The sequence below is a fragment of the Heloderma suspectum genome, chromosome 10 (genome assembly GCF_057233095.1).
Source record: "Heloderma suspectum isolate Gila_16-S chromosome 10, 16-S_ref, whole genome shotgun sequence".
Taxonomy (NCBI): Eukaryota; Metazoa; Chordata; class Lepidosauria; order Squamata; family Helodermatidae; genus Heloderma; species Heloderma suspectum.
Genome location: NC_139467.1, coordinates 42,783,897 through 42,851,490, shown reverse-complemented (window position 1 = coordinate 42,851,490; position 67,594 = coordinate 42,783,897). Strand labels below are relative to the sequence as shown.

Here is a 67,594-nt window from a genome sequence, read left to right as displayed (position 1 = left end):
AAGGAGTTGCACTGGTTACCAGTTGTTTTCCAGGCCAAATTCGAGATGTTGGTTTTGACCTTTAAAACCCTATATGGTTCTGGCCCAGCCTATCTCAAGGAGTGCCTTCAGCAACACCAGACAGGCCACTTAACAAGATCAGCCTCGGATGGCCTTCTCTCTGTCCCATCAGCCAGGACAGCTAGGCTGGTGAGGACGAGGGAGAGGGCCTTCTCTGTGGTGGCCCCCACTCTGTGGAACTTCCTCCCTAGGGAACTCCGCCATGTCTCCTCTTTAATACGCTTCCGCCACGCACTGAAAACTTGGTTATTCAGGCAGGCATTTGGGGTGGGTTAGGGTATTTTTAAATAATGTTTTAATGTATAATTTTACTGTTTTAAATTGTACCGTTGTACATTGCCCAGAGCGGCTGGGTGACGGGCCAGATGGGTGATTAAGAAATTTAATAAATAAATGTATGCAAAATGGCCCTTTGCGGCAGCTGTCATTTAAGTGGCACAGGAAACTATTGCCTCTATTCAGACCGAAGTGAATAGAACTGAATGTTCTGATAAATTGCAGTTGAGCAGCTTCATGCTGGAGTTTCCCTTTGAAGTTCTTCAGTCTTAGGATAGCCACCTTAAGATCTGTGACCTGGTAAACTGACATGTGCTGTTGCTGGTTTCCGAGTATTTCCGTTTCTGATAAAATATTTATATGCATTTATTGTTTTGCATATGAACTTGAGCACGCTCCGGGAGAGAGTGCAGGACAGGAAGGCCTGGTGTGCTATGTATGGTCCATGGGGTCACGAAGAGTCGGACACGACTGAACAACAACATTGTTTTACATAGGGATTGGACTGTTTGTCCTATGTTGAATGCAGAAGGGCATTGCTGGCAGAAGATAGCGTATGTTACATTGGAACACAAGCAGGTGAAGAACATTTTAAGCCATAATTGAATTGTCCAAGACTACTTCTTGCATTGCATTTGTCATTTAAATCCAATCTTTACATTTTTCAGTTTACACCAGATTGGGGAACATGTAGCTCTCCACATGTTGTACTGCAACTCCCATCATCCCACCATTGATTATGATGGCTAGGGCTTATGGGAATTGCAGTCTTATCTGAAGGGCCACACATTCTCCATCCGTACTTTACCTCTGTGTATGCCACAGACCTCTACTTACCCGACTAGTAAGGATCACACTCCATGTATCTGATGAAGTGGGCTCTAGTCCACAAAAGCTTATGTCATAATGAAACTTCTTAGTCTTTAAGATGCCACTTCATTGTTAATAATAGTATTGCTACCATTAGCTGAAGGAATCCCTGCTAAATATTTTCAATTCTTCCTGTCTCGAGAAATTTTTCGCTTTTGTGGCCAAGCCTCTAACTGAGGCTTGAGGCCCAATTAGAAAGCCTCTTTCTGTAACATCTTGCCTGAGATCTCAAAAGCTGGCACATTTTTCGTGATCTTTTGGTTGGCCTAATACGGATATTGGAATTCTTCTTGTAAGGTGATGGTGCTCACACTGCTTCATATGCAAAAGCCAAAGGATGTTCAGATTCAATCCAGTCACAAAAATTAGTATACTCACTATGTTGGGGGAAAGGGCTCCTTAGCTGCTGGAGAGCAAGGGCCAGAATAGGAAGAAAACCACATTAGGGCACAATCCTATGGCCGCTAGTCAGCGGCTAGTCGGCTATAGGATAGGTTGGTTCTCCAAGGCTGGTTCCCTGAGAACCAACCTCCACCCCCTCCTGCTGTGCCTTGTAGGCAGCACAGAACGGCCCCACACACCGTGCTCCGAAGAGGAGCGTGGAGCAGCAAAAACATGGTGTTCCTGGGGGTGTGTCGGGGCAGGGAAGTTGGAAATGCTGGTATGACACATCCTACATGTTGTCCGGCTGCCACTTCCCGCACTCCGAGGTCCCATGGCTAGACAGCTAAAATTGGCTGTCTAGTCATAAATGCAGGGTGGCTGAAGCGCAGAGGGGACGATCTCCTCCACGCTTCTCCTATCCTGCATTGGATAGGTGGTTGCCTATCCAGAAAGGATTGCGCCCTTACTGATTATTTCTGCTCTCTGCAGCGGAAGGAGCTTAACCTTCCATCCTGCTCAATACCTTACAGGATGAAACTAAGCACCTACATACCTTGTTCTTTTCCATAAAGTAGTAGAACTTATTCTTTTCAGATTCTAATGATTGGAAGCATCCCCTTCACCCTGTCTTTTCAAGGGAAAAATAGGATGTCAGTACATGCTTAGCTTCAATCTTCCTTGGAGCTCAGCATCTGCCCACTTCTCCCTGCCCCCAGTTGTCCATTTCTATAAAAGTGACAGAGAATTACACAATTCCTCTTCACTAGTGCTCATCTAGTCAGAAGATAAAGTTTCTATACAACTGATGGCAATAAAAAGTACATGCATTGGTCCTCACAGCAGCAAGATGTTAGCAAGAAAAATTATCATAGCTCAGTAGCAATGTAAATTGATTGGCTTATCCCATGGAAAGGTGGAGGAAGATTAAGACTGCATATCCAAATATACTGAAGTTAACTTCATGTTTGTGAAATACAATTACACAAAGGTGACAAGACCATTGTCTCCCAAACAGGTTCCACCTGGGTAGCAGCAGTTCTCCTCCTCAGCTGTGATCCACAGGAAATGTTTTCTAGTATTTTACAGGATTTATGGCAGTACTTAACTGACATTCACACCCAACAGTTTCAATTGAGTAGATTTTTTTTAAGGTGTGTCACCGCTTCCATGGTAGCTTACTGCACCTGGTATGGCTTGTAGAAAACTCCCAGCCCTTTTGTATTAAAGCTGCTAAAGTGCTGTAGGGATGTTCGACCAATGATTGTGGTCTCACCACTCTGACCAGTAGGGAAGAACTGGTAACCTCTCAAAATGAGCCAGTCATCCCCTCTTCTGGATGTCATAAGCCATGGAGGGCAAGGGGTACTTGGGCTGACTTGAACAAGCACCTTGTCCACATCCTTGGGGACAGATGTGCTTTGTGATATGCTTTGCTCTGTGGCCATGGATGTGATCTGTGATGTAATGATGCATTTGTGGGGACGCTATATGAAAATCCAGAGGACCCATAAGGAACTGCATCTTGAATCCTTTTTCTTTTCTTGCCATCCTGGATCTGAGAAAGATACGATCCATGCCACTGACATGGATTTGTTTTGTGATTCAGCTATGATATTGGATGCACTACATATAAAATCCAGATGATACATCAGGATCCATGCCTTGCATAAACGGTTCATACCATTTGAGGTGGAGCAGCAGATCTGGGACTTGCTGGGGAGCAGATCTGGGGTTCTTGGTGTGCAAACTTGGACAAAGATGAGTTCTGTGCTTAGATGGGGGTGGGTGGACGGGGGGGCAATGTACAAATTCATAAGGTCCGTATTGAATTGTGTGTCTTATCCATGGTTTTATAACATCACACTGCTATGAAGGCCCAAATCTATGTTATTTGTCACTCATTCCCTGGGCATGGATGTGGTCTGTGATATGAAAGTTCTGGGAGCCTTTCCCTGGAAAAATGATGAGGATGTCTGACTCGGATCCCTGCTTTTGCACCATGGCTGCGCCCACAAGCGGCCAAGCCATGGTTTTTCTGGTTCAGACTGCGGAGACAGGCGTGCTCTGTAATATGATGGTGGTTTGGGGGATTTGCTCTGTAAAAAACATATGAAAACAAGAGGATCCCTGACAGGGATCCCTATTTTTGTGCGGTGGCTGCATCCACGAGCGGCCGAACCATTTTTCTGGTTCAGTCCATGGGGGCAGATGTGCTCTGTGATATGATGGTGGGTTCAGGGGTCTCCCCTTTAAAAATCGTATGAAATTATGAGGATCCCTTTTTGATTTCATGGATCCTTGTTTTCCTTTCTTCAAAGAAAGCACAAAGCAAGCAAGCTTAAAAGTAAAAATAATGGCACCAGTTCTTAACAGTTACAGCGTCGCTCTTATAATGAATGACACGCTGGAACAGTCCCCCGCACCTGCACAAACGTTATCTTTGTTGGGAGGGGAGCGACTCCGTCTAGGCCCACAGGCCATGTGCCCGCCTTTTTAAAGCGTGTTCCTCTCTGGGGCAAGGGGGCGGGGAGGCACTCTACACATGCCCAGAGCCACCCAGCCTGAGGTACGACACGGCGCTTGAAACGAAGCTGCGGAAGCCTCTCCACAGCAGCGCCGACCCTGAGGGCCGCCCCACAACGCCGCCTCCTCAGGCAGGCCCCGCCCACAAGCGCCACCCCCCCGTGCCCGCTAATCCCTCGGCCCCGCCCCCGGGCTCCTGAGGCACGCTCGCGCAAGTCGCAGAACGGGGAAGGAACGTTACTTTCCCGCCCGATTCTAGATCACGTGGCGGTGTTTTGCATCGCTGCTTCGATTTCACTCCCCCCGCCCCGCCCCGCCCCGCCCCCTTTCCTTTCCGCGGCTGTTGCGCAGAGGCCGCGTGACCTGTTGGCGTTCTGCGAGGCGGAGCGTAGAGCGGGTGCGCGCGTGCGAGAGAGAGAGAGAGAGAGAGAGAGAGAGAAGCGTCGCGCGAGAAAGAGGCTCGTGCGGGAACCCCTGGCGGAGGAGCGCGCGCCTTCTCGTCCGGGCGGTGCCGTCAGAAGTGGGCGGGCCTCCTTGTCACGCCCCTCTTGCGTTGAATGTCGCGTGCGTGAGGGCGAGAGACCGGGTGGTGTAAGGAATATTCTAGAAGGTTCCGTTGAAAGGGGAGAGATGAGGGCGGGGTCGACTGGCTCTGTGGGAAATTTGGCTCTGCGGGTCGCTTCCTCCCTCGGGCCGGTGCCTTAGACGTTAATAACCAAAGCCCCTGGAACAAAGGTGTTATTTTACTGGCCCAGAGAACTAAGACTGGCTGTACTGCAGTTGTGTAGAAGCCTCAGGACATGGGGGCGGGGACACACACACACAACTGTTGGTGTCTGAAACACGCCTGGAGGGAGGGTGCGCTGTGCGTGTCTAGCTTCTGTAAAGCATTAGCCCATGCAAGTAAGTGTGCAAATTATTTGAAGGCATTTTGGCCCAATGCGCATGTGTCGTGTGAGTGTGCGTGGGCCGGGGGTGGAGAAGGTACTGCATTGTGCCACTGCTGCGGTGTGAGTCAGATTAAGGCAGAGCATGTGCACTGCATGTATTATGTACGTATTTATTTCATTTCCATACCGCCCAGTAGCCGAAGCTCTCTGGGCGGTTCACAAAAATTAAAACCAAACAGCACACAATAAAACAATTTAAAATATATAGAACGTTAAAACCACAATATAAGGATACAACCACAATAAAACCTAGCAGCGGTGCAAGAGTTTAAAATACAGATTTAAAACAGCAAAGCTAAAAGTCTAGAATGCTAAAATGCCTGGGGAAATAAAAAGGTCTTCACCTGGCACCGAAAGGAATACAATGTAGGTGCCAGGCGAACCTCACTAAGGAGCTCATTCCACAGCTGGGGTGCCACAACAGAAAAGGCCCTCCTAGTAGCCACCTGCCTCATTTCCTTTGGCAGGGGCTCACAGAGAAGGGTCGCTGACAATGATCTTAAGGTCCGGGCAGGCACATAGGGGAGGAGGCGATCCTTCAGATCACCTAACATTTAAGGGCTTTAAATGTTAATACCAGCACTTTGAGTCGGGCCCGGAAATGGACTGGCAGCCAGTGCAGCTGAAAAAGTACTGGCGTAATATGAGCTTGTTGGCCAGTCCCGGTTAACAATCTTGCTGCCCTATTTTGGACCAGCCGAAGTTTCCGGACCATTTTCAAAGGCAGCCCCACGTATAACATATATCAGGCTGGGTTGTTGCAGGGTGGAAGAGAGACCCAACAGACCTCGGATGCATATGGCTTTTTTTGCCATAAAAAAAAAATTTTTTTTTGGTGCACCGTGGATTTAAAATAAAATAATAACAATAGAATAGCGTGAATAAATGGTTAAAACAATAGCATGCAAAAAAAATTGATAATGCGATCAGAATACTTTTCAGGAGATACTCCATTCGGTCCGACTTCCTTGATTTTATTGTCAGATAATGGTTGTCAGGGGGGGAGGGATTTCTTGGGAAATTGTAGGGAGTGCAAGATGAGAAAAGACACAAAAATACAGGGGGGAATCCAGCCAGCGTGGTTAATGAGAGATAACTGTAGAATGTGGTACTTGTTTTTCATCTCATTTATTATATTTCTATACCGCCCCGTAGTCAAAGCTGTCTGGGCGGTTCATAAAAATTAAAAACCATTAAAATACATTATATAAAATATAAAAGCCATTCACATAATGACAAAACACACACAACAACAACATATATCTAAAACAATTTAAGGCAATCAGCCAGAGACAATCAAGAGACTCACTATATGCTGCCAGATGCCTGAGACAAGAGGGCGGTTTTAACCTGGCGCTGAAAAGATGACAATGCTGGCGCCAGACGGGCCTCGTCAGGGAAATTATGCCATAAATGGGGAGCCGCCACTGAAATTGCCCTCTCCTTTGTTGCCGCCCTCTGAGCCTCCCTCAGAGGAGGCTCCCAGAGGAGGGCCTTAGATGCAGAGTGTAGTGTATGGGTCGGTTCATGCTGGGAGAGCCATCCTGTCAGGTACTGTGGTCCCGAGCCATGTAGGGCTTTATAGGTCAAATCCAGTGCTTTGAATTGGGCTCAGAAGCATATAGGGAGCCAGTGCAAGTGCGCCAGAATCGGTCTTATATGTTCAGACCTTCTGGTCCCCATTATCAGTCTGGCTGCCGCTTTTTGCACAAGCTGCAGCTTCTGAGCCGTCTTCAACAGCAGCCCCACGTAGAGCGCATTGCAGTAATCTAACTTGGTGGTTACCAGAGCACAGACAACTGAAGCCAGGATATCCCTGTCCGGATAGGGGCGTAGCTGGGCCACCAACCGAAGTTGGTAGAAGGCACTCTAGTAACAAAGATGGCTCCAGGAGGACCCCCAAGCTACGAACCTGCTCCTTCAGGGGGAGTGGAACCCCATCCAGAACAGGTTGAGCACCCTCCATCCAGACAGCCGAACCACCCACTAATAGTATCTCAGTCTTTGTCTGGATTACGTTTCAGTTTATTAGCCCTCATCTGGTCCGTTGTCGCAACTTGACACCAATTTAGCACATCCACAGCCTCACCTGAAGAAGATGAAAAAGAGAAATAGAGCTATGTGTCATCAGCATACTGATGACAGTGTACTCCAAAACTCCGGATGACCACACTCAACAGTTTAATGTAGATGTTGAATAACATGGTGCACAAAACTGACCCCTGTAGAACCCAATACTGGAGAGTCCACAGGGCCGAGCAATATTCCCCAAGTGCCACCTTCTGGAGCTGACAATCCAAGTAAGAGCGAAACTACTGCAATGCAGTGCCTCCCACTCCTAACTCAAGACAATCGCCCCAGAAGGATACCGTGGTTGATGGCTTCTAAAGCTGCCCAGAGATCAGGGAGAATCAACAAGTTCACACTCCCCCGTCTCTCTCTCCTGACATAGGTCATCAGGGTGACCAAGGCTGTTTCCTTGCCAAAACCCGGCCTGAATCCCATCTGAGATGGATCTAGATAATCGGTCTCATCCAAGAGTGTTTGGAGCTGGTTGGAAACCACCCACTCAAGAACCTTGCCCAGGAAAGGAACATTTGCCACTGGCCTAAAATTATTAAGATTTTCCAGGTCCAGGTTCGTTAGGAGTGGTCTCACCACTGCTTCTTTGAGGCGGCCTGTGACCACTCCCTCTCACAAGGAGGCATTTATGTATTGTTTTATTTTGATTGTAAGTTGTTTTCAGTATTTGTTAGGAAGGTGAAGTGTAAATACTTTAAATAAAAGCAGAGAGGGCAATCCTATGGTCCCTGGGTGAGTGTCCCATGGACGGCTTGGAAAACCCCTCCGAAGTTGGCAACAAATGTATGTGCATGTCAGATGATGATCATATTCACTGCCATAATAAGTGTTTATTTCTTTCTCTCTCAAATAGTTCTTATATGTGGGACCTGGGTGAATAAGGAAGGGTGCAGTAGTGCGATGAACAAGTGGAAATGGGGAGCAACATGAGCAGTCAGATAGATGACTTAAGTGAAGACCTAGAACCTTTCCCGAATATTGATGCCGAAAATATGAATACATATGAGATGCCACAGGATTTTGATAATCCTGTCAAAAATGGAAAGCCCAGAGAAGCAAAGTTTATGAAAGAAATAACCGTAACTGAGAAGGCTTCTGAAATCCCTAATAATGCTGATAAGGGAAGTAGAGGAATCTCGAGCGAAGAGTGCCTTTTGAATTTAACAGATCTTGATGTCATATTAGAGAAAAACTATACTGAAGAACAAAATGACATTCTAAAAGCCCCAAGGGTTGAGATATTTGAGGACCATGAGAAATTGTACAGCAGAGAAAGCTGCTTAGAGGATCAGACTGCGGACAAAGCAGGCATATCGCAAGAAGCAGGATTGGATGTTGCTGAAAAAGCATTTGATTTTAATAGGGGAAAAACCATTGTGAAAAGACATATTCGTGCTGGCTTTTCTGAACACCTTTTGGATTCCTGGGAGAAGGGTGATCACTCAAGTTCTCCAGTTGTTTCTGATGCAAAAGACAACCATGAGGAAGTATTCAGGTTATAGTCAGATATTTCCACTCTTAAGTGCTTCAGGACTTAACTGCTAGACACTTTTCACATAGTCTTCATCACTCAAATTTCTAGATGCTTTACAGTTCTGAATTTCCTTGATTGCCAACTAGTGGCTTCAATCCTATGGTCCCTGGGAGGACATCTTGAACTGTAGGGAATATCGGATCTCCCCCTCCAAAGGCAGAGGTATACCCTTGGAGGGTAAGATCCAACCTTGAAACCCTTTTTTCAGCCACCTTGGAAACCTACAAGGCCAGTTCTTCTCCGTTGGAACTGTGACAGTAGAAGTGGGGAAAAGGAGGTGTGTAGGGAGGGGTTGTGGATCCGCAAGATCCTTAGCTCTCCCACTCTTTAGGCACGGCCCCACACTGGATGCAAATGCAGCCCTGGAGTTGGTGAAGATTATTTTCTTCCCATTGCTTTCAGTGGGAGGGATTTTGTTTTTTTAAACTGGCCAGGGATAGAAAAGAGAAACAAAAATATTGCTCCTCCCTCAGTTCCACTGTGCTGGCCTGAGCCTCCAATGCTGGAGCTCCCTTACCCCCACAGATAGGATTTCAGCCTTAATCTATCAAAGACATGCCACCCACATGACACTCTTTAGTCCAACAATCAACCCCAACACCAGACATTAATTCCTCCCCTGTGCCACATTGTGATCCCTAAGGTTGACAACATCATATTAGTAATTACCCCCTTTTCAAAGCAGTACCCCCTTTTCAAAGGCAGAACCATCATTCAACCCTCATAATCCAGATCAGCCTTCCGCAACCTGGTGCCTTCCAGACATGTTGGACTAACGCCCATCATCCCTAGCTAACCAATGAACAAGGATGATGGGAGCTGTGTGCCAAAACATCTGGAGAGCACCAGATCAGGGAAGACTGAGCCAGACCATCACATGTCTGTCATTATTCCTGGCATTGCTTTGTGTTTGTAGAACTCTTCCCTTGGAAGTTCATCTGAGCATTTTCCCACAAGCAGGCACAAGATTTTTTGGATTGTCTGGCATATGGCCACAGGTATTCCCCCCCGCCCAACCGTATTGTATTCTTTTAATTCAAATAAATATTGGAATCCAGGCTTTATATAAAGAATAAGAATACTACCTGAGGGCCAAACTATATATAATGGTTAGATGTTTGGTGACTACCTTTTTGTTCCAGGCAGCTTTTAGAGTATGATGTAGGTTTTAATTGGCTGCTTGTGGCTGTTTTTAATGCCTGATTGTATCTTTATTTTAGTTTTCTTTATTTTGTGATATATTTTATCTTCTTTTTGTAAGCTACTCTAAACTGAACTATGATAGTTGCAACTCATGTCTTTCATTGCAGAATGGGAATGTGGAAGGTGGGTGCTGAGCTCTGACACACCCCACCCACTATTTTTTCCCCTGGCATCAATCCCTTGTGTAACTTTCTTCCATCCAGTCTGATACTGGAATTGATTTGAGCTGTTGGGAAAACTGGAGTGTGGGGAAGGTTCAGCACTGAGCCCTTTTTTGTGTTTTAATTAATATATGTATACCTTGACTTTCTGTCTCAAACAGGAATAGTGGCTGATCATAGTAAATAAAACATCATTTACAACAAAGAATCTAAAAACAAAAAAACAAAGCAACCTTCAATTCCACTTCCCATCTTTCACATGATTGGGCATACCCACATTTAAAGACAAGGGTCTGGTATCATCCTCAGCTGGTATATAGATGGGTGGAAGGACAATACATGAAAGGGGAGTAGGAGAAAGAGATAAGTGGGGCTGTGCCATATATTAAATCACTATGACGAGAATGAAAACTTTTTCTTCTTTCATACCACAGTGTTCTCAGCCTTTTACGGAATGGGCAGGCTGCAGACAAGGTAGTGAAAAGAAGATGTAATAATGACTACATTTCAGGGAAAGGACAATGTGAGGAGCAGTTCACTTTTACAGTGAAAGACATTGGAAAGAAAGTATCAGAAAATGAATCCATAGCATCCAAAGAGGATTTCTCATGCAGTCCAGATGGCAAAGAAGCAGAAACAGAAGAAATGCATTGTAGGGAAGAGATTGTTTTGGTCTCTGAAAGTTCATCAGAATCTTGTGCAAGCAAAAAAAGTATAAAGGCAAGTACAACAACAAAACTGTGTTATGTACTTTTGAAAACCATCAACCATGATATAAAAGAAAAACATGATTATTGTTTAAAACCTCCAAATGCAAAGAAATTGCCGCCAGAAACACAAAACAAGGCTGCTGTTTTTAAAAAATTGCAAGCTGTCCTATATGACTTGCTAGATAAAAGCTATGTTAAAAATCTAAGGAAACCTCATAAAATACAAAATGCTGAGACGCTGCTGAAAAATGAAAATGTGAACAAGGTGGAAAGTGGCTTGTTGCTGAACAGCTCTGCAAAAGGACTGAGTTCTGGAGGGTCAAACACTAGCGAAACAAATGCTGATCATGACGTTAACAAAACTGAAAGTAGACCCAACTCTGAGGATATCTCTGCCCTATGTGATCAGGGTGTTTTTGCAAAGTTTTGTTTTATAGAATCAAACCATGGAAATTCCAACATGAATCTTTGTCATGTGCAAAAGTCGGAAAAAGGACCAGGGAGCTTACAGATAGATTCTGTTCTCATTCCTGAGACTCAGAAGTTAAAGACTAAATCATTTGAACCCACTGAAATGTTTATGGAATATGGGAACAAGTTGGTTAAACGGACAGAAAGGGAAAATACATTTCACAACATAGAGTATCAAGATCTGGAAACAATAACTTCTAGATTTTCAGGAGAAACATCTATTGATAATACTAGTCAACTGAGTAGAATAAATCTCATCTCTATTTCTCCTGGAGAAGCTTTGCAAACAAACAAAATTAACTCTCCTTGTTCATCTGAAACTTCATTCTGTGAAACAAAGTTCTCCAAAACTTCCATTAGAAGTAAGGGTGCTTTGGATGATAAAACCAGTCATGAAGGAGACATACGTCAGGCAAGCTGTGAATTTGTTGGACCTCGCTTTGTTGGCCCCCTGAAAGTGGTGGATCTCAATTTAAACATGAAGGATATGATTCCTAGCAAAACCAAAATTAAGATGTCCACAGAGAGGATAGCTTCAAATCCTAACACATTGGCTGAAAAAGTCCTTGAAAACCAGCTGAATGTAGAAGAACAGGAAACACTAAATCAAAGCAATCCCATGTCCAAGAACAAAAATCTGGATAGTTGCTGGTTTCTGGTGGAAATTGATGAAGTCATAGATATGGGAGTTCCTGCTCGTGTCACAGATGAAGAAAAGTTCAGAGAGTTGGAGTGTGAAGATGTCCTTTTAGATCATGATTTTGGCTTTCCACAGCCAAAGAGCAAGTCAACATGTCCGTCACTCCCAGATGATGTTACAATTATCAAGCACAGTGGGATTGGAAAAGGAACAATGCGAAATGAACACGAAGCATGTGATGGAGAAATCAGTAATGCAGGAGAAAGTGTGAATCCTCAACCAGCCAAAGAAAACGTATCTGTGAGAGTATGGTTATAATTATTGTCTTTATAGATAGCATTAATGTGTCTTAGGAAACTGTAGAACGGACACTGTAGGCTGGTACAAACGTAACAAAAGATTCTTAACTGAAGGGAACAGGAGCAAGCCTATCAGGATGCCTTCCTTATATTCCTGCTTTGCCTTAACAGTAGTTAACTGTTACGCTACCTACATTAGCTATAATTAATGCTAAGTCAGGACTTAACCAGGATTTGCTAACCTGCTTCAAACCTGGGTTAAGAATCCTGGTGAGCTGGGGAAGCATGAATATTTGGATCTTTTAGAAGTTTGGATTTGTTATTTAGTCCTTTCTAATAGCTTCAGGACTATTTTTAACATGTTAAAATACCAGTCACAAAAACTGGCCCTTGAGAAAAAATGACCTCTATGGAATATCACAATAAAAGCCCCAGCCAATCCCACCTAAGAAAAATCTTTCCAGTTCTCTCCCCCTGCCATGCTTAACCTAACTTTGGCCATTAAGCAAGTTTGCACCCAAGAACTGTTAACAGCACATCCTGAAGTTTCTCAGGCTAAAACTTCAGTGAGTCTTTAAAGGGAGGGAATTCAGTAACTTAGGACAGCCTGAGACAACACCTCCACACATGCTTATGTTGCTTGGGCTTAGTGCACAAATAGAATGGTTGGAAGGGTGTTCTTAGTTGATCTTGATGACGAAGTGGAGGGTAGGTGGGGTGGCGGATGTTTCTATGATCGGCCAACTAAAAACAGACAGGGCTAGTTTGAGGAGATGGGTTATAATTGGTGTGTTCTCTTTCTGTCTAAGGAGGAAGAAAACCTGCAGCCACAACAGTCTCAGGGTATAAAAATTGTCTTTTACGTATGTCCTCTTTCTTCCTTTTTACTGGTTTCATTAATTTATGGCTCTAGTTTAGGCACAGGAAAACCTGGCAAGATTAAGTAATGGGCCTAATTTCAGTGCAAAACTGAATCTTTGTTTTAGTCTTTACCATCTTTCTCAAGCTGCAGTACAATTATAAGATTACAGGTAGTGCTCATTTATGTTTAATAATAAAGAGGCAGAGTGTTGATCAAAACATTATGTCCTACCACTGCAGCACTGTGATGGGAAGATGCTGACTCTGATGAAATTCTCCCACTTGAACAACTGCATAGCATAGGCGCCTTGTTCCATGTTAAAACTGGCCAGTTCTAGAATGTAAATTGTAATAGAATTATTATCTGATGGTACATGTGGGAAGGGCTGTAGCTCAGTGGCAGAGCATATGTTTTATATGCAAAGGTTCCCAGTTTCAGTCCCCACTATCTCTGGGTAGGGCTGGGAAAGACCCCATGTCTGAAACCCTGGAAAGCTGCTGCCAGTCAGTGTAGGCAAAACTGAACCAGATGGACCAAATGTCAGAGTTGGTATAAGGCAACTTCCTATGTTATCTGGGAATACAGTGAAGAAAAGACTGAGAGATCATCATTTTGAAGTAACTGTCATATTCCCCTAAGTCACACCAGTGCATGTGATTGTAACATGGGAAAGGCCTATGGAAGTACTTACTAATATATACTTTCTGTGGTGCATCTCTGTGCTTGCGGCACACTCTTGAATGGATTGTCCAGAATGATCTAGAGGGTGGTGCTTGAGGAACTCCATTGTTCAATATACTAATACAATACTTTGTTCCAATATAATGCTTTCGGGTTTGCATTTTGTGTGGGTAGGTACACATTTTGATCGTATTAAACCACTACCATTTTGTCCATGTAGGTTTTTAAATAAACATTAATCTAAGCATTAACATCTTGATTGTTGGTATGAGTATTGTCTCAGTCATAAAAGGCCAATATTTCCCGTTATCTTTCTTTGCTGAGAAAGAAGGAAGAGAACAGAGGAGGTGAAAATATTTTTGCTGTGCTTTGAAACCATTTGCTTTGCTCTACCAAGAGCCAGATGGAAGCAAGAGAAAAGCAAGACTATAGAGACTTATGGAGAGTATCAGCTTGGTAATTATGAAGTGAAGTGGGGGGTGGGAGAAACGGATCCAAATTAATTACCACAATGAACTGATAAATATCAATATCTCAGCAGAGGGGGCTCAGATTCTTCTTGTGGACTCTCTCTTCCCTTGATAATAGTCTCTGCTATTCAGATATCCCACTCTTTTGTCTGATTAATCTGTCTTTCTCTAATTACCTCTTTCTCTATATGTGTTTTGTAACAGATTTAGTGCTTGTAAATGATTTTAAGTCTTTTGTGTACTGAAATCTGTCTCCAGGGGCTTGGACAGAGGTGTTTCCCAGTTCTACTTGAGAACCTTTAACTGAACTGTCTCTACACCTTCCTTTCACTCCTGTTTTTCTGATGTAGAAAAATGCAGGTTGAAACAGTTGAGATAGCTTGCACTCTGAAATCAGAAGTGGTACACAGCACTTAATATAGCCCTGTTTTAGCTAACAATGTCTTTCCCCATTACCAAGATTCTTCTGTAATGCTTACTCACAAGTAAGTAATTTTCAGCAAAGATACCTGACAATGCTAATTAAACACTTCCTGTTTTTAGCTTCTGCTCCTCATATTGTTTTCTGTTGAGGAGGGCAAAAGATCAAGCAAGATACTTTTAATTAAAGGCACAGCAGTTCAGAAAAGCCTCAACAGTACTCTGCCAGTCCACGCTGGATAGACTGGTGCAGTAATTGTGTTTGAAAATTTTAAAATAATCTGAAAAAGGACAGGATAATACCAAATACTCAGGCTAGCAGCTACATAATCTGGATTCTGTTAAAAGTGAGTTAAAAAAAGGATGTCAATTCCAGACTAAACCGTTAGTGTGGAAGTAAACAATGCCAGTGTTTTTTCTATCCCTTCTGTGCCATTTTAAAGGTACTAGTTTGGTGTTGTGACACCTGTTGCCGCTCCTAAAACCATGTCTCAGCAGCTGATTCAGTGGACTGAAATTCATGTTGCGTTTGGCACTGAGTTATTCTGAAAGATTTTGGAGTAATTTTGTAAAATGAAAATTCTGTGGCCCAAAGGAGTGCTACAGCTCACAAGTGTAATATACAAATCACGAAAGATAGTAGCATCTTCCAGACCGTCTTGTTGGCAAAAGTTATGCAGGCATATGTATTATTCCATATAAAAGATATTGTCAGATAAAACAGGACGTTAGTTGATTTGTGCATCACAAGATTAATCCAGGGGAAATGTTTATTGTCGCTATTTAGTAGGGCTGCAAGCTTGAGTTAGTTTAACTGGTAGATTAATCAACTAAAGACAGATTACTTTTATGGGACAGCAAGCGAAGGGCACACTTGTTAATTATTAGGTAAACAGACATGGTCAACAGAAGCTTTTTAAATTGGTTGACAGCTGTTTTTGTTCCCAAGGAATTTTTTGTACATAACACTAAAATGTCCTTGGACCTCTCTTTTAGAATAATAATAATAATACATTAATCATAGCAATATATATTATTTATATGGTGATTTACTTAAGGTACTGTACAGAACTTTTAAAAAGTTGTGTAAACATGTAAATATTAATGTTATTTTAAATGGAAAGTATTTTCTGGTTACTGTATTTTACATGTACATTATAAATACAGGAAAAGCAAAAGTAATCTTTAGAGTGTTTTCATACTTGAGGCTTATGTGAAGTGTATTTGAGCCCATCTTCTGGCCTCCTATTACGTTAATGTCCAAAGAGAAGGCAGAGGAGAGGCATTTGTAATGGAAATGAAAGTTCTAATCAGTTTAGATTTTACAACCACATTTCAAACCCAAATTAACTGAGCACTGCTTTAAGCTTCATGTGTGAATTCCCCAATTCTGGATCCAGTAAGGCAACAACTCTGTCTGCCATATAGAATCCATTGTAGGATCACGTCTGCATGGAGGAGTTTATTGTAATTTTCCCCAATCCTCCAAAAGTATACTTGTTTTGTTCTAAAATTCTGTTTTCTTTCCTTCAGGAATTGTTTGGGTCAGCAGTCAAACTTCTTGGAACGCCAAGTGTTAACTATGAAACATTCAATTTGGGGAAGCTTATAGAACTGGAGGATTCTTCAGATGATGAGGTGCACATTACTAGATCCCATTCAATATAGATATGTTCATCTTACTTTGCACCATGATGAAATAACTGCATACATGATTAGCAGCTAATCATAGTAGTGCTTTGATAATTGAAGAGGACCTTTCAGAGTGGAAGGTCATTGAATTGGGGACTTGCAGTAGGTTTCAAGACTTTCTGTTGAACAGGGATGTCATGAGCTCTTCGTGAGAAGAGCTCAGGTGAACTCACCTCCAGTGCCAGTAGTGCTGCAGAGGTGGATGTCCCTGATGCCTCTCAGCAGTGAATTTGCTGGCAAAAATAACGTTTGCTTCATTCATTGATTTGTTCACTGCTAGATTTTTTACCTTGCACGTGATCTCAAGTGGATTGTCATATTAAAGGCTGATGAGAGTCCAGCAAAGCTAATGTCATGTACCAAAATGTTCTTTTTTAGCTTGCTTTCTAGCCCTCATTGTTGCATAGGTTTGGAAATGTGCTGGCAAACGTGATAGTGAAGTCCGAGTGGTTTGTTTTACTTTTAGGCGTCATTGCTAAGGCATTAACAGGTTTCAATGGCAGACTCACACTTTTTCACACAAGGTCAGCAATCTCAGGTTGTATTCCATGTAGCGTGCCCATTAACCGCAAAATATAATGAGTTCAATAACAAAGAATTGCCCTGGGATGGATACTTAGCAGGTTTATTCTCCCCCCGCCCCGATATACCAAATGCATGGAGGAAATAGCGGAATGCGCCCAGTCCACTGACTCCACAACTGACAATGGGGCATGTGTTGGCCTTGATTTTGACATGTTCAGCACAGCATTTGAAAGGGGTGCCTGTGCATTCTTGGTGTAGAATTTGGATTTCCTTGGCACATAATTTTTTCCCCCAGCAATGTGTTATAATAATAAATATAAATATACAGAATCAAAAAATCTGCGCCAAATATTAGTACACACACTTAAATCCTGTTACAGATCAGTTCTCACCACTATTGCTAATACATGCATGAATAAGTAAATATAATGCTTCATGATCATCAGCTATAACAATATACATCATTTTCTCTATTTTCCAGTTTAATAATACTATGGGTATATTCTAAGTAATTGTCCATTGTAAACATTCCAATTTTCATAATAGTTTATCCTATTTGATGTGTCTATTTCTTCACGGACCTATGCCAGATGCATATGTTTTATCACGTATATGACATTCTAAACTGCAGGGTTCACTGAACGTTTTCCATTTGCTAACTGTATCAGTTCTTATGGCTGTTATTAAATTAATGTTGTCAGCCTCTTATTGTTAGTTTCATACCACATCAGCTATATATCCCATAGAAGATACCATGGTGAAATGGGTGGAGAAAAATTTGTTTATTAGTGCAAAGCTCAGACTGCCATATCAGAAAAAGGAAGTTTAATATAATGAGTGGACCAAGAATCCATCCATAGTTTATTTATTAAATGTATACCCCACCTTTCCACTAAAGATGGTGTTCAAGGCAAAAGGTCTCCTGTTAATTTAATTCTGATTAAAATCTATAAGAAACCATTAATTTCATCCAATTTTTCTTCCATCCATCATCACTGTAATTTCTGCAAAACAAGGAAAGTCAAAGCAGTTATGCTCATCTGTCACTGAATAGTAAAAAAGAAGGGAAGCTGCATTTGGTAAACAAGCCTTTAAATTTAGGTAAGTTGTTGATAATTCACTGAAGTTATCTTGTGCTTTCAGCCATCAGTTGTCTGCCAGGTGTTCATTTTCAGCACTTTTCTTTTGGGTAGCTAGGCTGTTCTATACATGGGGATTATCCTACTTTCTATTCACAACAGCAGCCTTGTAATGTGGGTTAGGCTGAGAGATAACAACTGGCCCAGCGTCACCCAGTAAGCTTTGTGGCTGAGCGAGGAGTTGAACCAAGGAGCATTTCTACACCAGCCTAAAATCCTGCATTTAAAACGGGGCTTTCTGCTTCTGTTTTAAATGCAGGATTACGACGACTCCCTTTTTCACGTGCTTCCTTTTCCCCCACCCCCTCCTTCTCCCCATATCTGAGTCTTCTATTATCTTTCATGGATCTCACTCCTCTTCTTGCCGCTTTTACTCTTTTCACGGAGGAAACTGAAGTGGAATACAATGGGGTAACTTGATAGCTCATTATCTGCGATCTATTTAAAAACGGAACAAAGGGCATTTAGTGCAGGAGACGCTTTGAATGATCACGGTGTCATGTAAAGAGCCCACAAACTTCCATGAAGGAGCCATCTCAATCGCAGGATAAAAGCTCAGTGTGAAGGAACCGAAAGTCTCGCTGCTCCAGGTCTGTGCACTTCATCATACTGACTAACAGTTGAAAAACATGAGGTTCTTGATCTAATAGACATATAGAGCAAATAAAAGATATACGGGAAGCTGCATGGGACCTATCACAAAGGAGAGGCATTTTAAGAAACTGTTTGTGGAATGGCAAATACAAAAGCCTATGAGTACTGGTCCAAAACCAAGATGCTGCAATGTGACAGGTTAAGAATTATTCATTTCTTTATATAGTGTCATCAGTGTGCATGGCACTTCATGGAGTGTAAGAGGATAGGTCCCTATAGTCATAACCTCTAGAAGAATACCCCCCTCTGTGCGCCATCTATGCTCAGCACTGGCTAGAGATGGATGTGTGGTCTCCCTCTCCCATGTGGATTCTATAGAGCTCAGATGTTTCTGTACTGAAATGACATTTGACTCTTCAGACTGATGAAAGCCTTCTTGGTGTCCAAATTACCCATGAGCTGACTTTTATAAAAACCACCTGTTGGTGTCCAAGTGTTGGAAGTAACATTCAGGATTTTCTCAGGGCAGAATGTTCTTTTTTTTTTTTTTTAAAGCAGCAAATGAAAAGCTGGGCTTATACTACACCTTGTCTGAAGCAGTTAAGGGTTGTGTGCATTATGTTTCAGCTCTGATGCTGAAAGAGAACGTGAAGAGAAAGGTGTTGGCAGGGTGGCTTCCCTAGGGAAGCAACTGTGAAGAGGGCAAGAACTTTATTCCTTGAACTTTTTATCGCAATGCTGGCAATAATGTGAGGAAGTCCATCATAGTTACCAAACTGTTGTAAGTCTTGTTATACCCAGAAGAACAACTGTCGAGGCACATTGTGCCTCACGCTTTTCATTCAGTGGATGCTTTAAAACCTTAGGTTTTATTTCTGTGAATGGGAGTTAGAAGATCGTAGGGGAAAGATCCCAAATTCACTACTTAGAATACTACAATTCAGCAGCTGAAATATATTAGCCAAATTAGTCAGTATTGACAATTAATTAGCATTTTTGTGCGGGTAACAAAATGTTTTTTTTAATCCTGTGGCGGTTCCCACTACTGTGGAATAGTAGCAAAAGTATTTCACAGCATCTTAACAGTTCCACAGCAAAGCTCTCCACAGTGCAGGTTGCTGCTTCTTTGTGGCCTTTGTCTACCACGTGTATATGGGTGCCGCACCTGTGCAGGCCTTGGCCGAAATACTGTAGAGCTGAAGAGTGTTTTGGTGGGAGCCCGGCTCACCACCCATTGCATATATTCCTGGGCCTTCCCCAGTTCCTCCTAGACTGCCCAAGTGGATGCATTGTGAGGAACATTCTCCAAGTCTCCTATGGAGCTTAAGAAACTAAGGTGTTCAGCTTCTTCGTTTTTTATTCCCTTTCTTTCTTGTACTTCTTCCTTCCTTTAATTTTAGTCTTTGGGATTTCATCGCGCTTAGGCTTCATGGCCTTGAGAACTACCTTCAGAACATGCACTCGCTGCGGGATTAGGCCACCCCCTGTGACAGTCACTCCCTCTGCTTTCTGCGTCTCGGAGAAGGTCATCAAATGGACTCTTGCCACCACTGCCTTGTTTTTACCTAACAGGGATTGTGCATGCGACTGGACTTCCTGCCTGACAGAACTTTTGTGGGAACAGGCATTATTGCAGCAGGCTTTGCCTAAGACTCGATTGAAGGTTTTATAGTGTTTTCCCATCCTCTGGCGAAAAAGTCCCTCAAAGCCCTTACATGTAAACGTAGTTCTTCACATGGCTATCTGTGCATTCACTCAACCCACCCACCCTCCATCCAGTACCCTTTTTCCTTTGGTAACCTTCAGACTCTGGTCTTGAGTAACTGGGGAAGGCCTGAGGACATGTGCGATCAGGGGGTGAGGGCTCCTGCCAAAATTCTCTTCAGCTCTAGAATGTTCCAACTGAGGCACTAAACCTATATGTGTGAATGCACAGAAGACCACGCAACAAACTACAGTTAAAGGTAAGCAACCTATGTATAGCCTTGCTCACAGTGGATACTTTTTCCCTCCTTTTAATGGACTACATGAATGCTGGGGAAGTGGGAAACCACTCTTTCTTTAATTAATTTTAAAGCAATAACAGAATTGTATAGGCATGGTGGGAAGGAAAATTAGAATCATAGAATAATAGGGTTGGAAGGGTCCTACAAGATGATCTAGTCCAACCCCCTGCTCAATGCAGGAATCCAAGTCAGAGCATCCCCGACAGATGGCCGTCCAGCCTCATCCTGAATGCCTCCAGTGTGGGAGAGCCCACCGCCTCCCGAGGTAATTGGTTCCATTGTTGTATTGCTTTAACAGTCAGGAAGTTTCTTCTCATGTTCAGCCGGAATCTGGCTTCCTGTCACTTGAGCCCATTATTCCGTGTCCTGCACTCTGGCATGATCGAGAAGAGATCCTGGCCTTCCTCTCTGTGACAACCTTGCAAGTCCTTGAAGAGCACTATCATATCTCCCCACAGTCTTCTCTTCTCAAGGCTAAACATGCTCAGTTCTTTCAGTCTCTCCTCATAGGGCTTTGTTTCCAGTCCCCTGAACATCTTTGTTGCCCTCCTCTGAATCCTCTCCAATTCGTCTGCATCCTTCTTAAAGTGTGGTGCCCAGAACTGGACACAGTACTCCAGATGAGGCCTAACCAGTGCTGAGTAGAGGAGGACTAGTACTTCCTGGGATTTGGAAGCTATGCGTCTATTAATGCAGCCCAAAATAGCGTTTTCCTTTTTTGTAGCCACATCACACTGTTGGCTCATATTCAGCTTGTGATCGACAACAGTTCCAAGATCCTTCTCACTTGTAGTGTTGTTGAGCCACGTATCCCCCATTTTGTAACCGTGCATTTGGTTTCTTTTTCCTAGGTGCAGAACTTGGCATTTACCCCTATTAAATTTCATTCTGTTTTCTGCCCAGCGCTCCAGTCTATCAGGATCACTTTGAATTTTGTTTCTGTCTTCCAAGGTATTATCTATCCTGCCCAATTTTGTGTCATCTGCAAATTTGATCAGCATTCCTTCCACCTCCTTCTCCAAGTCATTAATACAAATGTTGAAGAGCACTGGGCCCAGGACTGAGCCCTGCAGTACCCCACTTGTTACCCCTCCCCAGTTTGAGAAGATCCCATTGATAAGCAGTCCTTGAGTCTGATTCTGTAACCAACTGTGGATCCACCTGAGAGTTGCTTCATCTAGCCCACTTTGAGCTAGTTTGCTCATCAGGATACCATGGGGCACTTTGTCAAAAGCTTTGCTGAAGTCGAGGTATATGATGTCTACAGCATTCCCACAGTCCACAAGGGAGGTTACCTGATCAAAAAATGAGATCAGGTTCATCTGGCAGGATTTGTTTTTGACAAATCCATGTTGGCTTCGAGTAAACACTGCCTTGTTGTCAAGGTGCTTCCAGATGGATTGCTTTATCATCTGCTCCAGAATTTTCCCAGGGATTGATGTCAGACTGACTGGTCTGTAGTTCCCAGGTTCCTCCTTTTTACCCTTTTTTGAAGATAGGGACAACGTTAGCCCTCCTCCAATCATCTGGCACTTCACCCGTCCTCCATGATGGCTCAAAGATAATAGACAGTGGTTCTGAGTGTTCTTCTGCCAGTTCCTTTATTACTCTTGTGATTAGTGCCTATAACATCAATATCAAGTAGGTGCCCATGACCATCATACAACCAATCTTACAGCATCTCTGTGGCAATGGAAGAGCCAACTAGGGGAAGAATTGCATTTCATGAGCAGTACAAATAAATGTGGGCCGCGGTGGCTTAGTGGTTAAGACGCTGAACTGCAGACTGGAAGGTCAGCAGGACACAGTTCGAGACCCAAGTGCCGCATGACGGAGTGAGTTCCCGTCTTCAGTCCCAGCTCCTGCCAACCTAGCAGTTTGAAAGCAAGAAATTGCAAGTAGATAAATAGGCACCGCTTCGGCGGGAAAGGTAACAGCGTTCCGTGCACCTCGGTGTTCAGTCATGCCAGCCACGTGACCACGGAAGCGTCTTCGGACAGCGCTGGCTCTTCAGCTTAGAAATGGAGATGAGCACCACACCCTAGAGTCGGACACGACTGGTTGGGGACACCTTTACCTTTTTACAAATAACTGTATCGTGGCTTCCTATGCTTCCTATGCGCCACACAGCCTCCCCCCCCCCCCAGTGCACCCTGGCTAGACAGCCAAAATCGTCTGTCTAGCCACAAAAGCATGGTGGGTGGAGCATGGAGGAGAGGATCCTCTCTGTGTTCCACTCACTCTGCATAGGATAGTTGGCTGCCTCCGACTTTGGAGGCGGCTGACTTCCTGATAGGATGTGCCCTTAACCCCTTAAAAAGTACTGGTGCTGGGGCTTTCCATTTCTCTTCAGTATGTTGCTTAGAGAGAGTGGTTGAGGATCTGAAGTTATTTATTTTTTTCTAAGTTGACAGCAGGACAAAGAAGAAGAGAATTCAGAGACCTAGTAAGACCCCAGCTCCAGTTTACAGTTCTCAACTGTCTCAGGAACAAAGTCGTATTAATGTTGTGGACGCCTTGAGGGAGACCCTCCAGAAAAGGTAAAGATGCCTGAGCATCCTAGTGCACACAAAAAGAGACCTCTGTATGAGTCTACTGTAAATGGGCAAAGTTCACTTGAAACTTCATTTACCATTATGGATTAAATTTCTGTTCCACCCTTCAAACATCACAGGACAGCATACATAGGTTCCCACCCCTCATATTCTCCTAATAATGAGGGAGAGAGATGCTAAGCTACTCCACTTTGGTGCTTCCATTGACAGCGAACTCTGGAAGTGGAGTAGGTAATTTACAACGACATTGAGGAGGCGAATGTATTACTGTAGACTGTACGTAGTGAACAGGCAAATCTGCACACTTGAGAGGGACAGGGGTGGTGGTGGTGGGAATTCCGAACGCATTTATGTACTTTTGAAGCAGTGCATAAAAAGAGGGAAATTGCAGCGAACACATTAAGGACATTCCCAAGTGTCATTTCTGTATCATTGGAGGGTTGGACATCATTGACAAGGGAAGCTGGAGGCAGCAGTAGCGAGATTGTGAGGCTTTTCACTGCTCTTGCCAGGTGGTTCTGTAGCTCCTTGGGGGGACAAACCCATCACACTAGGTTCAGACGTCGCAACAAGCCACCCTCAACAACCCAACAACAAGCTATAGGTTCTCAGGGTGGGTTGTGCATGGTTAACAAACTGCGCTAAATTGTCCATGCCGGATTTGGATGTCGTGACAAGCCTTGGTGGGTTGTGAGCCTTGTTTGTGTCAGCATGACTTGTTGTCTTGTCCAGACCCATCAGGGTGAATTCAGCATGGTTTGTTAACCATGCAAAAGCCACCCTGAGAACCCGTGGCTTGTTGGGTTGGTCAGTGTGGTTTGTTTTTAGAGTGGCTTGTTATGACATCCAAACCCAGCAGGGTGACTTTGGCATGGTTTGGTCAAAAGGGTTACAGAGTCCCCTGGCAAGAGTGGCGAAGAAACCGGCCGCTCCTCACGATCTTGTTTGCTGAACTGTGCTGGGCAACAGTGTGTGCTACTCCCCCCCACTTCCCTCATCAGTGCCCACTGGACTCAATTTGGGAAGGGTGATTTAAGCATCCCCTCTCCTGTTTTCATGCTGAAATCCCCCCCCCCCGCCCTGGGAGGGGTTAAAAAGGAAAAAAAGTCTCAAAATTCATGTGGGGGTGGAGGATTGTGGCATGAAAGTAGGAGGGGGGAAGCTTAACACCCCCCCCCCAAATTGCCATGGTCCTGAATTGGGGTAGTGCGCACTTACCCAGGGGTAAGTCAATCATGCATACATACATAGCTCTGCTAGGAAGGGGAATGCTGGTCATCCCTGGCTGCGAGGAACAGTCAAGGGGGCTTTTTTCCATGAATCGAAGGCCAGTCAAAAGTTTTTTAAAAAAAGAAATCATGCACTGGAGGGTGGAGAGGCTTTTACTCTTATTGCTCAGAAAACTGCAGGAGGTGGGAGGTGCTGTGAAAGGCTTACACCTCCCCCCCCACATTTCTCACAAAAGTCTTTGGAAGTAGTGATCTAACAGGTGGGGGTGTGTGTGGGGGGGGGAGTGGGAGGAAAAGTTTCCTTCTGAAACTAGCAAAGGAAAAACACACCCAGCACATGAAGTGTACTAAAAAGGCTGCTGATGGAGTGAAGCTGCAAGGGCTGCTGGGATTACATGCCGGGAGCAGGTGGGAGGGCTAAGGGGAAAATGAACTACAGCAAGTCGCAGAGTGCCTGATAGTCCGTCAGGAGTAACTAGGGTTAGCGAGCAAACAAACAACCCACCATGGCTTGTTTTCAGAGTAGCTTATCATGACATGTGAGCTGGCCCAGTGAGTGAATGGTGCAAGATAGTCCAGTGAGCTTTGTTGGTTGAGTGGGGATTTGAACTTGGGTCTCTCTGGCCTAAGTACCAAACTCTAGCAATGATGCTACACTAGCATTACGCACCTGTCTTGGTATATGGAGAGGTTGTGGGATCCTTCTTATGGGTAGATTACCTGAGAGAGAGTGAAAGATGTGGTTCGCATGATCACTGCAGCCCACCATGGCTTATTAGCCACAGTGGTATGTAGTGCCCATGGGTGCCCGGTTGGCAATCCATGCCCATGCCGCCACAGCTTCTCGCTATACGTGAAGCCTGTGAGGGTGGGTTGTTGGGGTGGTTGACAAGCCACCCAGAACCCATGGGCTGTTTTAGCATTGCGGGTGGGTTGTCAACCGCTATAGCTGGGTTCGCACGTAACAAGAAGCTAGAGCGTGCCCCCTGCCCCATCCTGAACATTTAAAATGGTAGCTGCTGCTGTGATGAAAAGCCCCATGGTGAAATGCACCCATGGTGGGCTTTTCGTTACGTGCAGACCAGGCCTACGAGTCTGTGTGTGTGTATATTTATATACGAAATGTGTTCTGAATCTGAACATCCTCTGAAATAGGCACACATAAAGCACTTCCTATGTAACGCAACCACTTACCTTAAGATGTGGGTCTGACCTGGCATGTCTGAGGAGAACAACATTGTAAATGGCCTACTGGCCCAATTGCTTGTGAGTTAAATTGAAAAGAACAGACGTGTGCAAATCAGCTCATGTGTGGATGCACTGGCTGGATAAATTAGCACATTCTTTGCCTGCTGTGTTTCAGGTTGGATGATTCTCTTGACTTGAATGTGCAGAAAAGTACTGTATCCAGGATAGCAAAGAAAGTGGAGAGAGAGATCTTCAAACTCTTTTGCTGTGTTGACCAGCATTACAAAAACAAGTACCGCAGTTTGCTCTTCAATCTGAAATCTACAGAAAATCAGGTCAGAAATGCAAACAAACAAGATGCAACTCCTCCCCAACCCCCTTTATTTGCCTCATAACTTCTTTAATGAACAACATAATCCTCCATATTAAGCAAAGATTGTAAATTGTGGTGAAGAGTTAGTAAAAAGTCCTCTTGGTCAGTTTCATCACTAGTAGCTTTTGCTGCACTTACTGTCCATTCATCTGAATGCCCTCTTTAGACTTCAAAGATATGTCTAATCACCGGGGTGCAGGTGGGTGCGGGGGGGGGGGGGTTGGATGTGCTCATGCAGGTTTTGTTCACCCTGGTACTTGATGGTGGGCAAGTTATTTTTTGGTTTTACGTTTTGTTTTGTGAACCTCTCAGAGAGGTTTGGCTAGTGGGTGATACAGAAATGCAATAATAAATAAATACATGTGTGTGTAGGTTTCCCTCCTACTAGAAAGGTATCTTATGTCTCTTGCCCTCTATCCTCACAAGGAAAATGTAAGAGGCTGCTCTGGACTGATGATGATAGTTTTGTTAAATGCAGTCTTTTTACAAAGACTGTTTGCCTTATTGTTTCAGCAACTCTTCCGCAAGGTGATACTTGGAGAGATCACCCCAGAGAGGCTTGTTCAGTTGAGCTCTTTAGAGTTGGCACCCAAGGAACTAGCAGAGTGGAGAGCCAAAGAGAACAAACGTGTAAGTCATTCTTTCATACTCAGGAAAAGGCAGTGTGAAGCAACTGAACTTCCAGCTTGGAAGTCACGTTCTTTATGCTTGGAAAACTGGTCCTGAAAACAGTTGTCTTCCTAGGAGAAAAAAACTTCCCATTAGAAACTCAGCAGCCATAGGATTTTTGGATTCTGCATGTTCCTTGAAACTTTTTTAAAGTATATTCTTGTGTTTGGGGTGTTTCTCCTTTTAAATGGTAGCAAACCCATGTTGCTGAGTGCATGCTTCATGACCTAGTTCTGGTTTCCCAACAAGTGTACATGCATCATACTGTACATGTATAATAAGCATATGTGTATCATAACTGTACATGTATAGTAAGAAGTGCGCATGTATAATGCTGGTTTGGTAAACATGTTTAGCATATCTGAATGTTACATCTTAGGTGTACACCTAAAAGCATAATGTGTGAAGCAGCCCCAGAAGACACCATTTAAAGCCATGTCTGTATCGCTGCACTACTTGCAGGTGCTTGATGTTATAGAGAAGGAGGAGCGAGAAGCACCAAAATGTTGTTCTGCAAAGTTCACCCACAAAGGAATTGTAGAGATACATAGAGAAGCAGATGAGGACTTGTCATCCCAAGACACATTTGTAAGTAGGTGGTAGTGTGTTCAACAAGCACAATCAGCTGAACCGAACGTATACGCAAATCTCGTAATGTTCAAGTAAAAGATGTAGGTGCATGAGAGCTGCTGGAAGTTGGCACTTAAACTGCATATGGTGAATTCCTGGCATTCACAAGGTTCTGCATAATTTGTTGTGGAAAGTGGAAGTCACAAGTTAACTGCCTCACAGCCTGAACCCAAGTAGCTGTGGCCCTTCATCTTTGCCCTGCTTATTGTTAAAATTTCCCTTAATTGCTCTAAAAGATGAGCAAATAGTCGTGTGCCTATACAGTGGAAACAGGATAGAGATCCTGGGAGTGCAGGACTGAAAGCTAATGTTGCATACCACGCTTTGAACCGACTTTGCTTTGATGCCATGCTTTGGGAAGAGGCCTCCTGGTGGATTGGCTTTGAGAGCCATGTGACTGCAGTGGATGTTTGCCGGTGCTGCAAATGGGCCTATACTTGTTATTACTGGGGCTGCAAGCTTTAGTTGGTTTCATGAAATGAGATAAATATTTATTTATTTTATTTATTTATCAACTAAAGATTGAGTTGGTGAGGCCAAATTTTATCAGTAAAATGAAAAGTTAAGGCCACAATAATAACATGAGCATGCATTATTTGTAGGAATCACAGTCACTCAAGGAAGGGAACTCTAGTTGTGAGATTTCTACAGCACCTGTGAGAGACCCAAGAGATAAGCACTGGAGTTATTTGAGAGATTCTGACTATTTCAATTGTTCTGGTAAGTTAGTTTGAGCACCACACAAACTTACCTTGGGGCCAGGGGCATTGCTAAGTTCTTAAAAGATCCGGGCCATGGGCCCATAACACACATTTGCACATATATATATATATATATATGTGTGTGTGTGTGTGTGTGTGTGTGCGCGCACGCGCAAATGTATATATATAAATATATATATATAGTCAGGGCCAGAAATATTGGAACAAGGATAACTGTTTTGACAGTTGGCCTCTGTACACCACCACATTGAAGTTTATTTTATTTTTTATTAAATTTATTAATCGCCCATCTGGCTGGTCACCCAGCCACTCTGGGCGATGTACAACATACAATAAAAACAGTTTAAAACAATAAAATTCTACAATAAAAACATTTTCTAAAATACCCTAACCCACTCCAAATGCCTGCCCGAACAACAACGTTTTTAATGCACGACGGAAGCTCATTAAAGAGGGGGCATGACGGAGTTCCCTAGGGAGGGAGTTCCACAGAGTGGGGGCCACCACAGAAAAGGCCCTCTCCCTCGTCCCCACCAGTCCAGCTGTCCTGGCTGATGGGACAGAGAGAAGGCCATCCAAGGCTGATCTTGTTAAGCGGCCTGTCTGGTGCTGCTGGAGGTGCTCCTTAAGATAGGCTGGGCCGGAACCATATAGGGTTTTAAAGGTCAAAACCAACACCTTGAATTTGGCCCGGAAAACAACTGGTAACCAGTGCAACTCCTTCAGCACTGGAGTGATGTGATCTCGCCGGCGGCTGCCTTTAATCAGGCGAGCCACCGCGTTCTGTACCAGCTGCAGTTTCCGAACCGTCTTCAAGGGTAACCCCACGTAGAGCGCATTACAGTAGACTAAACGAGAGGAGACCAGGGCATGTACTACCGATGGGAGCAGATGGTCGGGAAGGAAGGGGCACAGGCGCCGTATCAGATGGAGTTGATACAGCGCTGTCCAGCTCACAGCTGACACCTGAGCCTCCATGGACAGCTGGGAGTCCAAAATGACCCCCAGGCTGCGGACCTGGTCTTTCAAGGGTAGCCGTACCCCATTCAACACCAGGTCAACATCCCCCAGCCTCCTCTTGTCTCCCACCAAAAGTACCTCGGTCTTGTCAGGGTTCAGCTTCAGCCTATTCCTCCCCATCCAGCCACTCACCGTCTCCAGACATTTGGACAGGGATTCTACGGCCAACCTTGGTGAAGATTTAAACGAGAGGTAGAGCTGCGTGTCATCCACATATTGATGACACTGCACCCCAAACCTCCTGATGATAGCCCCCAGTGGCTTCACATAGATGTTGAATAGCATCGGGGAGAGGATGGAACCCTGTGGCACCCCACAAGTAAGTGGCCACGGGTCCGAAACCTCCTCTCCCAGTGCTACCCTCTGGTACCTGCCGGAGAGGAAGGACCGGAACCACCGCAATACGGTGTCCCCAATGCCCAACCCCTCCAGGCGGTCCAGGAGGATACCGTGGTCAACGGTATCGAAAGCCGCTGACAGGTCGAGGAGAACAAGGAAGGAGCATTCACCCCTATCAAGAGCCCTCCACATATCATCTACCAAGGCGACCAAGGCCGTTTCTGTCCCATGCCCAGGCCTGAAGCCCGACTGAAATGGGTCTAGATAATCAGTTTCTTCCAAGTGTGCCTTCAACTGCACCGCCACCACCCGCTCAATCACCTTGCCCAAAAATGGCAGATTTGAGACTGGGCGAAAGTTGTTCAAAACTTGAGGATCCAAGGAGGGCTTCTTTAAGAGCGGTCTTATCACTGCCTCCTTGAGGGCTGATGGCATCACTCCCTCCTCAAGGGAGGCGTTCACCACCGCCTTGATCCCGTCACCCAGTCTCTCTCTGCAGCTCATAATGAGCCAAGATGGACAAGGATCAAGTAAGCAGGTGGTTGGCCGTACCGATGAAAGCACCTTGTCCACTTCATCAGAAGGAAGAAGCTGGAACCGATCCCACAAAACCGGTTTGCCGCAGGCCGCCTCTTGCTCACTAACTGTATCCACAGCGTGCAGAGTAACACACCTAATCTGATCAATTTTATCTGCAAAGTGCCTTGCCAAGGCCTCACAGGAAGCCTTAGAATGCTCCAGTGGTTCCGGAGCCACAGGACCGACCAGACTCCAGACCACTTGGAACAGCCTCCTGGGACAGCACTCTGCAGACGCGATGGAGGCAGCATAATATTCCTTTTTTGCTGCCTTCACCGCCACGTGATAGGCTGAAGATACAGCTCTAGCCCGTGTCTGATCGTCTTTGGAGCGAGACTTCCACCACCGGCGCTCTAGCCGTCTCACCTCCTGTTTCAGAGCTCGTAACCGCGGATTGAACCATGGTGCAGTCCGAGCCCTGTTCAGGGGGAGAGGGCGTTTCAGAGCCACCTGATCTAATGCCCAGTGATTGCGGCATTCCAGCCACCCACCAGGGTCTCGACCGAGTGACCGTTGGCATGCCCCAGAGAATCCCCAAGCGCGTTCAGGAATCCATTTGGATCATAAGACGCCTGGGGCGGACCATTTTAATGGGTCCTCCACCCCTGCGGAGGGGTTGTGGAACCGAGAAGTCCAACGTCACTAGATAGTGATCTGACCATGACAAGGGGGTGGTGGATATACCCCCGACTTCCAGATCACTCCCCACTTCTCCAGAAAGAAACACAAGGTCTAGTGCATGACCGGCTACATGGGTGGGCCCAGTTAGAATATGGTGCAGCTCCCAGGAGGCCACGGTCTCCATGAAGTCCCGAGGTGCTCCTGTGAGGATGGCCTCCGAATGTACGTTGAAGTCCCCCAACACCAGTAAGTTAGGGGACTGCACGTGCACATCAGAGACCACCTCAAGCACCTCGGCCAGGGAGTCAGTCGTGCAGTGGGGTGGACGGTACACGAGCAGAATCCCCAGACTGCCCTTCAGGCCCAACCGCCACTACATGCACTCAGCAACCTTGGTCTCCTGGAGAGGGGGTCTGGTGAAGACCAAGGACTCTCGGTAGATAACAGCCACTCCCCCTCCCCAATCCCCAGCCCTCGGCTGCTGTGCATACGAAAATCCAGCTGGACACATGGCTGCAAGGGTTGGAGCAGCAGCCTCGGCCAGCCAGGTCTCCGTAATACATGCCAGGTCTGCACCCTCATCCAGGATCATGTCATGGATGAGGGAGGTTTTCTGGGTAACAGACCTGGCATTGCAGAGCAGCAAACGAAGGCCAGAAGATGGGGTCACGCCTCCCCCAGCCATCCTTTGGCTCTGGACAGGCCCGGAGCAGGGGACAGATACTACACATCTCTCCCTTGTTCCCCTTACCTGGCATGGCCTGCCCCTAGTGCTCCGCCAGCGCCTGCCGCTGAAGTTGAAAGGAAACACACCCAGATGGGAGCGAAGTCAGGACTTTCAGCTGTAATTCAATGGGTTTGACAAAAGTGGGGCACTAACCATTCAGGAAGTACAGCCAGTGGCATACACACACACCCATTGTTACTGGCTCATAAGTAATGGAACGAATGGCTGACAAGCAGCTGCATGGCCAGGTGTGGCCTGTTTCCTGGGTACCCCATGACCAGTCAAGCAGATAAAAGGCCTGGAGGTGGCTCTGAGTGTTACATTTGCATTTGGTAGCTGTTCCCTGGGACTCCCAACATGAGGTCCAAAGAGGTGTCCATGCAAGTGAAGGAGGCCATCATTAGGGTGAGGAAACAAAATAAACCCATCAGAGAGATAGTAAAAACAGTGGGAGTGGCCAGTACAACAGCTTGGAGCATCCTGAAAAAGAAAGCATTAACTGGCAAGCTCAACAATAGCAAAAGGCCTGGAAGACCACAGAAGACAACTAAAGTGGATGACCGCAGAATTCTGCTCATGGTGAAGAGGAAGCCTTTCACAACATCTAGCCAGGTCAAGAACGCTCTTGCGGAGGTAGGCATGTCATTGTCAACATCTACAGTCAAGAGATGGCTTATGAATGTAAATACAGAGGCTTCACAGCAAGGTGCAAACCACTGGTAACGCTCAAGAACAGACAGGCCAGATTAGCCTTTGCCAGCAAACCTAAAAAAGCCTGCCCGGTTCTGGAATAAGATTCTTTGGACTGATGAAACCAAAATTAACTTGTACCAGAATGATGGGAAGAGAAAAATATGGAGAAGGAAAGGAAAAGCTTGTGATCCAAAGCATACCACATCATCTGTCAAACATGGTGGAGGCACCTTTATGGCATGGGCATGTATGGCTGCCCATGGAACCGGTTCACTGGTGTTTATTGATGACCTGACTGCTGATAAAAGCAGCAGGATGAATTCTGAGGTGTATAGGGCTAGGGGTGTACAAAACCCTGCTTACCTGGCTCTGCTGGGTTCCGCTGGGGCGGGCGCTCCATCCCTCCCCCCGGAATCCTGGCCAGCCGGCTCTGCTCCACGGGGATTCTGTGGAGCTGCCAGCCGGCTCCGCCAGCAGCTGTACATCCAGCCGCTGGCTAGCAGGGACACAAATGGCGGCGGCTGTAGCCGCTGCCGTTTGTGTCCCTGTATTCAGCTATGATAGGCTATGTAAAGACTTTCGTAGCCTATCACGTTTGGGTTAAAAAAAAACTAAAACGTGTATGTGAATGGCGGCTACGCTATTCGCATTCCCCCTTATTTTCGCCGTCTTAGTCTAAGTAAATATTTACGGCCAAAAATAAGCAACGCAAATGGTGGCGGCTGTAGCCACCGCCATTTGCGTACACGTTGTTGTTGTTGTTTATTAACTCAGACGTGATAGGCTACGTAAGTCTTTATGTAGCCTATCACGAATGGCGGGGGGGAACAGACTGCAAATGGCGGCGGCAGCGGCCTGTCGGAAGACCAGCTGCTGCCTCCGTCGAAGCCGTCGCTGGAGCCGCCGCCGTCCGGAACATCCGCCCCAGGTAAGTCTCGTCCTGGGGGGGATCCGTGGGGGGCAGGGGTGTGTGGCAGGCCTTTCTGCCACAGAGTTCGGGGGGCCGAATGCACTGGCATTCAGCCTCACCGAGATCCGTGGTGGAATTCCCTGTCATCCCTATATAGGGCTATACTTTCAGCTCAGATTCAGCCGAATGCTGCCAAACTGATAGGATGCCGCTTCATATTGCAGATGGATAATGGCCCAAAACATACAGTAAAAGCTACCCAAGATTTTCTGAAGGCAAAGAAGTGGGATGTTCTTCAAAGGCTAAGTTAGTCACCTGATCTCAACCCAACAGAGCATGCTTTTCACTTACTGAAGACAAGACTGAAGGCAGAAAGACCCACAAACAAGCAGCAGCTGAAGGCAGCTGCAGTAAAGGCCTGGCAAAGCATCTCGAGGGAGGAAACTCAGCGTTTGGTCATGTCCATGGGTTCCAGACTTCAGGCAGTCATTGACTGCAAAGGATTTTCATCCAGGTATTAAAGGCGATCCTTTAGTTTGAAGTGATGTCGGTTCGTTCCCTTACTTGTACGCCACCAACGATAGGTGTGTGTGTATGCCACTGGCTGTACTTCCTGAATGGTTAGTGCCCCACTTTTGTCAAACCCCTTGAATTACAGCTGGAAGTCCTGACTTCCCTCCCATCTGGGTGTGTTTCCTTTCAACTTCAATGTGGTGGTGTACAGAGGCCAACTGCCAAAACAGTTATCCTTGTTCCAATATTTCTGGCCCTGACTCTATGTGTGTGTGTGTGTGTGTGTATGTATGTATATGCGCAAATATATATATATATATCCGAGTATAAGCGACCCTCTAATATATATATATGTGTGTGTGTGTGCGCGCGCGTGCATGTAGTGTGCCTGCATGTGTGTATAGATTACTTACATAAGAAGTGTGCACTGACCCCCACCCCACTTCAACTCAGACCCTGATTCAGCATTTTGGAAAACATCCTGCTTCTGCTCGGGCCAATTTGCGGTTGGACCACTTCAGCTCAGCACCAAACCTGAGTCAAGGTTTGGAAAAATGAGTCTTTATGCTTCCTGTTGACTACCATGGGAAACTAGAAAAAAACTAACTTTTTTCTCTTGATCAGAACTGGATGATAATTTCAGGCATAGCATCTCCCTAGAAGGGGATTACACCTGCCCAATGTCAGAAAAATAGGTGTAGGGTTTAACTTTTATTTTTCTTTAAAGGGAATCACCAATAACATTTCTGTTACTTGGAAGAATTGGATAAAAATTTCAGGATTCATTGCCCCATCAGAAGAGATCATGTCTGCCAAATTTCAGAATGATTGCCGCAGTGGTTTTTGTGTAAGGGTGACCTTGACATGTTGAGGTCTTCAAAAGAGAACATACTTATATCCCTATTTTCCTTGTGGACCGTTGTTCTGAAAATTACAGACGGCCTAGAGGTGACCCTAAGTAAGAAACCAGCAAAGTTTCAGAAGGATAGGTGCAGCAGTTCATGTGGAAGGTGAATTCTCCAATTTGGGGGAGGGAGGGATTTGCTTTCCCTTCTCTTCACCCCTTCCCCAATAGTTTTTGGGTAAATTTGTATGAAAATGCACAGGTCATTAGAGGTGTCCCCCAGGCAAGAAACCTGGAAAGTTTATGAAGGATATATATGCATGCAGATTTAGAATTACTAGAATTTATTTACACTTCACCAATGTTAGCAGGGGAACATGGGTGGGAAGGTGCTATTTCACTCATATTCTGCTTGTGGGTTTCCTGTGGGCATCTGGTTGGCCACTGTGTGAACAGAATGCTGGACTGGATGGACCTTGGTCTGATGCAGCATGGCTCTTCTTATGTTCTTAAATACAGAGTGCTTCTGTGCAGAGTACTCTGTAAAAGTAACTTGTGCTCGAATACTATGCGCACTTTCCTGAGGATAAGCCTCATTAAACATAATGAGGCTTCTGAGTAGGCATACATAGGCTTGTATAAATGAGCGGTATTTATCTCCCCTCTGCTTAAAAAACAAACCAAAAACTCCTGTTTTTATTAAAGCTTTTTGTTCATAGGAACATAAGCTGCTTATACTGAGTCAGACCCTGGGTCCATCTAGTGCAGTATTGTTGACACTGACTGGCAGCAGCAGCTCTCCAGAGTTTCAGGAAGGATTCTTTCCTAGCCCTACCTGGAGATGCTGGGGATTGAACCTAGGATCTTCTGCATACCAAGTATGTGCTCTACCACTGAGCTACAGCCCTTCCTATTGCTGGATAATGGCAACTGACAAACAAAACAGCCCCAGATTTGTTTCTCTCAACCATGCAAAAACCCACTTTTCTCAAAGACTGAGAGTGAGAAGCAGAAAAACAAACCCTCTTGTATGTTTGTATAAAGTCAAATACAGTTCGGAACTTCTCTTGCCCACCGAATAAAACTCTCTTTAAGAATTCCCCAAGATATGCTCTGGGTGGAATAAAGAGAAAGAAAGAACAGGTTAGAGGAGGGAAGAAAAGAATGGTGATTGGAAATATGCGCAGGGGTGGGTGGGTAGAGAGAATTCCCTAAGCCAAGTAGCTCCTTTCAGAGAAGTAGTAGTTCAGAGGAATTTAGGAGGCTGTGGAGGGTTTGTAAGGATTGCACGTACTTAAATTAACTTTATGAGGTGAGGTGGCTGAGGGCTTTTTCTAGCTTTTTTAAAACAGTAGAAGCTATTTCAAAGCCCCAGTAGGTCCTTGATCATGACGCCACATAGTCCTAACCCTCCTTTTGGAATAATTTGAGTCCTGCAGCTATTTTGGAGAAGTGGAGGGGGAGAAAGACATTTGTGGAGGCTGATTGGATCCTTTGCTGTACTGAAGCTACTAAACTTCTGCAGAAGCCAAAGGTTCCAGTTTGGGGCAGCAAAATCAGATGCTGTGTGAAATACCAGTATTTCACATGGAGCTCTTTCTTCCCTTCCTTCTGCCTCTTCAGAATTTTATTGCAAGCAAGCTCCCAACAGTGGGCATGTAAGATCAGAAAAGTAGGGGGAGAGAGGTTTTTTGAACCTCAAAAAAAAAACCTACACCAGAGATTAGGGATAGTGACTGTCTAATGGTCACCTTAAACACCTTCTGATTAGGATCCCCTGTATGGCTTGACAGTTTTTTACTTTTCATTTTAGTCTTTGAGAAAAGGAAACTTTACGCATGGCTAGCACAAAAGCCACCAGACCTACCTGTCTGAACTTTGGCAGGTTCAGTCATCTCCATAGGGGCTGCCAGGTCCCCAAATTCCATACACTTATGCGGAAGCACAAAAAAATTATAGCTCTTTGATTTGACAGATTTTCTTGAAAAAAGCAAATATTTACCTGTGGCTAGCACAAAAACTACTGGACCTAACTGCCTGAGATTGGGCAGGTTCAAGCAGCTCGATGGAGACTACCAGGCCTCCAAATTTCATGTATTTATCATGCAAACTGAAAAGGTTATGTCCGTTTCTGTTTTCCAATGCAAGTCAATGGGAACATGTAAAGAAAAGGCCATTAGGACAGCTCAAAAGATCTGGGGCACAGCTCAAAAAAGATCCAGGGCCTGTGCCCAGGTGAGCCCCCGCCTAATGACACCCCTACTTGAGGACTGTGAATTTTGCACTCACACCAGTTTGGATTCTTCTACAATAAATTTTGTAGCACTATGGCTTATTTTGATTATGCAAACCAGACCTGTATTTAAGCTGCTGTAGCTTATTTAAATTGCGGTGCATGAAGGGGCACGATTTCCATAATCACCACCCAGGCGCGGCTTGTTGTGTCATCCGAACCTGGGCAGCATGGCTTGTTGGAAGGGGAAACAGCCCCCCAATAACCCATGTGCTGTTGTAGGGTTATTGTGCCTGGGATGCACCACAACTTATTTGAACCAAGTCAATGAGAATAGAAAACGCTTCACTGACTTTAGATGGACTCTTTTTGGGAGTGGATAGGTATTGTTGGAGGGAGCAATGTGGAGCAGAGGAGGGATTGCTTTTGTGGACCACTGGATGAAAGCTTCCAGCCCAATCTTAACTACAGTCTTTGTCATTTTGGAATTTGATTGTCAATAAATAAAATGTCCAAGTTAATCTTGAAATCCAAGTGATATAGATTGTACCAAAATCCAGGACTTTTCACATACATGTGACCATTGACAACAAGGATTCTGCAAAACTTAACCAGAATTTTTCAAGTGTAAATGAAAAAAAAGAATTGTTTCTTCTGGCTTTACAGGACAAATGACTGCTGACAGTGAGAGGGAATTTAAGCCACCTACATACAAACATGCTTTAAACCAAAAAGCAAATGCCTCCAAGCGTTTGCACCCAAGCATCATGTACTCTGAGGGAGGAGGCAGATCTTTGCAGGAGGATAGGTCTGTATAATTCATACCTCTCAACCTCCAGAACTTTACAATTGAAGACAAAAGCCATCTAAAGAACAAAACACTTTTTAAAATGAGATACACAAAAGTTATGTTGAGAAATGTGAAGGTATGTTAGTCTGGACCTCACAGTTGTCCTTAGATATAGCAACAGTTTAGGCATGCATTGCCATTTTTCCTTCTTACAATGGGAAGGGAACCCCCCCCATTGGATAGATAGCTCTCTTGAGAGCTATGCAAATTGTGTCCAGCAACCCTAGAACAGGCCATGGGTTCTGAGTGGTTTGTTAATCACCTGAGCCACCCACCCTTGCTCGGTTTGGACGTCATGATAAGCTGCACCCAGCAAGAGTAATTGGGTAAATTGGGTGGCATGCGCAGTGGTGGTTAACAAGCCATCGTTGTTTATTAACCACCCAGATGTGCGAACCAAGTCATTGTAGCTGTCTCCAACAAACACGGGTAGAAACAAAGGTGCAGTTCAGTAGGAAACAAAAGGGGGAAAACACCCTGTTTCTGGGGTGTACCTGATCTTTTGGAGAACAGAATTTGATCTGCAAAGTTCCCCATCTTTTTTTAGTCTTATCTCCCCTGGCATTCCCAAGAAACATCAACGGGTGGAGAAGCAGTCCAAGGCCTCAGCTATCTGGAAAGGACTCATTCAGATGTTCAGTGTGAAGCAGTTTGTGGCACAAGCATATCCTGTTTCTGGCTCCAGCTGTCATCTCTGTCAGGTATGAGCAAAGCTGGATTAGCTACACAGCAATACACATCCCCATTTATGGATTGTCCCCAAGTTTGCTGTCACGATGCTGTTCCTTGGTTCAAAGCATTCCTTATCCTGCAGAGCTACATAAAATGGCCAACTGTTCAAGAAAGAATTGCACGATGCGTTTCAGTGTGCACTAATGCTGTTGAGTTAACTTCAGTGCACTTTCAGTGAACCAGGCTGATTGTAGGGGGAGATGAAGCAGGAGGGGTAAGGAACTGCAAAAAAAAGTGTAAGGGCGCAATCCTTTTGAAATAGTCGGCAGCCTTCGAAGTTGGGGGAATGAAGGAAGCTGTATGGCACGCAGGAAGCTGTGTAAAGCTTCCGCGGTCTCCTTCCCTCCCCGCCTCCCGTTCCCCATCTCCGTGGTCCCTTTTCAAGTGTGGAGACGTAGCTGACACAGAGAGAACCAAGCCGGGTACATGGGTGGGGAGCGTGGTTCCCAGAAACTGAAAAATCTTACAGCCCTCTAGGCAGTGTCTAGTGGCCATAGGATTGCTGCCTTAATGACAACAGAGTGGCAGGGAAGCAAGAAAGGTCAAAATAATGTCCCTTTCAGCTCTTCCCTGGTTTAGTAGATGCTGTCCATCTACATGCTGTTCCTCATCAACTTGAAAGCTAGAAACTGAAATTCCAAAGATTTTGTATTACCCAGACAATTTCAGTTCTTGGGAAGACTAAACACACACAAAAATAATAATGAAACAAATTAATGTCCAGAAAGCTGATCCGGTGTGTGTGTAGCAGCTAACAGTGCAAGTTATGAGGCGGGAAATCACAACTCGCATTTCTGCCACGAATTTGCTGTGGTATCTAAAATAGGCCACCGTTCTCTCAGCCCCCATCTTTGAATTGAGGATTATACGGCTGGCCTGCCCAGATTAAAAAAGTCCTATAAGCCTTAAGGACCATTGAAAGTATTTGTATGTAGCACTTCCACTATAACTGTGCTGTTTTGTTGTAAGCCAGATTTGATTGCAGGCATGTAGATTTCTTTAATGTGATAGTGATGATCTTATTTTATTTTCTTGTGATTCATTCAGGGTTTACCTCATCTTCTTCAGTCAAAGGGCTGTATTCTCCCAGAAGATGTCTGGGCCTATTTAGACAGCATATGGCCAGCAAAGAGAAAGGTATCTATACCCCCAAAGTCCTTATTTTGTTCAGGTTCTGTTTCTCATATGTACAAAACAATATATACAGAGGTGTTGTTTGAAAGGATAACAGTGTTAAATTAACCCCCTGTGCAACACCAGATGCACAGCATGAATCAAAGAACAATGCAAGTATTCATCACTAGATCGGAAGGTGAACATCATTGCTCTTAAGAGCTTGGGTCCTATTGATAGATGGAAATATATTATTAATTAATTAACTAATCAATGAATTAAGTTATTATTTGTTGCATTTCCTACATCAGAAATGGCGGTGGAGTGTTTATGAGAAATGCATCCAAAAAACAAAACATAGGAGAGAGAGAGAGAGAATTAATGAAGTAACATCGGCTGGGAACTGGAGGCCGCCTTCCTCCCTCTCTGTCCGTCAGTGATGAGACAGGGAGGCTGCAATTGGAGTGAACATCGTTTGAGTGCTCGCTGTTGTGCACTATCTGTCCCCCTGGCCTCCCCCTGTTGCAGCCAAATTTAGCTCTCTAGAAGTCATCAAACACTGTAGAAGCGGCAGCAGGGAGCCAGTCAAGACAGCCTCAGCCCCTGCCCTCCAACTTGGAGACCAGGCACTTAGAAACAGCCCAGCATGACTTCACCTGGCGAGAGGGGAGAGGATTTCCAGGAGGCAGACTCAGTGAGTCATTTCTTCTCCCCCATCCTGATCCTAGATGGAAGAAGCTTTCATCCTAATCTGAGGGGTGGACTGAGACCACAAAGGTGCTCCAGTGGCAACGTGTCATATGGTAGGAGGGAGTGGCTAGATCTTTCTCCCCAAGACATTTGGAGGAGGTGTGAAAAGAAGCTATTTCTGTTTGTAAAGTCTCCTCTCATCTAGCAGCTCCACTACGTCGGACTCCTCCTGAGGTGAATGTCCTTATGCCTATAAGAACATAAGCTCAGCAGATAAATATTAGTTTTCAAATGTTTCCCCACACTCTGATAAAGGGCACCCTCCTTTTTCTTCCCTTGTTTGTTTAGGAGACGGGTGTGATACGATTCTACCCCAGCTTATCCAAAGGCTTCAACCCTTACAACATGCTCTATTCCTACCTGAACAACAAACAGCGATATGGCATTGTGGACAGTAACCAGATGGAGATATTCATGGTGCCGTTAGCAGCTTACCAGCCAGTGCCTTCCAAACTCCACCCATTAGGTGGCCCAGGTAGGGTCCCAGAACAAGTCTTTCTCATTTCTTGAAGTTTATGGTGGTGGAGTTGAACAGCTAACAACCGTCATGGATATCCTCCTGGAAGATACATTTCATGCCAGAGTAAATCAGTACTTTTTCCTCTGTTTTTCCTTTGCTACTGTAAAGTAATATGGCTGCTCTACTCCAGTTTGTCTTCTACCTGAAGGTTTGTTTGTTTAAGCAGTTTTGCTAGGTTAGAAAAAAGAAGACTAAGGAGGAAAGGACATGATGGGAGTTTATAAGATTATTGGTACTGTAGCATGGAGACAGCAAACAAAACAGGTTGCAACCTGTAACTGTAGTTGTTTGAGTGGTCATCTATGCATTCACACATATGGACTCTGTGCCTGTGCAGAGCCTTGATTTGGGAAACTTCTATAGCTGTGGCGTTTTGGCGGGAACCGTCCCCACTGCCTCAGAGAGCATGTCCCCAGCTGGTTCCCACCTGTTCCATCAGTTCCTTGACACTGACGTTGTGGCCTTGGAACTGAGAGAGAAACCATACTTTCGGTACCCAACATCGAACTCGAGTATGACACCGAAGAGGGGATGGATGTGTGAATGCATAGATGACCAATCGAAGAACTACAGTTACAGGTAGCAACCTGGCTTTCTTCTTCATGGTCTCTATGCATCACACATATGGGCGAATAGCAAGCTAACTTACACGGAGGTGGGTCTGTGTCCAGCTACAACACAGACGAGAGGACAGCACGACCAAAATCACAGTCAGTTCTAGCCCTGACATCTGGTCTTTAGTGCTTCACAAAAGTAGACAGTGTTGACTAGGTAACCACGTGGCACAGTTCAGGGATGGCGATCCCTCTGTCGAATGCGACCGATGTCGCTGCTGCATGAGTGGAGTGAACTCAGACTGGGGCAGACAGTTCAAGTCAAGCCAGCTCATACAGTAGTTCAATCATCTTTACAACCCAGTATCCAAAGCACTGAGTCAAAAGAGGGGAGCCTCTACACTTGCCACCATAACAGACCAATAGTTGAGGAGAAAGTCTAAACTGCTCAGTCCTGGACTTGTAAAATACCAGGACCTGACAGGCATCCAACATGTGAAGAGTTGACTCCTGCGCTGAAGACGGTCGGGGACATAAAGCAGGCAATATTAGGGATGTACAAAAAAGTCACTTAGCTTTTCCGAAGGGGATGAAGGTACTCCGTCCCTCCCCCCGAAATTCTCTCTGGCCGGCTCAGCTCCGCGGAGATTCCGCAGAGCCGCTGGCCAGGGCCACCCACAGCCAGACATCCGGCCGCTGGGCAGCCTGCAGGGACGCAAATGGTGACTGCTGTAGCCGCCTCCATTTGCATCCCTGTATTTTGCCGTAATAGGCTACGTGAATACTTACGTAGCCTATCATGGCCTCTGCAGGGACGCAAATGACGTCCCTGCGTTAGCCATGATAGGCTACGTAATTATTTACGTAGCCTATCACGGCTATAATGAAGAAGCGAATGGTGGCCGCAGATGCGGCCGCCATTTGCAAAGCAGCACAAACAGCAGCAGGTAAGTGCACCGTTTTGCGTGCCTTTCGTGGGGTGGGGGGGCGGGGGGGCTTCGTTCTGCCACGGATTTCGGGGGCTGAATGCACTGGCATTCAGCCTCACTGAGATCCGTGGTGGAATTCTCTGACATTCCTAGGCAATATAATGTCGTAATTTAAATGGAAATCTGACACAACCTTGAGCAGAAAGGTGGGATCACATCTAAGTATTACTTTCTCTTTGTGGAAAGTTAAATAGGGTTGTTCTACTCTGAATGCATAGAGCTCACTAGCCCTGCATGCAGGTGTGATGGCCACTAAAAATGCCACCGTCCATGAGAGGAGGAGTAAGTCTGTAGTTGCTAGTGGCTCAAAGCATTTGGACAAGAGTGCTTTAAGTACAACTGATAAACTCCAGCTCGGTACTGTAGGGCAAACTGGTGGTGCCAGGTTCCTGATCACTTTAAGGAACCTCTTATCTATCAGATGGAAAAAAACTGAAAAACACTTAACAGGAGGAGGATAAGCAGACAAATAAACTCATTAACAACAGCAACTTCAAGCCTTTGTCGAACGGTAATATTTGTGGCCAAGTGCATCGGTGAGGACGAAAATCTTGCACCTGAGCAAAAGCAGCGAAAGCTGCCCATTTCCTTGCGTATATGCTGTGTTGATGGTTTACAGGCAGCATCCAGGATTCTCTGTACTGATGTTGGAATCATTTCGGTTTCATTCCCCCGATCCTTCACATAATCAATTTGGAGGGTTGTCAGATCTAGGTGACGAATTCTCTGGTGAGAAGGGAGGGGTGAGAGAGAAGGTGATGGTACTAGCAATGTGCCATCTATAGCAGTGGGGCAAACCACGGCTGGCGAGGCCACCAAGGGGTTATTAAAATGTATTTGGTGCCATCCTTTTTTATTTTTCGACAGGATCCTGGTTATGAGGGGAAACGGGAAAATGTAAAACAACATTCCCATCCAGTGGAGGAGAAATGCATCTCCCAGCGACTTTCAACCCCTGCCTGCTCTGCTGCAGAATTCCCTGCAGACTGCATTGTCTGGAGCGGTAAATAGGTCCACTCGCCGCTTGCCCCAGTCATGGAATAGTATGTACAGACTTGACCTGTCCATCTCCCACTTGTGGAACGTTGATATGGTCCAACTGAGTTGGTCTGCTATAACACTGTCCATGTTGGCCAGGTGTGTTGCTACCAGACTGATCCAACGCAGTAGGCATCAGTGAAAAATCTCTAGTGCTAGAGCCAAAAGAGGGAGTGATCTTGTTCCAGTATGCAACGATAGTTGTGTTGTCCGATGCGACCTGGAGTATTCTGCCCACTAGGTCCAGTTTGAATGCCTGAATGGCCTTTCATACCTCCCTGAGTTCTAACAAGTTGATGTGATACTCTGCCTCCATAGCTGACCACTGACTGTGGACAGTGAGATCCGAGCATTGAGCTCCCCATCCCGAGAGTGAGGCATCCATAGTCACTACTAGGGACAGAGAGGGCTGCAGGAACGGCATCTCCTCTGACAGGTTGCCTGGACGTGTCCACCACCATAAGGTGTCCTTCATGTCAGTTGGGCGACAGAGCTTAGTTCGATGGATGTCTTGGTCGGTACTGAAGTTTCATATGAGCCAGTTTTGAAGCATATGCAACTGGGCATATCGGACTACCGATGTCACAGCCATTAGGCCTAACAGGTGCAACACCTTTAACACTGAGATGGTAGTATGACAGCTTAGCTCTGCTGCCATTGAAGTCAGTGCCTCCAGATGGACCTGAGGAAGGAATGCTCTGCCTGATTGGGAGTCTACATATGCGCCAATAAACTGCAGACTCCGGCTAGACTGTAGGTGACACTTTTCAATGGTGATACAAAGTCCCAGATTTTGGAGAAGATCGCAGGAGCAACCACAGAAGACGGTGATGCCATGAACAAGCAATTGTCGATATATGGGTCTATCTTGACCCCTTGCAATCTGAGATGGGGGCAGACTGCAACCATACATTTGGTGAATACTCTTGGCACTGTCAAGAGGCCAGAGAGGAGTACAGGAATTGGTAGATGTCTGGACCGATGGCAAAACGTAGATAACATTGGTGGGGTTCCACTATGGCAATGTGGAAGTAGGTGTCCTTGAGGTTGATAGAGGCGAACCAGTCTCCCTGAGCAAGGAGGGGTAGGATTGATGCCAAAGAAACCATGTGGAACTTCCTGGGCGAGAGGTCTAGGCTGAGTTCTCGCAGGTCCAGGATCAGCTTGAAGTCCTCTGTCCTTTTTCGGTACTGGAAGTACCTGGAATAGAAGCCATCCCGAAGACTCGATCTCAGTATGGGGACAATAGCTCCCTTCCCAAGCAATGTTTTAACCTCCTGGTGGAGAACGGGAGATGGAGCTGTAACTTTCACAGTACCAACAGGAGGGAGAGTATGGGACTCGATCCTGTAGCCCTCTTGAACAATGGAGAGCACGCACCGAGGAGTCTTTTGTGATCTGGTGCCAAGTTGGAAAGAGTGAGGTCAGGCAAGTTCCAAAAGTTGAGGAATGACTGGAGGGCTGAAGAAGGAGGACACTCAGACCCCAGTTTGTGATGATAATTGTGCTGCTTTGATGGTTGAGATGATCTTATGGAGGCAGACTGCTGTGATCAATGCTGTTGTGATGAAGTTGGCTGCTGCTGTTGGTACCTGGTGTAAGGTCTCTGGTACCAACGCCTTTGTTTTGGAGGCTGTTGAGGCAAGAAACTCATACATAGCGCTGTGGTCTGGGCCTTCTGTACTGAATACAATGCGTCATTGGTTTTAGCATTAAATAAGCCCAGTCCATCAAAGGGCAGAGCCTCGTGTGGCGCAGAGTGGTAGGCGGCTGTATAGCAGCTGAAGCTCTCCCCATGACTTGAGTTCGATCCCAGCGGAAGCTGGGTCCGAGGTAGCCGGCTCAGGTCAACTCAGCCTTCCATCCTTCCGAGGTTGGTAAAATGAGTACCCAGCTTGCTGGGGGGAAAGGTAGTCATGACTGGGGAAGGCAATGGCAAACCACCCCGCTATAGTCTGCCACAAAAACGCCAGCACAAGCGGCGTTCCTCTAGGAATCAGTAATGACCCGGTGCTTGCACAGGAGGAACCTTTCCTTTTGGGGCCGCGGTGGCTTAGTGGTTAAGACTGCAGACCGGAAGATCGGCAGGACAGCAGTTCGAGACCCGAGTGCCACATGGTGGAGTGAGCTCCCATCTTCAGTCCCAGCTCCTGCTAACCTAGCAGTTCAAAAGCAAGAAATTGCAAGTAGATAAATAGGTACCGCTTCAGCAGGAAAGGTAACAGCGTTCTGTGCACCTTGATGTTCAGTCATGCTGGCCACATGACCACGGAAGTGTCTTCGGACAGCGCTGGCTCTTCGGCTTAGAAATGGAGATGAGCACCACCCCTAGAGTCGGACACGACTAGCTGGGGACACCTTTACCTTTTACCATCAAAGGGCAAATCCTCGATATGGGCCCTTGTCTCTTGTGGAAGTTCAGTGGATCAGAGCCAGGCATGGTGACACAGGGCGATGGAGCCAACAAATGCCTTTACATCGCAGTCGACCTGGTGACGCAATGTATTAATTTGTTGCCTCAACAATTTTAGAGCCTCCGTTCGAAACAGCTATCCTAATTCTTTTCATCAGGAAGGTGAACTAGTAGGTGGCCAACCTTTTCCCAGAACACTAACATAACCAGACATTGCTGCCTGGAAATTTGAAATCTTAAAACCCATTGCCATAGATGAATAGATCCTCCTTCCTCCTGTCTCCCTTCTTTATCAGCAGAGCTATGAATGGGCCCTATGGGCCTGGCCTTGCACTGCCTCTACCACCATTGACTAAGGTGATGGGTGTTTAAAAACGTACTTAGCGGATGACTGTTGTAAGTGATACAGGCCCTCCAAATGTTTGGCTATCAGGGGCAGTTCAGATGGACACTTCTAATATTATTTTATTGTCTCCTCCAGTGGAGGGAGGAGAGGGATGGCCACACTTTGGAAAGAGTCTGTGTTCACCGAATTAAATACTGGATCTTGGATTGTTGATGCCACCTGTTGGGTCGCCAGCCCATGTGCTTGAGCCATTCTGAGTACTTGGCTGGAAAATTGGCCTGTCCTCAGATGGGGACATGGATTCATTCAACCTGTCCATTGCATCTGGGGATGAAAGCAAAATGGGGCAGGAGGACTGCTGTGTTGTGTCAGAATGGTAGTCATCTGTGGCAGATAAAGGAGATTCTTGAGGCGGAGCTTGCAATGGGTTCTGCTTTTCCCCAGAACTGAGGGAGTAGGTGGGCACCTGCTGGCAACATGCGCACTGAGACGGTGGGGGAGGATTCCTGGCCAAACTCCTCAGCTATAGAAGTTTTCTGAATGTGATTCATAGTGACCACAAAGAAGAAAAGAGATTTCACCTCTCAGCACACACAAACTTGGAGTCATTTAATGACACTAATAGGCAGAAAGTGTAAGGCAAAGAAATGAGGGACAAGACACTGCATGGTGTGGGGAATGAAATGCCCCTTGGGGTGACTCAAGAGCAAGGGCACTTGGTATATATTCATTACTTTAAAACAAATTCAAATTATGGATATAGAAAAAAAGGTAAAAGGTAAGTGTATTTAATTTTTTTTTTGGCAAACTATCAGAAAATGCTATCCATGGGAAGAAGATGCTCAAGGAACCTTGTTTTTTTGAGTCCTCCGTAGATGTTGTCTTTGATGTACACGTGGAGCTGGGCTTGTCTGTGTAGCAAATGGGTTCATTCTTACTTTGTAGAGCTCTGTGTACTCATTGGAATTTGTGTGTGCATACTAGAGCTTCTGGAGTGATGCAGTTTTTCAAACCCTTTGCTGTGAGCATGAGGGCTAAGAACTTTACTGAGCCTCTAGTATATGTGGCAGATAAGTGTATAGCTCTTGTATTCTTTAATATAGCCTTGAGTAGAATCCTTCAGTGAATGGCCATCCTAAAAAATACACTTCCCTGAATTGGTTCCCCCCATAATTTTTTGTCATATTCTTTGAGGTGACCTTTGCATGCCTATTTTGAGACAGCACAGCATTTGATTGTCCTTCTGAAACAGGATATTAAAATTTCCTTGTCGGCATTTGGAAGTAGCCCCATCCTTTTATTTCTCATTGCGAAATGTCAGACTCATATGCCCATCTACCAAGTGTGCTATTTACCTTGGGCTGTTGTGAGGGGATAGAGGGAAGCAGGCAGGGCAGTGTGCACTATCAAATTAACTGAAGTGAGTCCTTCATGTAAGTGAAGTTTCATAACAAAGATCATTCTCCTTCATTATATTAGCCGATTTCTGATCTAAAAGGATTTTTGTGTGTGAAAAGCAAGCCCAAGAAGGGTTACATTTTTTACATTTAGAAAAAGTGTTCACCACCTCTATTTTTCCCCTGGTTAGAAATGAGTTAATGGCCAACAATTTAGAAACTTGCTTTAAAGATTTTAAAACTCTGGAAAGAGTTGCTTCTCCCCATTTTGCCTTTCCAAATAGCAGGGTGCACACTGCAGTCATATTACTGCAGTGTTCTCTACACCCACAGAAGCTAAGGCACTTAATTTAAAAACAGCTGGGAGCTGAGATTCTTGTGGTTTTGTCCCCAGGTTTTAAGTATAGTTAGATAAGCATCTCCTTTTATTTCCATTGCTTTGTTTCTTTCCATAGGACTTGATCCAAGCCACCCTTCTTTGTTGCTGGGGCTAATTCTGCCCAAAAGAACTTGCACAGGCACTTTGGAATCAAGACCCAATCCCATAACAAAAGCCAGGAGAAAAAGTGTCACTTTTAAGCACAGCACTGAAACAAAGTGCTTTGCTCTTCCTTTACATTCAGAAGAGGACACTGGTTGGACATGGCCACTACAGCAGCTGTCTATGGACAGTCTTCTCTGTAGAAATGAGGCTCCCCTTCCAGGACAAGAGCCATTCACAGCTGATGCACCCCTCAGTCTCACGGAAGAGCTTGGCAGACAAATCCTTCATAGCCATCCTTCTTCTTCGCACCACAAAGAGGCAGAAGGTGAAGTCAACCAATCTCCGTTAGGTGATACTCTCCAGTCACTAAGTGGTTCCCCTTGGACTGGAGAATGGTTGGGCAATTTGACCCTGGAAATCTTGGGAGCGCAGCCACATCAGGACAAGGATCAGGCGCAGTTCTGCATTGATTCTGACCCATCACATTTCTGGAACACTCTTGGGCTTCTCTTGCCTTTGGAGTCTGTATGCCCACAGCAACAAGGAGCAGGAGGGGAAGACACCTTTGAGGCCCCATTCTTACCAAGTATGCTTTGTGCTGAAGCTGTGTTGCCTGGTGAAGTGTCTCAGGTACTGTCTTCACCTCAGATTCCATGCGCGAGATGTACTTCTGGAGAACCCAGCTCGTTTGTGGAAGAAACATTATCTCTTATCCAGCATGTGACACAGCTGCAGTCCCATATCCAGAACCAGGAGCCTCAGCCAGCAGCCGCATTCAGTCTTCCTATAATGCCACAGGAAATCACCTCTGCATTGTATCAGGCTGTAGCAGGATTAGTTTCCACCAGTCCAGCTTGATGATGGCACAGATGCCCAGCTTCGGCTACTCTTGTCCACTTTGAGGGGGCAAACACAGTCTCCGTCTGCAGTTTAATATCTTTGTACTCTCAACCATGTGTACTTGCAAGAAACAAAGTGTACTGATAGCATAATTGGGGGAAAAGAGAAAAAAATCTTCAGTATTATTTGAAAAGAGGCCACAACTTTCACAGGAGCTACGCATAACTTAATAATAAATGCACCCACAGAGCAAGATGGGTTGGGGTGTATTCTATCTGCTATTAGCAATAGTCAATATATAATACTTAGATATCCTAAAGAATTTCACCTGACTCATGACTGTGGCCCAGTAATTAAGAGAGATAAATGAAGGGCAGTTATGAAGGTTATGTGAGTGAAAACATTTCCTGTTAGCTCTTCCGGGAAAAAAATGATTTCAGCATTGCACGGCATACTGAGCCTTTAGAGGACTTTGAGTGTTAAACAATGCAAAGAAGGGGAAAGTGGCTTTTGAGGAGGAAAAGATGGCGTGGCAGCCCTCTTCTGTTGCAGTTTAGAATTTATCTCAGGAAAGGAGCATGGGAGAAAAGGGAACCCAATATTGTATCTATGCTTTTACTTTTGCAACAAGGATGTTTTTTTTTACTTGCTTTTTTAAAAAGTTCATTCATGAGTCACAAAATCCTTATCCTCTGGCAAGCTTTGATCTATGCTCAGAATATGCTTTTGGTGAAGTGAACTTTATGAACACAGATGATGATTTTGCAAGCCACTTAAGAGTGAATACAGATAACCATTTTTACCAAACTTGTGTGTAACCATTAAGCTGTATTGTCCTGCCAAGGAAAGGGATACAAGGAGAACCTGGCCCAAAACACAGAGAGTACTATAATTATCCTCAGGCAGCCGTTGGTAGGATGATGGAGACGTTGAGTTGCTTGCCAAGTGGTTACTCGCACACCATAGTAAGTTGCCACTTTGTTAACAGGTTGTGTTGTCTGTATTTTCCTTCAGATCCGTCTTAGGGCCAAACTAGATGTTATGGTGGCAGATCAGTGTATTGAAACCGAGATTTGTGTCAGTTTGCATCAAAATTGGTTAATCCAATTTAAAGAGCAAAGCGTGCACCTTGGGATGACAGACTGGGGAAGTAAGTTGCAGGTGAGGGAGGGTTTAGCACCCTCTCACTTGCATGCATTTTTTACTCTTTAAATTGGACACACACACATTTCTAAGAGATTGGGGAAGATCTGGGATGAAAAACATGGATTTGTCACTGTTGTATTTTGTTTGGTCCTGTAAACAGGCTGAGCTGTGGTATGCAAAATCCCAGCCAGTGGCTATGGCAAACCACTTGGTTCACCACAAACACATTTCCAGCTCAGATTGAAAACAGGCATTTTCCATGATTGTTGTGAAGATTGGTGCTTAGCTTCCTGAGCCGGAAGTGTTTGAAAGAGAGGTTTGTATGAGCCGCATTTTTCTATTTTTTATTGTATACTAATGGGAGATGGATGAATATGCGGAGCAAGAGGGAGTGACCCAAATGGGAAGAATTCTGATGTGTCAAGCTTGGCGGTTGAGTTGGAACTAGCGTGGCAGACTCTTTTCTAATGTTAGGGAACTGTTTTAACAAGTTCAATAAAGCTTTTATTATTTTAGGAGAAGGAATCATTCTTTAGTCTTCTCATCTAGACATACTGTGTATAAAGAGGTTTCAGATACCCGTGGAGCTTCATTGAGCGTAGGAAAAAGTTGCAAAATTTAGCTTTCCAACGGCTGGTATCCTATAGTCATGTGAAAGCATTATGTTAGTAAAATCCTAGTGCTGAGAGAGCCAAAAGGCTATCTAGTCCAGTCCCCTGTGTAGTAGCAGAAGGCCTCTCTGTCTCCCCCACCCCCAAATCAGCCTATACAACCCAGGCTATAGCATGCCAGAAGCAGAAAGCAGATGTACTACAGGAAGGTACCTGCATAGCAAATAGCTCCAGTTGCCTCCAGCAACTAATCTTGGCATAGAGAGAGGTTGTGGGAGGGAGAGACTCCTTTCCCAGTGTCATTAGCCAAGGTGCTTCCAGATGGACAGATCCTAGCGCTCCCAGTCAAAATCCATTGTGCAACTATTCTGTGTTTCCCTCCTTAACATATTTTTGAAGTAAGAAGTAAGAAAAAAAGGGGGTAAGCAGCAGTGGGAAAATTCAGGAGGGATACAAAAGGAACATGTTATCTCCTCCCCCACACCCCCAGAATATTGGGCGACTGCACAATAAAAGCCTCATCTGGAGGCACCCTGAATTGCCAAGGGGACTGAATTTTTTTCCTGGCTCCAAATATGGCCCTCAGTCACCCCAAAATATGAACAAAAAAACCCTCCACCAATTCTGTTAAATGGAAATTTGGAAAGGGAGGACACACACTTCCAAATCACCCAGCATCCTACTTTTGGTGCTCCTTGATATGCCAGAAGAAGAATTTAAAAGCTGTTTGGAAGGGTGGGGAGCTGATATTAGTGGACCACAAGTCGGTTGTACACACATAGATAAAACGAGGAAAGCCATGGCAGACATGGTCCTGAGGGAAAGAAGATGCAAAGGAGTCTGCAAAGAAGAACAAGATAGGGATGTGTGAATCCACCCTGTCTGGGTTCTCCAGGTGCCCACCCAGCCCCTGCCCCCATTTGCCAGTCCCCAGACTGTGCTCCAGCCCTGCCCGTACTCACCCCGGCGGCCTCGTTGAGCTCCGCAGTCGCCATTTAAAAAAAAAAAATGGCGATCGCAGAAGGTGCATATTCATGCATTTGCAAACACGTGCATTTTCGTTCATACACAATACGCATATTCGCAAAATGTGCATTTTTGCACATACGTAAATATGCACATTTTTGCGATTTCCCTTTTACTTTTCAAAAAATGGCGACTGCGGAGCTTGATGAGGCCACTGGGGTGAGTGCGGGCCGCTCAGCGAGCTGGGCTCGGGGGTGCGGGCAGGGGGTCTCCACCGGATCCCCGGACAGAATCAGGCTCCCGCACCATCCCTAGAACAAGAAGCCAAGGAGAGGGAAACAGTGCTGGAATGATACAAAGGGGCATAGGATAAAGGCAGCTAAAAAATACCTGTCACCTCTTTGGTAGCCTGCTCTGCCTCCCAACCAAGCCATTAACCGAGTTGCTAAGATGTCACAGAATGTCCAGAAGAAAAATGCCAAAGGGCAAGAGGGAGATGTAGCACAAACTGTACCAGGCCCTAGCTGAGCGCAGTTTGTGCTACATCACTGTCTTGCCTTTTGGCATTTTTCTTCTGGACATTCTGTGACATCATAGCAACTCAGCTAATAGGTGATACAAACTGCACAAGACTCTAGGACTGCTGTTGGTGCAAAGAGGCGAGGACCGAGGGAATGAATGTCCAGTAACGAGGCAGCTTATTCAGCTGCCCGTCTCTTGTCATAACCGAAGTGTTTGATTTGCTGGAAACAATATTTAAATATGGCCATATAACTTTTTTTAAGTGACCCTGATTTTACAGCATATTTTTATTTATATGGTAACAACAAGGCAGACTTTTATGATCCTCTTCAAGCTTGATAATTAGCCTTAATTGCAAAAGCAAGCCATTTAGTGGAGTTATTCTTAACACAAGGCATGCGGAACGATGAAATGTGGGGGGGGGGGACGACCAGAAAAAGATAATAGCATGTTATTACAGCAGTCTGTAATTTAATTTCTGATTGCTTTTTTTTTTTTCACACTAAGCACTGCTCCCCTCCCCTCTTTCAGGAAAGAAAGCTGGCCACATGTAACGTGAGTGTTTTGAAGTCATACAGGTTAGTTATGTTGCCAAAGCAAAGTAGACCTGAGCCTTGCCAGTTGCTGGAACAGCAGAGCTGCTTGGAAGGGTAGAGATTCAAAGGTAACACAAACAAAGGACCTTGGGTCTTGCAAAGGAGCCATTAAAATGTACTATGAACTCCCAACTTCTTAGAATAGCTGTTTTGGTTGGGTACATTGCATATACAAACAGGCTGGGAAGACCATCGAGGTAGGGTTCATTCTTTCCACCTTGGCTGTTCTGTAAAAGTGAAAATCCAAATTTGTTGGATTCTTGGGTTTGCTCAGGCTAGAGCTGGAGGGTAGGGATGGGAGATGACATATATGTAATGTGTGTACCTGGTGTTGGGCCCAAGAGACTGAATGGGGATTCTGCTGGTGTCCTGATCATGCTGCTGCTTAGCAGATTTTCACTCTGAGCCTTGGAAGATTCCCGATACATGCTAAATCCGCCTCACTGGTGTATACTTGGGGCTCCATGGCCATGAAAACAACCTTGGAGCCATCTTGATGTCCAACAGAACCAACACATCCACCTCCTTTAATTTATACCCCACCGTTCTGTATGCCCAGTATGGCTTACAAATAATACAGTGAAAGCAACAAAAGAACAAAATAAAAAAATAATGGATTAAAAACTAACATCAACAAAATAAAGACATTCTAGAAAGCTTGCGGGAATAAAGACGGGCAGTGATGGGCAGACATGCCTTTGAGTGGAGGCTGTTCTAAAATCAACACTGTTGCCAAGGTGTCCCTTCATCTTGTTCTCACCTGACATACTTCAGGGGGTGGAGTGACCTCGGAGGACTTCAGTGGTGGAAAGAAGTTCTCTGGCAGGCCAGTGATGGGCGAAGCGCTTCATGAGCTACTCTGCTCCCAGGCCATTTAGAGGTTTAATGGCCAAAGCCAGCACCTTGAATGGACCCTAGAAACAAGTGCTGGCATAACACTATCTGATCTCTTGGCTGAGTCCCGACACAATTATTGCAGCTGCAATCTGGACTAATCATAGTTTCCAGACAGTCTTCAAGGGCAGCCCCACATACAGTGCCAGCCTGGAGATAACTAAAGCATAAATGAATGGGATCAGAGCTGAAAGGGCACAGCTGGCATACTAGTCTGTTTTGGAAAGAGGCAGCCCTGGCTACTGCAGCTGGGGTGCTTCTAGTGAAAAGATGTGCAGTTAGTCCATCTTGCCCTGCTTAATGGATTTTTTCAGGACAAGAAAAATTATAGAAGTGGTGGAGAAACATGGGAGAGTTACAAACTGAAGGCAATGTTGTCTGGATCCTCTGTAAAGCTCTGTGAATGATGCAGGGCAATTGTGCAATAAAAGCCTTGTCTGGAAGCACTCCTGGTTATCCAGGAGTTGTGCTGAGTCTAGGAACACTGCATGTACAGGCAGCAGACTTGTTGCTTCAGGAGAAGTGTAACCACATCCCAAAAGGTCTGACATACACACACCCAGTTTGTCAGGCCCTACAATCAACAGTAGCCCAGTCTTGTCCAGTTTAAGCTTCATTTTGTTCACACACATCCATTCCAAAACTTTCCGCAGGCAAGTCCTGTTTGCACAGTCATTGCAGTCCCCCGTGGCTTATTTAAACCACTGTGGGTTGTGGCATGTGCTGGCAGCCATTTTGAAAATGCAAGCCACATGCAATACCCCGTGTATGCAACACACAGCACACGTGCTGTCACTTATGGTATCGTGCAAACTTGGGCGGTATGGGTTTTATGAGGGTTAAATAAGCTTTGAAAAACCCTAGAATAACCCTGCCACAGCTTGCCTATTCAAAATGGTGGCTGGCATGCACCACAACCCACTGTAGCTTAAATAAGCCACGGGGCTATGGTGATCGTGCGAACCTGGTCACTGACAGGTTCAGATCTTTTACTGCACTCCCAGAGTCATGTCCCAGGAAGGTATGTTGGGCTAATTCTACCCTCACCTTCCAGAAAGACAATTTTATTTCAGCCTCCAGAATGTGAGTAGGGCTTGTTTGTAACTGACATGTTTGTCATTTTATTGCTTATGTATAGTTAGGCGTTAACTAATATAAATCATTATTCTATGAATATTTTAATGGTAGTTTTATTATTTATTTTTAAACCATCCTGACAATATTTTTGGCATATGCAGTGAGATATACTTTTAGATAAATAAGAGAGAGTAAGAGTGCCTTTTAACTGCATGGCTAAAAGCTAACTTTACAATCCCCAGTTGTCCAATAGCCGTGTCTGGTAATTAGAGCATCTCTATTACATCGTTTGGTGGAGGGAGATAATTGCTCTTTAAAAATGATGCTCGTTTGTTGCTAGCTTTGAAACCCAACTTCCCATTTTGGTTTATTTTCCATCGGACACAGTTGCTGCTGGTGGGAATCATGATCATTTCCACATTACGTTGCAAGGCACAGGTGCCTCCATTCAAACTTCATTAACATATCCAACATTACTGTCTGCAAGCGCGGCTGCTTTTGCAAACAAACTGAGCCTGGAATCTCTTCTTCTATGAATTTTATTTATTTATTACATTTATATCCCATCTTTCTTCCATCGTGGAACTCAAGGTGGCTACATGGGATTCCCATTTAATCAATTCTGCCTTGATTTTTCTCTAGTGTTAATTACCAAAGCAGCATACAAATGTGTAAAACATATGCAAATATAAACATATATCACTAGAATAAATTAAAACAGATAAAACCATCAGAAAAAAAATACACAATGCAAAATTATAAAACTAGAGCAGTGGTACAGTAAAAAGTGATTAAACATTGCAAGAAGCAGCAACCCACTAGCTGGCTTAAATAAGTGTTTTAAAAAATGTGTTTCTAAGAGAGCAATCCTATGGCCGCTAGACAGTGGCTAGATAGCCATAGGATTTTTGAGTTCCCTGTCCCCTCCCCCGCTTCCTTGTAGGCGGCATGGTTCTTCCCCATCTCTGCGCTTGTAAACACAGCGTGGAGTGGGCGAGAAGGGGGCGTTCCTGGGGGTGGGGCAGGGCGGAGACTGTAAGTACCGTTATGATGCTTCCTATGCACTGTGCAGCTTCCCCCACTCCCACTCCAAGGTCCCCAGCTAAACTGCCAAAATCGACTAGTCTAGCCGCAAATGCAGGGCAGCAAGAGCGCAGAGGAGAGGATCCCTTCTGTGCTACATCCACCCTGCATTGGATAGCTGGCTGCCTCTGAGTTTGGAGGCGGCCCGCTATCCCAATAGGATTGCGCCCTAAATGTGGGAAGAAAAGCTGCCTGTTTGTGCACGACAGCCCACCGTGGGTTAATTTACCTGTGGGGGCTGTTGCGTCATGCGCAGACACCATTTTTATATGGTGCCTGTGGGCAGCTGGCTTGCCGTGGCTTGTGTTGTGTAAACCAAGGTAGTGGGGGTTGTTTGAGGGCTAGACAACCCGCAAATAACCCTAAAACAAGCCATGGGTTATTTGAGGGTGGTCTTAACACTCAAACCCTGCTGCCTGAGTTTGCATGACACGACAAGCCAGAGTAAGTTGGGCATCTGGCATGACGTGACAAGCCCCCGCAGGCAAATTAAGGCACAGTGAGTTGTAGTGTCCTGTGAACCACGTCTGGGAGCCCTAACCGATCTTCCCAGAGAGGGTGTTCTGCAGTTCTGACATCACCCATGAAAGGCCTCTCTGATACCTGACCCTGTGTTTCCAAGGGTGAAGGGAGCTTGGCTTCTGGTGTTAAAATGTGGTCAGGCTGATATGGGAGAACCCCTTTAAATGTCATATCTGTCCCTTCACAGCCTAGTTTAGGTGAGCCCCACTGCTTCCCAAGCTGGTGTGAGTGACCTTTGGGCATTAGGACGTGTGATGTGACGCGATGACCACAGAGGTCTCTACCTCTTCTTTAATGCTTCAAGGGCCAGGGGCCACCATCAGGGTTAGCACTGCAGGGCAGCTGCCAAGGTCAATACCTCAAGAGGGGACCCACTACAGACTGACAGGACCCCTGGTCCTAATGCTCCTCCTCCTCCCCATTGTTGTCCAGACTCTGGATGATGGCAGTGAAGAAGAGCCCTGCCCCCCAACAGCATCTTGCCCAAGCCCCTGCCCCCCTGGAGCCAGCACCGATTAAGACCCTGACAACGCCCTTTCTGAAGATACAAGCTTCCACCAGCCTGAACCTCACTCCCTGGGGAGCCCTGCCAGTGCCTGCCCCAAACCCAGAGCAGTTCAAGGTGCATGAGGAACTGGGAAATGAATACTACCTGGAACGGGCCCCTCCCTCAGTGAGCCTGCCTCTTCTCGCCGCCATTGTCACCAGCTGCGCGGGCTCATCATCGCTACCCCATGCTGGTGTGACCGGCGGAGAGCCGGGGAGCCCAGGGTGGTGGCTGCTTCCACCCATCACCTTGGCCTGCGGGGCTGGTGCAGAGACGCCGGCCTCCTGAGGTGGAGGACGTGCTGCTGGTGCCGTGGCGGGTGGGGGGAGGCGGAGGCGCCTGAGCGAAAGAAGTGAGAAAAGCGCACGAGCTGCACACGCAAGGGGGGGGAGCACAAATGCTCCACTGCACACAGGAGAAGCACCAGTGGCTACCACTGCCACCGACCGCATGGGGGCAGGGGGAATGTGACTGTCACTGGTGTGGGGAGGGCAGGAGAGGAGCACGAGCCCCCCTAGGGGGAGGTACAAGAGTGGCGAGAGCTGCTACTGCTGCCCTCCCTCTCTTCCCACAGCCTACCTGCCAGGGATCTCCACCCTCCTCCCCCTCAGTGCCTCACTCCGAGGGGCCCACCATGACAGCGGGGCAGTGTTGGGGAGGAGGCTGGGGAGACCATCTCTGGGGCCCCCTCCCCGCCAGCGTATGCTCTCGCGAAGGACCCCCAGGGCGACGGGCGGAGCAGCTGCGCCCTCCGTCCCAGGCCTCACCCTGAGCAGGGCGTTGGGCTGGCCACCCTCTGGGGAGCGGAGGGGCGTGTGCGCGCTGCAGCCTTTGCTGCCGCAGGGGAGCAGCCAGGGCGGCTCTCCTGTGGGCCTAAACCCTGCTCAGGGGGAGGCACCAGGCGGGCGGCGGCGGTGGCGGCGGCCTTGGAGAGCCGTCGTGGCTGCTTTCCTGCAGCAGCGTTTGCCACAGCAGAAGAGTGGCCAGCAGGACCCACCCCGTTCCTCCGGTTGAGGGGCAAGGGGCATTGGTAGCATCAGGAGCACAGCCCTCATGGCGGCAAGGCGTCTGGGATCTGCCATCCTTCTGGATGTGCTGCCTGAGGTGGGGGCAGGGCGAGAAGCGGGAACAAGCGGGTTGCGATGGGGATGAGGAGGGGCAACTCCAAGGGGCTCGTCTTGCTGAGCCCGTGGCGGGGTGTGGGCTCGCAGCAGGGCCCGAATGCATCTACTCCGGGGGCACACAGCCTTTTTGCCCCCAAGCAGTGCTGGCTCAAGGGCTGTGTTTCCACCAGCGATTTATGCCAACCTGCCCGTGCAGTGAAGTCTCTGTCTTTCCACGACGTCGTGGCCATTCAGCACCAGCCCCGCATTTTATCGTGGGAAACCTGCTTCTTCTGAGACTGGTTATAGTCCAACTTTTCCAGCTTACTTTGGCTCTGTTACTGACCTGCTTCCACAACTGCGCTGGGTTCGGTATGTAGGGATGTGCGAAAGTGACTTACCTTTTCGTGGATTCTGTTCATGGTGGTGGCGGGAGGCATTCCGTCCCTCCCCCCAGAATCCTCGACGGGGGGGGGGAGGCGATCCGGTCCTCCCCCGCAGAATCCTCGACGGCTGGCTGTGGTCCGCGGCGGCTCCGTGGAGCAGCCGGCCAGGCCCAGGCCAGGGCTGTCCACAGCCGGGTTTCCGGCCATGGAGGGCTCTGGGTAACAAAAAACAAACACGTATGCAAATGGCGGCGGCTACGGCCACCGCCATTTGCATTCCTTATTTTTCGCTGTCTTAGTCTACATCAATATTTACGTATACTAAGACGAAGAAAAGAAAGGGGAACGCAAACAGCGTAGTGGGCACTATTTGCGTTCCCCTTTCTTTTCTTCGTCTTAGCCTACGTAAATATTGACATAGACTAAAACGGCGAAAAATATGGAACGCAAATGGCGGCGGCTGTAGCCGCTGCCATTTGCGTACACTTTTTTTTTTTTAAACCCACACGTGATAGGCTATGTAAGTCTTTACGTAGCCTATCACGTCTATGAAAAAAAAAAGAGAAAAAAATGACACAGACTGCAAATGGCGGCGGCGGCCGGTCGGAAGACCAGCCGCTGCCACCACTGCCGAAACCGCCGCTGCACCCGCTGCCGTCCGGAACATCCGCCCCAGGTAAGTCTCGTCCTGGGGTGGATCCGTGGGGGCGGGGGGTTGGCAGGCCGTTCCGCAATGGATTTCAGAGGGCCGAATGCACTGGCATTCGGCCTCACCGAGATTCGTCGCGGAATTCTCTGACATCCCTATTGGTATGATAGTCCTGCCCATGGGGCGTGTAGCCTGGCCTTTGCGGTTGTGTTGCTCATAACCTCAGTGACCCAACCCTTTCCCTCCCTGTTTTCTGGAAGTTTCATTGCCATTTTGGAGCAGAATGCCGAGGGACCAACTTTTAAAACATCATTGGAAATAAGCGCTAGAACACTAGTGCGTATAAGCCTGCTATCACAGGCAAGCAAGTACTCCCCCATTACAGCCTGAAAAATCAGGTTTATCTTACGTCACTTCCCCAGAACTACATCCACGGCTAATATTTCTTTGTGTCGTTTGGACCAGGGAAACGATGCCGCAAGCATCATAGTCTAGTTTTCATATTAGACGCTAAGTCGCTATCTCATTATCACACTATTGCACAGGTCTTCGATGAATATGCACACCCTCTATGTCAGTATCTTCCTATGACTCTATTACTTAATTGCAGAATAGCGCTAACATGCATTTGCGCTATCGCGCCATAGCACGATCATGCGATAGCACAAACGTGTTAGTGCTATTTCATATAGCACTAACATATGTACATACTGATCGAAGACCTGTGCAATAGTGTGATAATGCGATAGCAACTTAGTGTGTGCCCGCTAATGCGGTAGCCTTAGGGGTGCCTCCTAATGCGGTAGCCTGCTATTTAGAAGGAAAGGAAAAAAATGGGCGGAATTGGGCATATGTCCAGGAAGTCTGCTCAGAAGTAACTCCCATTGTGGTCAATGAGGCTTGTTCCCAAGATTGCCATTAAGGGGAGTAGAGCCTGGAGGGGGGAGCCTCTCTGATTGCTTCAGCAGCCCCTGCCAGTCTGATGACGTTCACTTCCAATCCCCCCACCCCACCTGGAAGTATGCTTCTGTCAGCCAAGAGGGAGAGGGACGGGGGACTCAGCAAGAGGAGAAGGCAGGAACATGGATGAGGTAGTCAGACCCAACCCAGCCTCCACCCAGCCATCAAGAAAATAATTTGATGAGAGCTCAGTGGAAACAGCACAGAGCCCCAGGCTACAGCGATGAGAAGCCGGGACTTTAAGCACTGTGGAAACTGGAAAAGGAGCAGATGCGATTGGGGAAACTGCAACAAAGTTACAAGCCAGGTGAAGCTGATGGCGTGGAAACACACCCCAGGTCTTTGAGGGCTCTTGCGCAAGATGCCCTCAATGGGCCCGCTCCCGTAGTGAAACTACCTACTCGCCACCATTGTCACGGTTGCTATTTCTGCTTATCTTTTTTCTCATCATTGCTGCCCCTTGCTTGCTTGGCAGGCAGAGAGCCCGGGAGCAAGCAGGCTGTGGCCTCTCCTGTTTCCTCCATCTTGCCTCCACTATCGTCCGGGCAGGAGCGAGAGGCAGGTGAACAAACAGTGAAGAGGAGGAGGAAGTCCAGGGGGCTTGTACCAGGGGTCCCTGCTGGAGTGTGGGCCCTCGGCAGGAGCCCAGCCATGCTGGCCCTTGGCACCAGGAAGGCCAGCATCTCTTCTCCATCATCCCAGAGTGCAGGACACGGAATCATGGGCTCAAGTGACAGGAAGCCAGATTCCGGCTGAACATCAGGAAAGACTTCCTGACTGTTAGAGCAATACGACAATGGAACCCGTTACCTAGGGAGGCGGTGGGCTCTCCCACACTGGAGGCGTTCAAGATGAGGCTGGACAGCCCTCTGTCAGGGATGCTCTGACTTGGACTCCTGCATTGAGCAGGGGGTTGGACTCGATGGCCTTGTAGGCCCTTTCCAACCCCACTGTTCTATGATTCTATGACCTGCCCTGACTCCAGGCCCTGGACTGGCTTGTGCTGGGCCTGTAGCTGTCTCACTTCACAGCTTCCCTCAAACCGGAGCTTTTCTCTGCCCTCATGTCCTGCTCCCCACCCCCCCACCTCCCGCAAGTTTGAACACAGGCTGCGTTTGCATTTCCCTTGCAGTGTCGCTTCCAGTAACTCATCTTCCTCTCTCTTCAAAGAGGCAACAAAAGAGAGATTCTTGCTTTGAGGCAAGGAGGCAGCATATGACCGGCGTTAGAAGCAAAGGTTTTGGCATCTACAGAAGTGGAATGCGTTGGAGAAATTCTGCTCTGTTCCAGCATACAGGCGTATCCCTCCCTGTCCGCAGGCCAGCTGGCATCCAGTTCTGTGTCATGAGATAGTCAACAAAGGGGGGGGGGTGGAGAGCCCTGCTGATACCAGGAAACTCTCTGTTCAGCCACTAAGTGCTTCTTGGGCTGCTGAGCTGATGGTGTCAGTTCCTGCCAGCTTACTAGGGCAAAAGCTTCTAGAGTGCAAGGGAGCGACCTGGTGGCTTCCAGAGGTGTGCAGGGATGTGCCAGTAATGGAGCACATGGGGCCTGGCTAGGGGGTAAGCCTCCGATGTGCAGAGGGAATTTGCAGAAGTTAGGGCTGCAGTGCTGGATCCATTCGTCAGGTTAATCAATGGAAAAGACACTTTTAGGATGCAATCCTATGCATGTTTAGACAGAAAAAAGTCCTACAACTCCCAGAATGCTGAGAATTGTAGGACTTTTTTCTGTCTAAACATGCAGATTTTCTGTCTAAACATGCTAAGGGATTGCACCCTTAATTGACCAAATAGGTGCCACCCAATTTAATTAGGCCACCATTTTTTTAAAAAAATGAACCACTGTTTTTCATACAAGTACTTATAAAAATTGCAGATGTCAAAGCCTCTTCTTAAGGCAGGCATTCTGCCTTTTTTCTTAGACAGAGTGTGTGTCTCTCTTGTAGGATGATGCCTGCTGGAGCATCTATGTACACAATCTTTCTTTCTTCTGAACAACTGTTTGCACAATCAGCTAAAACTCATAGGATTAATAATTAAAGATTTCTGTAGTTGGATGGCAACCCTAGACAGAGAGCATCTTTTGACCAAGATATATTACCAAAGAAGACCATATTATATATGTGTATGTATTTATTAAAGTCAGTCTCTGATCAGGGCCAGCTCCAGACATTTTGGTGCCTGCAGGGGGAAATCTAAAAGGCTTCCCCACCCCATCTCCCCAGTTAACATGGGGTACATCTCTCCTTCAAAGGGGTTTGCACCAGAAGTGCTAGTACAGCGCAGAGGCTAACAGAGCTCAGAAATAAGTTCCAGTGGGACATTCAGGGAAGTGTGTATAGGATTGCAGTCTAAAGACTGAGCTGAAAAGGGCCATGCTGGCTGGGGATGATAGGAGTTGTAGTCACATCTGGAGGGCACCAGGTCGAGGAAGGCTGCCCTATGCATTCAAATCTCAACTCTTCTATGAATTCACAAAGGAGTTTGAGGCAAGCCAAACCAATTGTCTTTCAGTCTCACCCCTCACCCCACCCTTTTACTGAAATGTACAGACAATAATATGGATCTACCTTGCAGGGTTTTTGTGAAGATTATTGAGATAGCGGATCCAGGCATGGGAATAGATCTGTCTGGAGTTGGATGAGGAGCTGCTTCCCAACTCATAAAGTCTGGTCTGAGACTCCAGTTTAGATGACTTCAGCATCCAAGGAAGAGGTGTGAACGCTATGGGGGTTTGGGGCAATATGATGGAATTGACCAGTGGCTGGATGTCGGCTCCAGCAAGACTGCCCAGTTCCTTGCTCCCACCCCGTGCTCTGGGAGCCACTGCCGAGAGGAGCGAACTGCCCATAGTTCAAGCTGGGATACCACAGCAGACCAGGCTCCTCCGGGCCGTGAGACCTGGCAGGCCGCAAAGACCTGGGGTATCTCTTCATTAAGCAAACCCCACGCAAAACCCCACATCCTTTCCAGAGCTTCCTGCTTTCGCTTTCTTTGCAGGATTAGGAGGGCTCCTTTACACAGCAGACATGTGGTTTGAACTGAGGGAGTGCCTTCCTACCTCCCTGGCGTATGTGCAAAGGGCAGGGGGAGTCTTGTTTTCATAGCTCAACTTCTGCTGTACTGTTTTCTCGCAGCCCCCAGGAAACCTCTGACTTACTTCTGAGTAGACATAAAATGTAAGATTGTGCTGTAAGTCTGCAACCCTTGGCACACTTACTTGGGAGTAAGCCCACTGAACTTAACGGGGTGCCCTGAAACAACAGAGGACGTTGCTTCTGAGCTTGGTGGGGTGGGGGATCGGATCTGTCTCCCTTAGTTGCAGGGAGGCATTTCACCCTCTTCTCCCTCCAATCCAGAAATGCGGAGGCAGGAGACGCAACTGGCCAGCGATTCTTGCCCTCGCTCCTGTCAAATCTCATCCTGACTGGGCCCCCGTCAACTGAAAACAAACACCCACAGCAGGCAGACACAGCGGTTTCTTCCACTACTGGAGAATTTCACAGGGAGATCATGGCACTCCTGTTCTGTGGGCTGGAAAACATACCACTTTTTTTGCATTTGGGGAAAACACGAGAAATGGCGGGAGACACCCTGGAGGGTAACGGCGTCATCTAACGAGCCCGCACACTTCCCAGAGAGAGCCATCTCAATAGCAGGACAAAAGCTGCGTGTGATGAGCCTCTTGATCTCGGGCCTGTATCACGAGCTTCCTGTACCCACCTCGGTCTGTGGAACTAACTGTTGTGCGAAGCCACTTGCAAACTCTCTTGCCGCCCTCCTACATTCCAGGACCCGAGCACCTCTCCAGCCATGGAGTCCAGGTGTTGCCAGCGCCTGGACCTGGATGCCTGACAGCGTACCAGGCAAAGCAAGGCGTCTTAGGGGCCTGGCTGAGCTGCAGTGGGGGGCGGGGGAGGTGTTGTTGTTAAAAAGCACCGGTGGGAGGGATGACAGGAGTTCATGCTCTTTCAAGCTCAGATCTTACTTCATGCCATATACACACACACACACACACACACACACACACACACACTGTGTTTGTAAACATAAAAAAACCCCTGCCAATGCAAATAAAATCTGTCATTACACCCATATTGTGTGTGTGTGTGTATGTGTGTTCTGTGGCTATGCCTTGCAAACTAGTCTATTGATGTCTTGGGGTGGGGGAGACACTGTGAAGTTAAGGGCCAGGAGAACGTTTGCGTAAAGTTTAGTACAATGTCACGTCAATTACAGTTTGATCCATTTTCCCATGCTAAATGACTTTATGAGGAAATCCAGATTTTAAAATGAGAAAGAAAAGGTTTTTGTGGCAGACCTGGACGGATAAGATGATTTTTACCTTGGATCAATTACTGGGTGTTGACGATGAGTTTTTGTCATTCACGGCTTTGCGAAGTGTGTGTGTGTGTGTGTGTGTGTGGGGGGGTCATTGCCCCACCTCCCCGAAAGGAAAAAGAAAAAGAAACTGTTTACCCCTGTCTTTGCCTTGGTGCTGGCATGCTGTGCTGAGGCTGTGTGTGGGTGAGATGGCTTCCTTATTTTTGTTGCCCATGCGCGAATACCACACGTGTGTGGAGCTGACCTGTCCTTTGTGAAGGGTGACCCGGTTCGGCGCCCCCTGGAACTGGACGGAAGTTCCCCCCAAAGAGAAGGAAAACCCATTTCCAAGCAGCAGCAGCTAATGAGATCAACGTGGAGGGCGGGGAAGAGCGGGCGCTGGTAAGGCCACACTGGCCAATGCAAACTGTTGTGAGAGTGGGCTGGCTCGGTGTGGCTGGCTGCTCCGTGCAGCTCTCTGTTCGAGTTCCCTGCTGGCCTTACCGGGTGCTGCCACCGCCTCAGGATGCTCAGGGTGCCTTGAGGCTGCGCTTCCTGAGGCCCGAGCCCTCTCCTTTCCCACAGCGCAGGGAGAGGCGAAGGCGAGACAGAGAGAGAGAGACAGAGCGAAGCTGGCTTGGAGGTCTTGAGCCAGTGCTTCCGGAAGACCTCCTCAGCCCTCGTCCCTCTCGCTCCCAGAAGCATTCTTGGAAATAAAGATGCCAGTCAGGGGCAGCCCTTCATGTTGTGTCATGCTGGCCTCCCGGTTCATTTTTTTTTTAATTAAAGACAAATCTTTTAAAATAAACTAAAAATCAGAAGGGCAGGAGCCTGGCGAAAGCCAAGAGAGGTGTCTGCAGGCACACTGGGCAGATTCCAGCGGGGCGCTCAGGCCCTCACTGATTCTTGGGTGCCCCGCCGATTCTGTTGCGCAACTTGGACCCACTGCTTGCGCAACCGATTTAGCTCTTCCCAGAGGAAGCCCTGAAACACGTGGAAGCCCTCGCTTCTTGACTGGGACAGGTCAGTGGAGCTCCCTTACGCAAGTTCGGCCAACCTGCCCGGTGCTATAAACAAACATTTTTGCTCGTTTCTGGTTGCCCTGGAAGTGCTAAATCCTTGTTCCCTACACTGTGGGCACTGCTTGCGGACGGGAATCGGCGGGGCACAAGAGAATTGGCAGGGGCCTAACCACCCTGTTGGATCCTGCCCATTGGCGCCCATGGGCACGGCACTGAGGACCCCAGCCAGGGATGGAGTAACGGCCAGGGCTGGCATGAAGTTATCAGGCATACAGATCTTCCTCATGCTCTTCTTCATTGTGCTCGACTGCAATGTGTTTTATCCCTCGGATATTCCTCAGTTTCCCCCTCATAGCCTGTTCCATCAAGAAGTCCAGTGCAGAGAGCTATCCATGGGTGCAGCCCTTCCCTACTTCACTGCCTGCCCCCACAGCCAACCCCAGTAATCAGAAAACCAGACCAGGCCCCGTGCCGGGTGTATCACCCTCCCTCGTCCAAGCGAAATGTGTGAATACGTCACTAGCTCAGTGGTGCAGCACCTGCGGCCCGCTCCTTCCCGCAGCTCAGGGGGAGAGGGGGGTGTGAGAGAGAAGCTGGCTTGGATCTGGCTTGGACCGTCTCCTTTCCTGCTGAACAGGGGAGCAAGAGGTGCCCTTCCCTGGCCTCCGAGGGGCGAGAGGAGCCGGCCGGCTCAAGGGAGGGCACACGAGAAGGAGTGCCTTTGCTTGTGTGGCTGTGAACGTGAACAGGGAGTTGTGCATCTCTCTGTTTGTGGATGGGGGGTTGTTATTCCCAGGTTTGTAAAAAATATTGCAAAGTATTCCTCCCCCCTCCCCATCTGTATGGACTTCTCAACTGCCTTTGTTCATGCTTCTTTTATTCCCCCCACCCCCACCTTTTACATTTTACTTGTGTCAGTGGGAAATGGGGTGGGAAACCCCCTTTTGGTGGGGATGGGGCACCCTTTTGGCGCCATCTTTTTTAAACTGTCAGTGCAGTGGTTTTACGGTGCTAACTATGTGTGTTAGTTATGTGTGGAAGTTGTCCTTCCACAACTCGGCAAATAAGTACTTGCTTCGCTGACCATAAAAATAACAATTATGTATTTTGCTGGTCCATGCATAGTAAAATTACAAAATAAATGTTTAATATAGACATCTTCATAGACACTGTCAAGCCAAATTCCTGTTAAGAGTGAGAATATAGTGCATTTGTTTTTAAATTCATTGATGAGTTTTTTTCAAGCAAATTTCTGTGTGTGGATAAATTGTTTGATCCTGGTTTCACTTCCGTATTATATATACTCACTACTTCAGCCTGTCTTGGTGGTAAGTGTTGGAAGGGATGGCAATAGGAATGTATGAAAAGCACTATGAACCGTACATTTTTGTACTCTTTTGTAATATTTTTGAAATTTTGGGCCAATAAGTACAACATCAATGCTTTAGCGGTCATGAAATTTTCACTGGTCAGTAGGTTAATTTAGTACAGCAACAGGCCATTTACCCCCTTTCCTTTTTGTTTTTACTGCGGTACAATGTGTATGGAACTGCCAGCTATATTAACATAAAATGGGAATTGTGATGGGGGTGCATCAACAATTACATAGTATTTGTGTTTACCTGAAGGGCAAGTGCAAATCAACCACAAATATGGAAAACAGATGCTGATCTAGAGGCATACTTGTATTTTGTGTTTATTGATGTGTGTGATCATATTGCCAAAGACAAACTCTAATATAATCCACTTTTTCTAGAATGCTGTAATAATTGAAACTGAGACTTTTAAAGCATGTAGTTACAGGACGTATTTTCCTTTCTTTTGATCCCTTTTTTTGGTTCTTTTTGTTCTAAGTTTTCACCACAAGGTATTCCCAGAAAAAAATGTGAATCAGTATGGTGAGGGAGACATTGACTAAGGCTTTGCCTAGCAGCAGAGAGCACCTCAGGTAATTGCCTTTCCTGCAGATGGGCTGGATCATGGTAGCATATTCTTCTCCTTGGCTGTGCCACAGTTCTGCACAACGCTCAGTTTCATGGGCCCCAGAGACATCAGGCCCAAGCTGAGGGTGCTAAGCACGCCCAGCAGGCCCAGGAGGAGAAAAGGGTAGAGGGCCAGGAGCCAGGAAGGCAGGTGCAGTGTCGTGCAGTGTCTTTTCTTCAGCCACTCGGAGGAACAAGCTGTGGTCCTTGAGCCTGGAACCGTCCACCAGGCACATCATGTCGTTCCTGCAGTGGATGTCCTTCGGTGGGGTCTGGATGATCACGGGAAGCGCTGTGGACGTCTTCCAGGCCTGTAAATGGCACGGCTGCACCAGCAAGTCACTGGCCCTTTGGGAGCAGGGGTCCTTGCTTGGGCCACCAGCCGCGGCATCTGAGGCAGACAGCTCAGCAAAGTAGACATCTGGCCAGGTGAGTTCATGGATGCCCTGGCTGTAATTTGAAGCTGGATCTTGCTGCCCTCCACCAGTCGGATGATTCCCCTTTCCAAGATGCTGGTCCCGGGCTTGGTGCTGCTCTCTGGCCTCATGGCCATGATGACTGTGTCGTGATGGCACCCCCCTGCCCCCTTCCAGCACTGGCTGCCAAGGAGAAGGCCAGCAGAAGCAAGAGTGTTCTTGGCAGCATCAGAACCAAACCTGCGGCTTCCTCCCTTCCCCTCAGGCACCTGCCCAAACCCTTCATCGTATCAGTGTCCACTGAGCGCCAGGTATCCAGGGCCTCCACGTGGTCACTCCCTCCCGTGGCTCACTAGAGTTCCGC

General features: G+C 46.5%; 1 protein-coding gene across 1 annotated transcript; it reads left to right on the top strand.

The window, feature by feature from the left end:
* The first annotated feature begins 7,965 nt into the window (after positions 1–7,965).
* On the top strand, positions 7,966–48,574 carry SPOCD1 (SPOC domain containing 1). Its single transcript, XM_084816041.1, is given in 16 exon segments — positions 7,966–8,640; positions 10,478–12,164; positions 12,973–13,026; positions 16,130–16,234; positions 17,830–17,914; positions 22,960–23,092; positions 25,700–25,859; positions 26,411–26,527; positions 27,029–27,154; positions 27,799–27,916; positions 37,064–37,205; positions 37,795–37,948; positions 39,027–39,116; positions 40,131–40,317; positions 47,555–48,419; positions 48,421–48,574. Coding segments are annotated over 16 exon segments (4,701 nt in total). The 5' UTR covers positions 7,966–8,059; the 3' UTR covers positions 48,518–48,574.
* Positions 48,575–67,594: the final 19,020 nt, after the last annotated feature.